General features: G+C 40.5%; 2 protein-coding genes across 3 annotated transcripts; one reads left to right on the forward strand and one right to left on the reverse strand.

Moving 5' to 3' along the window:
- The first annotated feature begins 826 nt into the window (after positions 1-826).
- On the forward strand, positions 827-6,320 carry LOC130438232 (fibroblast growth factor 16). The gene is made up of 3 exons (XM_056770071.1): positions 827-1,275; positions 2,934-3,037; positions 5,308-6,320. Exons 1-3 carry the CDS (start codon positions 1,014-1,016, stop codon positions 5,551-5,553), a joined length of 612 nt encoding a protein of 203 aa, XP_056626049.1. The 5' UTR covers positions 827-1,013; the 3' UTR covers positions 5,554-6,320.
- Positions 6,321-17,868: 11,548 nt separating this feature from the next.
- Positions 17,869-58,749, reverse strand: LOC130437794 (transcriptional regulator ATRX-like). 2 transcript variants are annotated; one of them, XM_056769381.1, is made up of 35 exons: positions 58,557-58,749; positions 55,920-56,020; positions 53,986-54,035; positions 52,598-52,647; positions 51,182-51,282; positions 50,986-51,105; positions 50,669-50,778; positions 50,519-50,586; positions 47,905-49,736; positions 47,507-47,573; positions 40,261-40,403; positions 40,021-40,185; positions 39,813-39,939; positions 39,550-39,649; positions 38,844-39,026; positions 38,625-38,766; positions 36,486-36,595; positions 36,263-36,409; positions 35,396-35,573; positions 34,180-34,317; positions 33,714-33,889; positions 33,507-33,624; positions 28,510-28,640; positions 28,125-28,219; positions 27,901-28,037; positions 27,630-27,783; positions 27,427-27,527; positions 26,361-26,469; positions 26,088-26,265; positions 25,823-26,014; positions 22,156-22,305; positions 21,020-21,136; positions 20,744-20,839; positions 20,330-20,458; positions 17,869-19,039 (listed from the first exon to the last, which is right to left on the reverse strand). In XM_056769381.1, the coding sequence occupies exons 3-35, from the start codon at positions 54,028-54,030 to the stop codon at positions 18,815-18,817; spliced, it is 5,934 nt and encodes a 1,977-aa protein (XP_056625359.1). In that variant the 5' UTR covers positions 54,031-54,035; positions 55,920-56,020; positions 58,557-58,749; the 3' UTR covers positions 17,869-18,814. The 2 variants fall into 2 exon arrangements, with proteins under 2 accessions (XP_056625359.1, XP_056625360.1); XM_056769382.1 differs by lacking the exon at positions 55,920-56,020.
- Between the last annotated feature and the right edge of the window lie 3,369 nt (positions 58,750-62,118).

Genomic DNA, 62,118 nt, shown 5'->3' on the forward strand with positions numbered 1-62,118 from the left:
TGCTGTGATGGCCTCTTGTCATACAGTGTTATTTACCTACAGTATGAAACCAAATGTACTGCTTCTGACACAGAAAAATAACATGCTCACTATAGATTTGAAAATGCATCTATAATGCTATAATAGTGTTCTAATGTTATTAATGTGATCCGCGCCTTTAATGCCCAAACATGATGTCTCTGTAAGAAGTGCAAGCAGTTTCATCACATGTCTGGCACATGTCAAACCTATAATGATGCCCAAAACTGCTGCATGCACCTGGCATGCCAACGGGTGTCTAGTGCAGTGCAGCAGGTTTAAAAGTCCCTTCATGTGTCTATGAGGACAACACAAAAATGTTGCACCTGTGATGCTCACAATGGAGTCTTGGTTGCCTGCTCACTACACACAATGCCCCAAAGACGCTGTACAGATCTATAATGACTGAAAGTCTCGCGCATGCCTACGATGTATATACATGCCAAAAAGGTCTGAGTTGAAGCGTGATGCCAAAGATGCAGTACGCACTGATGCCCATGAAAAGGTTGCCAGATCTCCATGTTTCTAAGATGCAGCTTGTGTTGATGCGCAACAATAATGCACCCAGAGAGAGCAGTGCTGCCTAGATAGACAGCTAATTGGCTCTTGAGACACAGCCAGAAACTCCAGCAGTGACTTGCAGCGCAGTGCGCGTATGCGCGCGCGCGGTGATTCAGACCGAAGTGGCCATCAGAGGACCAGAAGCACAGGCAGACCGTCAGAAGAGCTTCACGCGCACCGAGGGCTTGCCGTTCTCTCGTCTGTCATCTGTGTTCGACACTCTTTGGCGATCTGAAGGTTCTTTTACGCACGGCGCTCGGATCACAGACAGACAGCAAGCATCAGAGCTGAAAGTTTGAGGAGACATGCAGAAGGTAAAGCTGTCATCCAGGCGTGGCTCGGGGTGGATATGGATGTCTATATAAATGAGTGAGATCGCAGATGAAATGCGCGTCTCTCTCCTCCCCAGTCTGTGATCGCGCGCACTTCTCGTCATGGCAGAGGTGGCTGGATTTCTCGGCAGCATCGATCTGGATTTGCAGGCTTTTCCAGCATTGGGGAACGTGCCGTTGTCGGACGGTCTGAACGAGAGACTGGGTCTGATCGAGGGCAGACTGCAGCGCGGATCGCTTACGGATTTTGGCCACCTGAAGGGCATCCTGCGCAGGAGACAGCTGTACTGTCGCACCGGCTTCCAGCTGGAGATCTTCCCCAACGGGACGGTGCACGGGACCCGACAGGACCACAGCAGGTTCGGTGAGTGCAACAGCACCTGTGCGAGTCTTCTGCGTAACCGGCCGCTCGCCTTCCACAAAGTGCCATCTCGAGCGAAACCAATACACACATGACCAGACGGTTTAGAGTCTTTCTCCTCGCGAGGTTTTAAGAGAAGTCACAGATAAAGATGAGCCATTACTCTGTGCTTTATTCCTGCAGACGAAACATTTGAAATGATTGTGACTTCATTTAGGAACATGCTAGCGGGGTTCAAAGTTTAGCGTTTACTTGAAGGTCAAGGTCATGCTGTGCTGACTTCTTTTCTACGAATATCCAACACACACACAAAAGATCTTGGGTTGAAAGATCTAACAAAACATGAAATAATGAGATGGGGAGCGTTTGATGGATTTACAACAAAGTGAGAGAATGGCAAAACACACATTTTTAAAGAACATGCCGTGGCAAACATGCACATTATTCTTTCAGAAAAATGCATTAAATGTATTATGCATTGTAAAAGATTTGTTGGTAATCCGTGTGTGATGTGTCCATGTGCCTGGTAAAATAATCTGACAGTGTGTACGTGTGTGTGTGCACTTTATATGAGAACTGGAGACCAGAGAAAAGTCTAGTGTTGTTGATCTCAACATATAGTCCTATTAAAATACAACGAATGCTTTAAAAATGATCAGCAACTTGAATTCAAACACAGCCAAAATGATGATGAAAAAAGTTTGGACACGCCCCGTGTCAGGTTAAGAGGAACATTCTGGAACTATCATCTGGACCAGAGTTTGGGCAAGGTGTGTTTGTAGTGCGTTCTGTGTGTACGAGTCCAATTCTCCTGTGAACTCCAGCGCCGGGTCACGGGCCGCAGGTGGAAAACAAACTCACGCAGCATGAGGCTGTTTTTCTCTGTAAACGTGTTCAAAGGAACAGACACTAATAATTACAGCGCTAATAAATCAGTCAAAGAGCGCTCGCTATTACAAGCATAAACAAACGATAGCAGAGGCCAGACGTAATCCATAATCACTGTGCAGGTGCAGCTCTGAAGAAGAATAGCTGCAAATGAAAGCCTGACCACTGTGGAATCCAGCGCTAATGCATGTTTTTACACACAAACAAGCTGCTTTACTGGACGGGGTGGTCTGCGGTCATGTATCTGGCATCCTGCTGGCAAACTCCAGCCGCTTGTCGGTAATGTTGCGAGCTGCCAGTGTCTTTGATTAAACGCACATGAAACATGCTTCTGCTTAACACGGAGCACACACACACACACACACACACACACACACACTGACTCCAGGTGCTGGGAGAAGACCACTTTACTCTTTAATCACGAGCGTGTGTGAACAGCTGCTTGAGGCAAAAACTGACACCAATGCAGCCAAAGGGACACTTCACCTCCCCAAACAAAGATATTTTGAGAAATGTCATTGGGGTTCTTTTGTGTGCTTCAAAATATCTTCTGTTGTGTTGTGCTGAAGAAAGAAACTCACACACGTTTGACATGAGGATGAGGGGATGCAGCACACACAGATATTGTTATAGTTTAGAAGAGAAGAACACGTCTGAACAGAAGACACAAGTCGCACACATGTGAAGGTTTGGGCTCCAAGCTCGTGAATGTGAAGTGGTGAGGTACATGAGTCGTGTCAGCTGGTCGTCTCATCTGTGTTTTTCTCTGGCAGGTATTCTAGAGTTCATCAGTCTGGCCGTCGGGCTGGTGAGCATCCGTGGGGTGGATGCAGGTCTCTATCTGGGAATGAATGAGAAGGGTGAACTCTACGGCTCGGTAAGTCATGCCCGTGCACAACAGAAGGTTCTGCTCTGTGAAGTGTAGCAGTAGGAATGCCACCCGTCCGCCCACAGTCTGTTTCCCATATGATGCAGATGGACAACTAAAGCAGACAAAACAAGCGCTGGCGGCCCTGACCTCTGATCAGCGGCTAACACCAGCGTCTGGCTCACCTTGTTTTTGTCTCTTTCTAACTTCTCACATCCGAAACAGCGTTCAGTCTCCCAGAAGAAAAAGTGCCTCTTCATGTCGCTCCGCACTTAAAATATTTACATATTTTCCAGGGACACGTGAAGCGCGTAACGTATACACACCCACGTATCGAATATACGAGCGCTGTCGTGCGAGGGACGGCCTTCGCTCTGCACAACATGTGAAAGAAGATTAAAGAGTGTAGCGCCATTTGACTGTTTGTGTGCTGGCGTCTCTAACCATATATAGAAAACTGTGCCTAGACTCCCCCTCCACAGAAACACGCTATCAGATTTCTGCAGACAATACACGGGGCCCCAGCCAGATTCTCTGCATCAACCCTGTTTCATGCGAGACGAGACGGTCTTAGGTGTAACGTGATAACATCCTATTAAAATCAGACTTGTAAACTCAAGTCGGCACGTGAAAACTGGCTTTTAAAATCACCCGGAGACTCCGGCTCACGGCACGGGAATCAACCTGACGTTAGCTTAACTAGTGGATTCAAATCCTACTGATGGATTGATATCCATGCTCCGGTGTTTGGATTGAGAAAACAGATGAACTGGTTCTTTGGGTTGATCCAGTTCAACAGCCTCACATTCATCATTATTATTGCACCTTCGCCAGCATTTTGGTGATATGGTGACTTGCTTTTTTATCAAACGCAACGAGCCAACTATTCAAATCATTTGTTAGCCGCACGTTTACGGCTCACCGTATCTCCAGCACTCATTTTGAAAGCACTGACACCAGGACTTGAGTCTGGCCCGGTGCGTGACTGTTCTTTGGCAGAAGACGTGATGGAGCCCCAGCGTCCTCCATTGTTCTCCACGGTACAGTCAGCCAGTGGAAGTTCACCTGTTTAACCTCAAGTCATTGCTCACGGAGCTCTGTCAGCGCTGTAGTAGCGGCAGCCCACACAGACTCTCTCTCTCGCTGGCCTGCTTGTGTGAGAAAAGCTCATTGCATCAAGGGGAAAGATGCAGAGGGGTTTCTTTAACCCGACGAAAAGCTTAACAGTTTTGAAGAATGATTTTGGGTGTTGCCTTGGTGAGGCGAGCACCTGTCGTCTGGCCTGAGATAGTTTCCACTCGCCACAGTTTGCTCGTCACACCCTCACGCTTTCCACTGCACTTGGAGGTCAGACTCACGTCGCAGCTGTCAAACACATTTTTTGATCAGGCAGATGATGTATTAGACTAAAAGTGGTTCTTGGCTCGTCATCATTGGGAAACCACTTTACGTGCGATATAGAACCATATTTTGGTGCTTCAGTGGTTTTTGAGGGACTGTATTATGCCCCTGTACGGTCACTCAGTCATCCCTTCTGAAGAACCCCTGAAGCACCAAGATATGGTTCTGCACTGAAAATGACATTCTTAGGTTTTGTCTTGTTTTGAGTAAAAACATCGAACGATTATTAAATCAATATCCAATTACTAGACAAGAAACACTTGCGAAGATATTTAGACGTATTTTATGAAAAATAATGTAAGAATGAAGTAAGTTTATGGTAAAACTAAGCCAATGGGGTGAGATAAATAAAGCTTTTTCTCAAGTACCTAATTCAGGTTTTTTTTCTCAACCGATGGACAGATTTCTGTACTTAATTTGACCATAAACTTACTTGTCTTATATTTTTCTCTTTTTAAAGAGACAAAACATCTTAGGTCACTTTTATTGTCAAGAAAGTGCACTTTAATTAAGAATGATTAGATATTTGTAGTACAAAACAGACAAAAGCACTTCGTAAGAATGTCATTTTGTGGAGAAGAATCACACGTGCAGTGGTTCCCCTTTAGTTATATTTTGGTGCTTCAGTGTTTTTTTGTAGTGACAGATGTGCAATATAGCACCGCTTCCGTATAAAGAACCTGTTGACCCCCTTTTACCACTAAAGCACCAATATATGGTCTTATATCGCACGTAAAGTGGTTCCCCAAAGATAAAGAGCCCAGAATCACTTTTAGTGTTATATATGATCATTTGTTACGAGTTTAGACCTGGTCTTTGAAGGTTTCTGTAGGCAGGACTCACTCCCCTAACCCATGTTTCCTCTTTGTTCTGTGCAGAAGAAGTTGACGGCAGAGTGCGTGTTCCGCGAGCAGTTTGAGGAGAACTGGTACAACACCTACGCATCCACGCTGTACAAGCACACAGACACTGGACGATTTTATTACGTGGCTCTAAACAAAGACGGCTCGCCTCGAGAAGGGGGAAGGACGAAAAAGCATCAGAAGCTGACTCACTTTCTACCCAGGCCCGTTGAGATCGAGAAGATCCCTCAGGCCTACAGGGACTTGTTCCAGCACAGGTGACCAGAAACACACCCAGAGTTGCTGGGTCGGAGAGGTTTGGTGAAGGTGCTGGATGGAAAAGACGCCTCGCCACTGTTTATATCTGGGTTCTGGTCCAAAAAGAGGAATCCCTCTCCAGCGGTGACTGAGATAAACAGTACGTGTGTGTCCTGGATGGCTCTGTTTCCTCTCCTTAATGGGTTTGAAACCACAGAGAAGAGAACATTCCTGCATCCAGAGCTGGTGCCAAAACATCGTCTTGAGAAAGAGGTGTTGACTTCAGGGCCACACGACACGAGACACTTTTTTCTTTTTAACTGGATCTTTATCTGGGGAAGGAAAACTGCCTTTGAGCAATAATAATATCGGCCTTGAGAAGACTGGACATGCTCAGTCTGGACCCTGGAGCTGATTCTACGGACACAGCACTTATCAACATGAAGGTGGATTTTATATTCTAGCACATACGCAAAGCAAAAGCCTTTTCAACATACCTTCAGAAAGGGACTTGAGACCTGCAATCAGCTTCTGCTGACAAACAAACATCTGAAATCTTAATCTCAGATCGTGAGGCGGGGAGGAAGAGTTTTATAGTAATTGACCCTTACCCCGTCCAGGAGGAACTCACGTGATGTTGATGGCGTTTGGTACTTGTGAAGGTCTGGGACGCCTGAAAGAAAGATCTGTTGCAGCGAATAAGCCTTGAATGGATTTGGGTGACTTATGATGTTCAGACTGTCAGGAACATTATGGAAACGTTAGTGAAAGACGTGTAAATACGGACGAACCTATTTATAAGACGTACGATATATATTTATTTTCTACATATAAAGTATAATTAAAAATCTCTATATAAATATATTTATTTATTTTAAAGACTTTATTTTGTAATAAACCTGAGCTTATTCTACTGAACTATTACAGAAGCATTTGAGCTGAATAATCGACAATAAACTTGTCCTGCTCTCAAGTGTGTATTGTGCGTGAGTATCATCTGAATCACATCTATTAAAAGCTGAGGAACACTGACTTCTTTGACTCAGAGTTATTATAGTTTTGATTTAGGTTTTATTAGTTTTTTTCTAAATGAGCTTCTATTCTTAGATTTTGGTTTTAGCAATCTTGGTATTTGCTTTTGTCCTTATATCATTTATTGGTTTATTTTTTACATTGCCATTTAGGATTGAAACATTTTTATTTTATTTACATAATTTTACTGCTTTAAACTTACTATACATTATTTTTGAGGCAGCATTATCATTCTTCCTTTAGTTAAGTATTTCCAATCTTTTTTAGGTCAATATTTAATTTGATTTCAATGAACAGTAAAGTTGTCAAACTTTTCATTTGAGTAAACAAGAATAACCTTGTGTTGACTGCATTTGTGCAAATACAATCAACAACATCAGTCATGACTGAACCTCTGAGATCTTCTGAACTGGAATCTTTTGCGTTTGTGTTCTTGTCATTTTGAGGTACATAAGATGCACTGGTCATGAAATCTAACGTAAACTATTCTGAGCTCATGTTACTTAAAGGACCCCATTGACTTTACAGAGACATTTTTATTCTTACTACGAAAGGTCAAGGGGGGCAAATTTTGAAGTGAGTTACTCCTTTAAGTAGTGGATTGAGTGGATTGTGAAAGTGGACTCTATATGACTGAGACTGAACCAGAGTGACAACAGCCAGACAGAAGAATCTTATAAAGAGAGTAATGAAAGATGTTGACATCAGGCCTCTTCCAGCGTTATGTAGGGGCGGTCAGCACTGAATAAAAGTCAATGTGTAACATGTGGTTTCTCAAACACTATGTTGATTCCAGGACATCCCAGAATAATCCAGCTCTCCAGAGATGATGATGATGATGCACAAAGATGATTCTTGGCTGAGGGAAACTCTGGGAAAGTTCTCGCTGAACAGTCTGTAGACGCTTAAATCAACACCCTGTAGAAAGTGAAACAATGCGCAGGAATGTGGTGCGCTGGTGGACGTCAAACCTGTTGAAAAGTCACCGCAGCAATATTAATTATCCATATAGTATTGATAACATATGTAGACGTATGATTTATAATAGTGTGTGAACACTGATGTTCTTCTGAAGAGGCTTTTAATCCACATACACCAGTAGATTCAATCCAGATTTATCAACATGACCAGCCCCACCCATCAGCAGCACCTCAACACATGCTTGAATACTTGAACAGCACACTCGCTCGCTCACTCACTTCCTCACTCGCTCTCTCCCTCTCTCTCTCTATCACTCACTCTTGCTCTCTCTCTCCCTCTCTCTCTCTATCACTCACTCTTGCTCTCTCTCTCTCTCTCTTGCTCACTCTCTCTCTCTCCCTCACTCACTCACTTTCTCTCTCTCTCTCTTGCTCACTCTCTCTCTCTCTCTCTCTCTCTCTCTCTCTCTCTCTCTCTCTCTCTCTCTTGCTCACTCTCTCTCTCTCTCTCTCTCTCTCACACTCACTCACTCACTCACTCTCTCTCTCTCTTGCTCACTCTCTCCCTCACTCACTCACTTTCTCTCTCTCTCTCTTGCTCACTCTCTCTCTCTCTCTCTCTCTTGCTCACTCTCTCCCTCCCTCCCTCCCTCCCTCACTCACTCACTCACTCACTCACTCCCTCCCTCTCTCTCTCTCTCTCTCTCTCTCTCTCCCTCCCTCCCTCCCTCCCTCCCTCCCTCCCTCACTCAGTCACTCACTCTCTCTCTCTCTCTCTCTCTCTTTCTCTCTCTCTCTCTCTCTCTCTCTCTCTCTCTCAATCTCTCTCTCTCTCTCTCTCTCTCTCTCTGTCTAGTGCGCATGAGTGAGTTTGGCGTGGTGAGGAGTGTGAGAGGCGTTTGATTGATCTTTACATTCTCCTTTTTTCTAAACTTTATGGTCTTTTTTTCTCACCTTAGTCAGGGTTTAATTGTGAAGTGGTAAGATCTGGTGTCCATTTGCATAGACGTTAAACATGGCCTCACCCGCAAATGAGGGAACGCCGGTTTTCTCTATTGGAAATGGATGCAAGTGTTTTCCAGATCAAATTTGTACGGTGGAAGATGTACTTATGGCCATGGGAAGGGTTGTTGGCCATGATAAAATAATTTCAGCGTCTAGGATGAATAAGGCCGTCGTTGTGTTTCTGGAAGAAGAGAAGTTTGTTAATGTGCTTGTAGAGAATGGAATTGAAATGGCGGACACGTTTGTGCAGGTGACACCTTTGCGTTCTCCTGCGACGCGTGTCATAATCTGGAACGCGCCCCCGTTCATAAAGAATGAAGCGATAATAAAAGAACTAAGTCGCTTTGGAAGATTTGCGAGTCCAATTAAAAATGTTCCACTCGGCTGTAAGAACAACGCACTAAAGCACGTAACGTCTTTTCGGAGACAGGTTTTTATGTTTTTGCAAGCACCGACAAAGTTTTTGGAAGTATCTTTTCGTATACAACACGAGGAAAGCTCTTACATGATCTTCGCAACAACGGAAAGTATGCGATGCTTTGAATGTGGAGATTTAGGCCACAAGAAATTGTTTTGTCCTCATAGAAAACAAAATGAGGAGAAAAGCGCAGAGACGGAAAGCAACGAAAAGAGAAATCAGTCGGAACTTGGAAAAACTAGTGATAAAATCGAAAAAAGACACACGGTGGTAAAAGAAACGTATACACAACCGAAAAATAAAAAGCAAAAAGTACAAAACGAAAAACAAACCGAGGAGACTCAGGATAAAAGTTCAACTAACAGTGGATGTACTAGTTCCCTTGAGAGCATACAGCTTTCAGAAGGACAGGCCGAGTCAGACAAGGAGTCAATGTCAAGATCAGAGGTGAGTGAGTCTTCTTTTCCGATAGTGCTTGGTGTTTCAGGAGCTGAGCAGAGTACTATATGTGGCAATGATATGGAAGTTGAAATGGCAAGTGGAAGTGGTTTACAGTTTGGTGAGGAGGATGAGGTGTGTGTTGATTAATCAAGATGTGACAGTGACAGTTGTTCAGAAGTTTCGGAGTTTGAGTTGAGTCAAACATCTAAAGATCTGTATACTGCGGAAGAATTTAATGACTTTCTGGATCAAACAAAAGGACAGAAAGTGGATGTTTTGAAGCTTTTTCCGGATGCCGTTAAATTCTTGAGGTCAGTTATGACTGTACAGCAAAGTGTAGGATGTGATGTCATATCAAAACAAAAAAGATTTCGTTTGAAAAAAATGGCTACAGTAGTTCGTAAAAGTCTAAAAGGAAAGAAAAAGAATAAATAGGTTCACATGGGTATGGGTGCTGCTCTTATATATCTCTTTCTCTGTCTTTCACTTTTTTTGTTTCTTTTCCACACCTTTAACATGCAAACTTTACGAGTTAGTACTCTAAACATAAATGGTGCGAGGAATAGAGAAAAACGAGGTTTACTAACTGAGTTCCTTAAGCTTAAAGAATCGCATGTAATATTTTTACAAGAAACACATAGCGACGAGAGCAATGAGACAGAGTGGGGATAGTGTTGGGAGGGCAGTTACTCTTTAAGTCATGGAACAAATTTAAGTGCTGGGGTAGCCATACTTTTTTCACCTTACCTCAATGTTGATATAGTGTCAAAATTAGAATTAGAAAAAGGTCGCCTTCTTGTTGTAAAAGCTACAATTGACGAATATAAGTTCATATTTGTTAATATTTATGCTCCAAACAGAAGTGCAGATAGAATAATTCTATTAAAAAACTGAATGAATATTTGAAAATTGTGAATGCAGATGATTTCCTAATAGTAGGAGGTGACTGGAATAGTACAGTTGATTTTATGTTGGATAGGAATAATACTGAACCAGATTTTGAATCGTCTGCATCTCTAAAAAAAATTGCTTTTCAAAATGATTTGTTGGATGTGTGGCGAGAGGGGAATAAAAAAGTTAAACAATACACTTGGATAAAAATATAACAAGAGAGAATAAGTGCAGCTAGATTAGATAGATTTTATGTTTGTAAAAAAACTAATAATAGGATTGTGGCTGCGAATATTGCACCATGTGGTTTCTCAGACCATCATTTTGTTACTTGTAACTTGACCTTATCACAGACTCAGTGCAAAAGCCCTTACTGGAAATTGAATGTACGTTTGTTACAGGAGAAAGAATTTATTGAAAGATTTAAATACTTTTGGGGATCTTGGGTTTCACAGAAAAGTGAATATGAAAACCTAATTCAGTGGTGGGAATTGGGAAAAACACAAATTCGCATTTTTTGTCAACAGTTTTCTTCTTTCTCTACTACACAGATTAAGAAAAAAATCATTGAATTAGAAAAGGAAATAGTAAAAATTACATCTAATATGGTGCTGCAATCAAACACTGTGATGGCTGAGAACTTATGTGAGAGAAAGAATACTCTTTACTCCCTACTGCAAGTGCAAGCTAAAAGAGCACTTATAAGGTCACTTTTTTTGTCAGTCCATGATATGGATGCACCAACTACATATTTTTTTAATCTTGAAAAAGTTTCAAAAAAGCAGAATGTAATGCATTGTCTGACATTACCAGATGGGTCTAAAACGTCTGACCCAAAAAACATGAGGAAAATTGCTGTGGACTTTTATTCAGAACTTCTTAGAGCTGAAAACTGTGAATCACAGAGTACATCGGACTTGCTTGAACAACTTCCGACTCTTAATGGAAAACAACAGGCAAACTTGGACAGTGTTTTCTCTTTTCAAGAATTGACTGAAGCTGTACAACAGATGAAACCTGGTCGTGCACCAGGCATCGATGGTCTGCCGGGGGAATTCTATAAAGCCATGTGGGGAATCATCGGTAAAGACTTTTACGAGGTTGTACAGAAATGCTATGAGGAGCAAAATCTTCCTAGGAGCTGTCAGAGGGCTGTTCTTGTTCTTAGAACTGGAGACCCATTTCCATTCTCACCACTGACTATAAAATTCTGGCAAAAGTCTTGGTCAATAGATTGAAGTGTGTGTTGGGGGACATCATTCATAAAGACCAATCATATTGTATTCCAAATAGAACTATTTATGACAACATTTTTTTAGTGAGGGATTTACTTGATTATTGTAAATTAAATGGTATCAATTTGGGTCTTCTATCCTTAGATCAAGAGAAGGCCTTTGATCGTGTAGATCATGAGTATTTATTTAAAACTTTAAAAGCTTTTGGTTGTGGTGATGTTTTTTGTTCCTGGATTAAGACTTTGTATACTTCGTGTTTAGTGAAAATTGGAGGAGGTTTAAGCCCACCAATACAAATGCAGAGGGGAATCAGACAGGGATGTCCTTTGTCTGGTCAGTTGTATGCAATAGCAGTAGAACCTTTGCTGTGTTTATTTAGAAAAAAGGTTTCTGGTATATGTGTAGGAAACAATATCTATAATGAAATGAAGCTGACAGCATATGCAGATGATATCACTGTATTTGTTAAGGATCAAAAAGATGTAAATATAATTAAGAAGTGTCTTTGTTTATACGAAAAGGCATCATCTGCCAAGTTAAATTGGAGTAAAACGGAAGCTTTGTGGTGCATTGAACATTCAACAGAGGTCTTACCAGTTATTCCTGAAAATGTAAAATGGGGTAAAATAGGAATTAAATTTCTTGGGATTTATTTAGGAAGTGAAGAGTTTAAAAAAAAGAATTGGGAAAATGTAAAGGATAAAGTATGTGCTAAGTTATCTAAATGGAACTGGTTGCTGCCTCAACTATCATATAGGGGAAGAGTGCTGGTTATCAACAACTTAGTGGCATCTACCCTGTGGCACAGGCTGAATGTTCTGGATCCACCAATGGATTTTTTTGTGGAGATCCAGAGAGTTCTTGTTAATTTTTTCTGGTCTGGAAAGCACTGGGTGAAAGAGGCAGTTTTGTACCTACGAGTTCATGAAGGAGGACAAGGCCTAATAGAATTAAAATCCAGATACGCGGCTTTCCGTCTAAAGACTGTCCAAAGGTTTCTTTACCATCAAGATCAGAACTGGATGGAAGTGGCATGTGCCCTCTTGCAGAGGGTTGGTCGTTTGGGTCTTGACAGACATTTGTTTTTAATGAACTTGAAGAACATGGACCTTAACATCTTTCTATGCTTCAGCTTTACAAGTGTGGCATATTTTTTCTGTGGAAAGAGTTAGCGTCTGGACTATGGAAGAACCTTTGTTCTTTAACAGATTGTTGTCTACTGATCTACTGAATACTGTTACTTTACGAAATAACTTGATAAAAGCTGGCATTTGTAAAATTGGACATTTAAAAATTAACAATCAGTGGATTACAGCAGAAGAATTGCATCTGAGAACAGACGTTCGGTCTCTTCGAGTTCTTCAAAGACTGCTGGAAGAAATAAAGAACCAATTGCGTCTTCAGCTGGCACAGTTGGAGAACTTTGATGGATATTTCCCTGAGATTCGTGTGTCTGCAGAAGTGGAAGATTGGGAGGAGACTGAAGGGAGTCTACTGACTTTTAGAACACCTGAACCTGGCAATTTTGAACTTTTCTCCAAGAAAGCCCTGTACATGTTTTGTGTTAAAATTCTTAATCTAAGAGCTCTGGACAATGTGATCGAGTCAAAATGGATTGGAGTAACTGAGCATGGATCTTCCCCGAAAGGTAGTTGGAGGTCCCTGTATAAGAAGCCTATTGAAAAAAGACTAGGGGACTTTCAGTGGCGGATTGTACATTGGGCAATAGCCACAAACAGGTACAAAGCACATCTGAATCCTTTGCATAGTGTAGAGTGTAGCTTTTGTGGGGACTCTGAAACCGTTAACCATCTTTTTGTTGAATGTTCAAGACTAAGTGAACTTCTTTGGTTGTTAAAAAATGTTTGCCAAAGGTTAGGGTTTTTGTTTACTAATGGGTTATTTATATTTGGCCCAAAATATAGGGCGACAAATAAACAAAAAGTAATATTATTGAACTTTATCTTTGGTAAAGCAAAGATGGCGATCTGGTTAACCAGGAAAAACAGGATTCTAAATTTAAGTGGAGTAGATCCAGTACAGATGTTAAAAGGTTTTATAAAGGGACGTTTGATGCTGGAGTTCGCCTACTATGAAATGGTAAAAGATATTGAGACCTTTTTTTTTATGTGGGGAACAGAAGGTGTGTTGTGTAAGCCCAATGAAGGGCAAGGTTATCAGTTAAGTTTTGGAGTGTTATAAAAGAGAAGTGGAGTTGTAAATTGTTCAGTATATGAAATTATTTTACTTTATTTTTCTTTAATTTTTTTGTATTTTTTTGAAGTATTTATTGTAAAATAAATCAGATTTTAAAGGTCAAAGGTCTCTCTCTCTCTCTCTCACTCACTCACTCACTCACTCACTCTCTCTCTCTCTTGCTCACTCTCTCTCCCTCACTGACTCACTCACTTTCTCTCTCTCTCTCTTGCTCACTCTCTCTCTCTCCCTCACTCACTCACTCACTCAATTTCTCTCTCTCTCTCTCTTGCTCACTCTCTCTCTCTCTCTCTCTCTCTCTCTCTCTCTCTCTCCCTCACTCACTCACTCCCTCACTCCCTCCCTCCCTCCCTCACTCACTCACTCACTCAATTTCTCTCTCTTGTTCACTCTCTCTCTCTCTCTCTCTCTCCCTCACTGACTCACTCACTTTCTCTCTCTCTCTCTTGCTCACTCTCTCTCTCTCTCTCCCTCACTCACTCACTCACTCACTCCCTCACTCCCTCCCTCCCTCCCTCCCTCCCTCACTCACTCACTCAATTTCTCTCTCTTGTTCACTCTCTCTCTCTCTCTCTCTCTCTCCCTCACTGACTCACTCACTTTCTCTCTCTCTCTCTTGCTCACTCTCTCTCTCTCTCTCCCTCACTCACTCCCTCACTCCCTCCCTCCCTCCCTCCCTCCCTCCCTCACTCACTCACTCAATTTCTCTCTCTCTCTCTTGCTCACTCTCTCTCTCTCTCTCTCTCTCCCTCACTCACTCACTCACTCACTCACTCCCTCACTCCCTCACTCCCTCCCTCCCTCCCTCACTCACTCACTCACTCAATCTCTCTCTCTCACAGTCAGAATGCTGCTCATTCAGGTTCAGTGTTAGAACAGAAGCAGGTTGAAGTTGGGGAGGGGGTCTGGATCAGCCAACAGCTGAGGGATCCTCATCCAGCCGTACGAATGATGGGATCAACATTTCAACATCTGCAATAGTTGCAATGTTTCTGCGAGCTGTGAATGCAAGATCCCCCCGGGAGCAGGCGAATGGAAAAGAGCGAGAAAAACACTGGCAGCTCAAGAAATGAAAATAATAGCAGAACGAGAAAAAGACGCAGCGGCTGAAAGATTGAAGGTCTTGTGCTGGGTGTGAAGATTTTCAGGCTATGATAACTGAATGTGAAAGTGTGTCTGATATCTATGCCCACAGTCACATGTTGTAGCGACAGACTTTCAATTCATTTCCTTCATTTAATAAATGAGAGATCAACCTTCTCAATAGTGCTTCAGTGATTTCCAGTATCAGTTTGACTCAACTGTACTGTTGCATTAATATAGATGTGGGGAAATCTCAGCATGAATCTTAAAACACTGTATTTGAATGTGTAAAATCCTGAGGAACATCCTATTCTAACATAAAATACAACTGAATGACTGAAGGACAATACATGAGAAATGTGTTATGTGATGAGCTTGTTGGATGTTGTGATCTTTCTGAGTGAGGTGTGTCTTACGTGCATGTATTTTGCTCTTACAGGGTAAAGAAAGCATCGCTTCATGTGTCCGTGCACATGTGACATCGTCTGTGTGAGTGTCTTCTGCAAAATAACATCATCATTATCATCATGGGAGGAATGAAGATCTAATTGCACGTTTTCTTTGCTAAACCCCTCCTACATTATTTGATTTAGATGTTTCATATGTTATGTGATATCAAACTAGACCTCTTACAGCTCATTGTGCTTTTGCTCCTCATGTGATTTATTGGGGCCAGATGTTCCAAAAGTTTCATCTGGATCAGAATGATCAGGCTTTGGAAATCTCATCTTTTGCTATGTAGGATCAGGTCATCTCTTTTACTTTGGATCACGGGATTTCAATCCAGTTTCGCTTTCAAAACCTGTACATAATACACACTTTCTCAGATTTGTTTTACTATATCTGAATCATGAAAATCTATGGAGGCCCTGGAGGGACATGTGAGATGGAAAAATATATATTTCAATGCCTTTTTCACTCAAAAATGTTTTGCGTTATGTTCAGATGAGAGACTTTGTTCGCCATCAAAAATTTACTTTTGACAACTGTCAAATGTAATTTATGAACAGTGATTAAAAACAATTTATATTTAAAAATAATTGATGGTGTACAAAATAAAGATATGTCTGTGTAGATTACAGGAAACAAAAGTTGTATTTTTGACCAATTTTATAACATTTTTTTATTAATGAAATCCACCAGTCTGCCAGGATCAGCATAATCCTGATTTGTTAGCTCAAACATATTCCAATTTTACGAAAAAACGGACTGGATTTGATCCAGCTCAAAACCTAGATTGGATTTTGTGAACTAATCCAAATTCACATCCATATTTACCCATTTTTAAGATTTGATCCAATCTGATAGTTGAAATCCAACCCCGAGTGTCATATAATATTTAGTGTTGTCATCCCATTTACAAGAAGCTTCCTTCAGATCTGCTTCTCTAGTGCTTGTCTTGCCGTGACTATCAGACCTGTTATATGACAGGCTAATGACAAGTTATCACATGACAAGAGCTGCCACAAAACGCTGATAAAGCAGTCGGAGCACATGTTAAGTCATTTAAAGAGAGACAAATGGTGAAAGATTTCCTGGTGTGTGAGCGACTCCTCAGTGTCAGCTTCAGATGTACACACAACTGCGTCTAATGCAGTGTTTCCCAATCCTAATCCTTCATGCAGCCTTTCCAGAATGTGTCCCTAAACAAACACCCCTTTCAACTCATCAGCTTGAGATGAACATTTCAAACATTGGCTCAAACAGGCTGACGGGTTGAATCAGGTGTTTTATATAGAGAGACATTTGAGATAGGGAAACACTGCACACCATCATCATCAGAAAATCAACTTCAACATTTCCTGAAGACCAGAGACAGTTTTCAGTTCTGTTTTGTGACTAGGATTGCAAAATTCTGAGAATTGTCACGGCTGTAAACTTTCCGTGAGAATTAACGGGAAAATATGGGTATACAGAGAGAATTTACAAAATTGCAGATGATCCTATAACAGGGAATTTAAATGTAGTTGAATAAAAATCTTGCATATTAATTGTGGTTAATCAACAAGATTGAATGAGATTTCTTTTAAATTTCTACCCTGCACAATAATCAATCACATCCCCACACATAACATATTACAGATCATTTCTTGAATCCTGCACGCAAAATAATGTAAAAAATGTCCATAAATAATACACAAATGTGTGTTTAAAACCATGTGCTGTAAGCTATTGTGCAAATATATAAAAGTTTAACTAGCAAATACAAAAATGTGTTTATTCAGTAGCTAGCCAGCCTGTAAATCAGATGTTAAATGTGAGCTAGCACTACTTTATTGTCAATTTATGAGGCTATGTAGCACAAGCTGTGATGCTCTTTCTTCTACTTTCTGTGAGCCAGTTTTCTGTCATCATACAGAAGGCTACTGGACACATTACTGTTCCTTATTCATCAAGCCTGCTTTTATTTACTCAAAAATACATAACATAACAGTAATATTGTAAAACATAACAGTTTTGTGTTTCACTCATTTAAAATGTACTGTATTTCTGTGATGCAAAGGTGAACGTTCCATACTCATTAATAATAAATTATACTGATTTCATCAATGTTGTGCTGCTTAATATACTTTATAACGTGTGATAATTTTTTCTTATAGTAATAACAATTACTTTTTAATATTCATTGTATTTTTAAACAATAAAATCCAGATTTGAATGACGATGACTCAAAATTGTAATGTATCCAAACTTTTGACCAGTATTGTATATAGTAGATTATAGTTTGTTTTAAGCAAGAATGCTTATTGCGGAGTATTTATTCATCTCGCCTATGTCTATTCATTTGCATGAATTGTAAAACATTCATTACCATTTAAATGTTTACCACAACAAAATACTTTAAGTTTTTCAGAATTAAAGTTCTACTTATAATTAAATCAGTCAAAAATGTAAAAACAGCTCATCTGTATTATCTTTCATTCATGTCAAAATAATTCCCATAAATTCCTGGAAAATGTCAAACTTGGAATGTTTCCAAAATTTACCAGCTGAAGATTTACTGGGAACTCCCGCCTCTTTGCAACCCTAGCTGTGACATACAGCACTTCTACAGAAGAAAACGATGTAATAAAAGAACCACAACTGAAAGAAGATGCATGTTCCTCAACCTTTTGGTCACTTTATTCTTTAACTGCGATATTAAATACTAATCATCAGATCAGATCATATTAAATGTCAGAAACTGTTGGTGTAGATGTAACATGAGAAGAACAGGAGGGAAAAAGTTCCTCTGTATTTCAGAATCACACCCTGTGTGGATCGTCGCCAGTGAAAAACATCCACTTCAGCATCCCGAGTGAAGATGTGCCAAAGACGAGAACAATACAGCAGAGCGCCTGTGGAGCATTATCATCACATGCCGTCAGAACAGGTCCAGCTCCGGTTAAACTGCACAAACATGTACTGTAACTACTGCAAGTCCTGCCGCCAGACACCAGCGGCTAACGTGGTGCCAACCCACTCCAGTGGGCAAAAAAACAACAACAAAAGAACAAAAAGATGAAAAATAGAAAAACCATGAACAGTACTCACATCGATATGCTAAGCAACACTACAACGAGAAAGTGTGATGCTAGAAAAGTCCAGAGGAATTCAGCAAGCAGTTTCAACAACACGGACATTCCATAACATAAACAACAACAACAACAGCTTTTAAATACCTAAAAGCAGATTAGAAAAGGGATTTTTAAAAGGTCCGAAGAGAACTAGCTGCTTGATATAAGGCCATTTGACTTCTGGCTGTCCATCACAGTGTCTCTGAAGCACCCGTGACAGACCACACTGACCGGACCAACATCTGACACGGAAACGCTGCAGTCCCTCTTCAGTCTTCCTCGCAAAAGAATTATTTATATATGCACAGCCCTTATGTAAGGGAAAGAAACTCGCAATGCCTAAAGCATTTGGGGGAGAATATCTTCTTTAATCTTAAATACGTGAGGAAAAAAACCACGGTGAATACCATTAAGGCTATATACAGAGAATGACAAACTGCTCTTGAACAAAGTCTGGGCTTCTCCTCCAATGATGGCCGGGGGAATCTACACACCCTTGGACGGGCCGGGGTTCTTGCCCAGCTGAGGGTTGGGCAGGCCCTGGAGGGCTCCGAGCTGCTGGTATAACCCCAGAAGATCCATCTGACTCATGGGTCCCGTCAGACCGTTCTGCATGGCCAGCTGGTTGAGCAGCATCCCCTGTCTCGCCATAGCCATCTGCTGCTCCTGGACCTTCCTGTTGGAGATCACCTTCTGCACGTACATCATCAGCTGCACACAAAACACCAGACCACACGTCATGCTTTCAGCTTCACTCTCAAGACGGTATATCATAACACTTGACTGATGATGTCACTACATGCATTGATATCAGAACACATTCATTATAAAAGAGGGTGATGATGCAGTTTTAAATCACACTGCTGACACGATTAATACAATCTCACAGAACGCTCTTCATGTTTTTTCATTTAGTAAAGCTCCTGCACATTTCAGGTCAATTCTATGTTGATTTTTTTGGGGGGAACGCCATTTATTTCATATTTTTAATTTATTTATTAGTTTGTGTAATAATATTACTGTAAAGCTGCTTTCAACCATGCAATACTGTGAAAGCTCTTTACAATTGAAATGTATTTATTAAGACAAAATCCAGTAGTGCTCTACTCGGATTCATTAATATTCATTTAAAAGATACTTTCAATCATTCTCTAGAACAGCTTTACACAAAGATATATCACTGCACAGAGATCAAATCAAACCAAAAATGATTCAGACACCAGATATGATTATTTATATTTTTGACTGAAGCGTGAAAGACGCTGTAGTGTGTTTATGTAGTTGAGGATAGCAAAATAAAGTCAACTGTGACATATTATACCCCAAAATACTTCATGTATACAGTACAATTGACCAACAATTATTCAGACACTTTGATCTGACCATGTTTAGATGATGTGTTTTTCTTAAATTGCTAATGCGTCGTTCTTACACCACAGACTGAAATGAAGCATTGCTTTGTAATTGTTTGCCATACATCCTTATTAACTAATTATGTACTTCAATTTATATCCCCAGTGAAATCAAAATGAAGTTTTTGTTCCTTTTATGAGTGAGCCTTAAGGCCGTCAATAAATTGATATGCCCTCGACATGCTGACAAAATTCCCATTTAGAAGATACAAGTGTTGAAAACTGACAGTGTGGCACGTGTGCTCAAAATAATCTTGGCATTCCATGACATGACGCTTCACTTCAGCCTCTCGTCAAAGTTCTTATCCAATCACATGAAATAAAGTCAACACATATCAAGTGATGCTGAGGCGTTTCACTGGGACTTTAGCAGCTGACAGATATTTAACTCAATCCAGTACATCCCTTTCTAGAGTTATCCCTCATGATCCAGATGAATTTGTACTGACACAGTTCTTCTCATGTTTTATGAGCATTTTCTTAACTGTCCTGAATAAAGTGTGACAGTGTGAGAAATGTTGAGGGTGTCTAAATAAGTTTTGGTTTGACTATGTCAGAACAACAGCTGTGTGATTGAGAGCAGACGTACGGTTTGTTGTTTGCCGAGGACATCACGGTAAATAGCCTCTCTGTGTTTCAGCTCCATCTCACAGGTGGCCTGTCGTCCCAAAGCCATGGACTGAATCTGAGACTCGGACAGACTGGGGTTGTCCTTCCACTGACAAAGACAAACACAAGTGTTACATACCACAAACAAACACAAGTAAAGCTTACGTACAATACTGAGTGTGAGGGCCTGTCCCAACTCTCTCTTCTCATGAACACTTAGTCAAGGAGTTTAGTCATCTTGCACTGATGTCTGTTCATCCTGTGTGTCCTGCATGTCTTCATATGCACAATGTCTTTGGTCTTTTGCACTACTGTACCGTGTAAGTTAAATGTGTGTGTTTATTAGCCAGGTTTCACACTTCCTTTCTATACGTTATGTTTTGCTGTCACTCACCAGCTGTGAGATGATGTCCTCCACAGGCTCTCTGGGTACAGACTTCAGAGCGCTGGTGGCTTCCAACACCTTCTGTCTGCCCTGGTTAATCAAATCCTTCAAAACGTGAACGGGGAAAAGAGAGAAAGACACGGTATGAAGCCAAACTATGTCTGGAAATCGAGATCTAAGGGCATGGTGTTTTGTTTTGGACACAGCTGTCGTTGCCCGAGGACGAATGTCACAATAATGCGACGGCTGGAGGAATGTGAAGAGCATGTGCAGCTCATTACTGACCTCCAGCTGTTGGTTGCTCATGGAGGCCAAGGCTGCCACGTTGAAGGGGAAGTAGCCTGGTGCCGATCCCATGCCAGCTTGAGAGTAAGACGGCTGGTTGAATCGTGCGGAGAAACCCTGAAACCACAGCACAGCACAGACCAGACACTTCATTTCAGCAAAGAGCAAAAATCATCAAGGACATCTCTCCATCACACACGACACATGCAGCAGAGCAAAGGAAGCGCCGCTTTCCGCCTTTATTTAAAAATGATTTCTGAACAGATGAGTGGAAGATGTAGAAAGTGCTGATGTTCTCTCATGTGAATGTGTGTTTGTGTTGGGCTGTAAACACAGAGCCCTCCCGCTGTCAATCAGCTACTGAGAGCAGACCCTGATCCTGACTGGACATCTGATAAACACACCAGCAGGTGGACTGCAGGAATCACAGCTGCACAACACACCTCTCTCTCTCTCTCTCCTGACACTGTTCATGGGTTTGAGACATCAAATGAGTGATTAGGCCTGTCACGATATCAAATCTTTGTTTGCCGATTATAATTGCATCAGAAATAATTGCGATAATCAGTGGCATAAAATCTTTATAATATCGACTACGTGATGATAATGTAATAAAACAGACACTTCTAGTCCCTAATGCTAGCTCACTTCCAGCAGGATAATGCACTGTGTCACAAAGCTCCAATCATTTCAAATTGGTTTCTTGAACATGACAATGAGTTCACTGTACTAAAATGGCCCCCACAGTCACCAGATCTCAACTCAATAGAGCATCTTTGGGATGTGGTGGAACGGGAGCTTCGTGCATCACACAAATCTTCATCAACTGCAAGATGCTATCCTATCAATATGGGCCAACATTTCTAAAGAATGATTTCAGCACCTTGTTGAATCAATGCCACGTAGAATTAATGCAGTTCTGAAGGCCAACACAGTATTAGTGTGGTGTTCATAATAATCCTTTAGGTGAGTGTATGACATCACTAAAAACTATTGACGTCAACTTTATATATGGTGCGATTGAATTGACAATCAGTGACAGGCCTGTTGTGATACATTTGACTGTATTTTTCCAGATGTTAAAGAAAGAGAGAGAGAGGTGTAGAGAGAGCAGATCTGTGGTAGTGCTTACACACCTTCTTCTCAGCCTCATACTCGGCCCAAGCCGCCTTGCGATCTTCCTCGCTCAGCGCCTCCTCCTCCTTATGATCCAGCAAAGAGTCGTGCTCATGATAGCCCACGATCTGATCTTTAAAACTGTGAAGCAGTTCGGCCAGAACAAGATCCTGTGATGAGAGAGAGAGAGAGAGAGAGAGAGAGAAGGGTCAAATATAACAAGTGTTTTATCACGCTCAACATCACCAGCTGCTTCATGTGGTTTCATATTTAAAGCACTTCTGGTCTCCATGACAACAGTGTTGTTGAATCAATACTACCTCCACGTCCAGACCTCCACAGACATGCTATGTACCACCACATGTTTGCTTTTCTTTGTTTTAAGTCTAACTTTACATTAAAAAGGGACGGTGACGTCATGACACAAACATCACATCAATCTGCTGATGCTCTCACAAACATTCAATCGCTCTCTTACCATCTGAGGGCCGCAGGATTGAGAAGCAAAAACGTGGAACTTCACAGAAAAGTTGTAATGTTTCAAACAGGTCTACATCATAGCCCATAATGATAACTTGCACCTTAACTGCAGATGTTTGGTCTGTATTGTTGTTTGTTAAGTTGAAGTGTGAACTGTGGTGAGACATGTTCCTTTGGGGACTGACGTACAGACGCGAGCGTCTACATGGGAAAACAGGACAGTGAATGAGCAGAAAAAGGTTTATTTCTAGAAAAAGACGTCAGGTAGCAATAACACAGACATGTTTTCAGCATCACGCCAGAGAGAGATCTGTTGACATCAAACCACTGGACTAAACGTCTGTGACGGCCAGAAAATAAAACCATGTGCTGCTGAAAGCAAACACAATCACGCTTAAGTAGCTAACTGAAAACATGTGAGTCCGTCATGACATTCAAGTGAGATGTGAAGCTGTTGTTTCAGTCTCATTTCAAACATGACCTTATCTCAACATTGCCCAATATCGCCGGCTCAAATGACAGTCCGGGAGAGCAGGGAATGCTGAGATTAATCTCCAGGCTGGTGCTCGGCGGGTGGTCTTCACGTTCATGTCGAGCAGAGCCGCTAATGACGGTAAAGAGAACTCCTGCATTATCATACTGACGGCTGGCACTTTACCCGCGGAAAGAGAGGAAACTGAGAGCTTTTCACAACCAAACAACACAACCGACACACGTTTGTTTGTGGAAACAGAAGAACGTCTGCAGCGCATCACACCGTACATTACAGTCAAAGAGAGCAAACTCAACACTAGCTGCTTCTCAAATCTCTCTCACTCGTACACCTCATGACTGACGCTAGGGATGATGTTTCAACTGAAAGCCAACGGTTTGTCTTGAATGTTATTTATCAAAAACACTTGAACTCCAGGAGCCGAAACGCACCTCTGCAGAGAAGACAGAGCTTTGACGTGCAGGTGCACACGCGAACTGAAGGAATGTGAAGGATTGAGATATTTGTAATAGCAAACCTCAGCCAGGAAAAACCTTCTGTACAGCTGCACACCAATGAGCCACACAACTCCAGACCCTCATATAAACAGTGTGTGTGTCACGTGTCCATCACGACTCAACAATCATTCGGCTTATCCACCTGTCACACACACACTAAACCCTGTCTGTCTCTCATTCAAATACTGACGGATGAAAACAAGGTCACTTTCACACAGAATATTCTATTTCTCTCTTTTAAAGCAAACATTCAATAAATGAAGCTCCGTGTGTCACATGACTAACTGCCTTTCCATTGGACAGTCGATAGTTGGAATGATTTAAATGATTCTTACGTTATTATCATTTGCTGCGTCCCAATTCGTCTACTTACACTCTTATACACTGTTTTTGATCAGGAAAAGAATCCAGATTTTAGTGGAGCAAAACTCTGCGAGAGGAAACAGAAGTGGCCGATATTGCATAGATAACATTGTTGCCATTAACTGTCACACACATCAAAACACAGCTCTTATTTACATTGAAGTATTTCTTCACTCATTATTTCATATGAAAAGTTAACTCAGCATTAATAAATGAATCAATATTACTGTAGTGGAGTGTCACTAAACTCCGCCCTCTCGCCGTGAGTTGTGGGTGATATCACACGTTACAGTATGCATCATTCTGCACTTCTCATTTCTACAGACAGTAGTAGACCATTCGGGAATCTTTGGAATACTATTTCCAACATACTAAGATTTTGGACATTCTCAATGTATTTTCGAATAGCATTATGACAGAGAGTATGCTGACTGTTTAACATGGTTGTTCCCACATAACCTCCGCTTGTGACACTTATGTGCATTGCATCAGCTTGTGGACTTGTAATGTAGAGCTGTTATGTGTGCATGTTTTCTTGCAGCACACGCATGCATCAGTGATGCTCTTAGATTAAGGCCGTTGATTTATCATTTGATATGGTTTAAAACGCTTGCTGTGAGGTGAACACGTTCTATGATGGAGTGCTGATTGATGTCCATCTGAAGTCCCAGTGATTTTTTTTTTATTGTTTTTAAAATGATAATCACACTACATATTTCTTCATTTAATATTGAAGAATTGAAGTTTCCCAACGTGGGTTATTCTCTTTTAAAATATTGTGCCCCTATAATCTTCAATTACAATCTGAAAATGCACTTCCTTCCTGTAGTGATCTTAAATGACGTATGTTAGACGGATTGGGCAGAGCATCTGTCGACTCCTCCCCTTCAACTGTCAGTCTGCTGCCAGATCCTTTTCAAAATACAACGGCTGTCTTTATACGTCCCATCAAATCGAAGTAAAAATCGATCACAACTTCCGGTTCACCAGGACTTTAATATTCATTTATAAACTCCAAACTGATGGCTTCATGCGTTACAGTTAATCACGATTAAAACATCATCGTTCTGGTTCATGGTGGGAACCGGTCTTAAATCTACCTGGCAAGTCCACAGTCAACGTTCAGTGATCTCCATCGTTTACCAATAAAGTTGAATGTGAGCAGAGAGCGTCTATGTCCTCCAGTTGACACCTTCAGGCAAGAAACCATTTAAGGAACATCTGTTCTGAAGAACATCATTACCCAAACTACAGTGAAGCCCACAGAACCCAAGAACGTCCCCACCGCTGGACACAAACCGGACCGGATCTTTAAATCCTCCCAAGAGCCTGAGGCAGAACTCATGTCTGGACCACAACCTCCTTCTTTATCATTAGACTGGAAGTCCACCGGCTTCCTTTGTCTTCAATTAGTGTGTCTGAAGTAGACGAGTGTTCAGGAGTAATGAGTGCTCATCAGCTCGGGGGAAGTTTACTGCCTTCCTTTGAAAAACTTCACAGACAAACCGGTGAATCAGCGAGACAGATGGCCTTCATGGTGAGCGGCTGCAGGTTCACACACACGCACAGCGCTTTACTCATGGGTGGGAACACATACACAATATCTCAACCACAGATTTCTTAAAGACACGAGGAGGTCAGCGGTGAGCTGGAGAGACGGTCTGATAAACTACGCAGCTGCTCGCTCTTGTGTATGATCAGAAGAATCTCTCCAGGAGTTCCTCTAAAGCACGCACACACCTGAAACATTCCTCTGATCATTCTGCATCCGCATCCCACCCTCCCGCCGACGTGTCACTCATGCAGATGGAGAGAAAACAAAGCACCCAAAGAGACGACTGGAGGGATCTGTACCTTGGGCAGCATGGGCGTGGCTCTCTTGCTCTTCTTCTCAGACGGATCGTCCAGCATGTCAGGTTCAAATGTGTAGAGCTCCGTCAGCTCATTCATGGTGAAGTGACGCTCGATCTGCTGCTGGTCGACCACACGGAAAGACAGCGACTGTTTGGCCACCTGCCGGTCATAGATCTTATCCTCCATGGTTCCCTGGACGAGAGAAAAGGTTAAGACGGGAAGATCTTCACACACCGACACGCAGTTCACCGCAGTCGCTTCTCACCTGAGCCAAAAACCTGTAGACAAACACCGTCTTCACCTGCCCGAAGCGATAGACCCTGAAAATACTCTGAACGTCGTAGGAAGGGTTCCACGAGGCGTCGAATATGATGACCCTGTTGGCAGCCACCAGGTTGATGCCGAGAGAACCGGCTCTGGTTGAGATGAGGAACAGTCGACCGCTGCGGAGAGAACAAGAGAAGCAGAAGAGTGAAGAACGGCAGCGCTGAACACACCTCTGACAGCCGCTCGATACGTCAATGAGAAGCGCGTGTACCGAACATTACTGGTGTCGTTAAACTCTTCTGCCCACTTCTTTCTGGTCACGGCATTAGTGGATCCGTCCAGCCTGTAGTAGTCAATGTTTCTGAACCACTTGCCCTCACCTTCAAAACACAAGACACATGTCACTTTTCACACTAGATAGTGTACAGACAGACAGACAGACAGAGAGCTCGGACACACACACACACACGGGAGATATTCAGCGTTTAATATCACGGCCTTCCACAAACTAACATTACAGTCTGTTTTCAATTAGCCTTCTGTGATCTTTTCATTACAAACTGCAAAGCCTTAAGCGAACATATTTCTGTGGAGTAAAGAAGTCAAGGTCTAATCATTTTAAAATGAAAACACAAACATCTGCTCGCAGGTTTAATGAGGAACATGACCTTATCCCACACACTGACACGTGTGTGTGTGTCGTCACGTAACCTACAGCTGTGACAGATATGAGTTCCACATCACTTGAGTTTCAGCTCCATGAACAAACTAAAGCAAAGTGAGCTGGACCCTCGCTGTATACAGACGTCCTTTCATATTTGTTTGATCTACAGCAAATGGATTTCAAATCAAACCCACAGAATCATCCAGAAACAGACCCAGTCAATATAAAACACAAGGCATTTAACTTCTGCTTGACACAGAACATTCACAGTGAAAATAAATGTACAACTGCTTGTGTCTGGTTTGTGAAAAGTAAACACAGCTATATTTAACCTGTTTGATATTACCCAGTATTCATTTACTCCATTAAACATTTCATTCTATTTCTGTGATGTCACGGCTCACAGCTCCGCCCACACAGAGACCTCATGAATAATAATCTGAAACATGGACGAGGAGAGACTGAAAATGATTTGATATGAAAAATAAGAATGCAAAATTGTGTGTGTCCAGTCTTCAGCTGCAGTGTCAACAGAAACACATGTCCTGATTGGCCGTGTGTTGTGATTGATTGTGTTGTGCCACGCCTCTTTTTTCACACCCAGTGTGTACGTTTTGATGGCAGATTATCAAGGGCTTCAAAATGTTTTAGCTCACACGACTCAATCCCTCACCTTTGTACGGTGACGGTTTGCCTTCCTCTTTGGCTCTGCCCGCCAACTCCAGAAAATCTTCAATGAGGTCCAGAGATATGAGCGACTGACTGAACACCAACCTGCTCCACACACAGGACACGACACACACATGAGTGAAACACACGTCCAGCATGCATCACCAGTGTTCACGAGAGAGAGAGAGACGTCTGATCTGTACTCACACTTTCTCCTCTACAGCCTCAGCCATGCGCAGGATTTCAAACAGAAGTGTAATCTTCCCAGAATGCTCCAGCACTTCAGCGTCAGCCTCGGACACAAACTCTTTGTACCAGTCTGGTGACGGGCTGCCGGGCCCAGAGTTTGACGAGGGCCGAACTGAAGAAATAAAAACACCAGACACATGTCATAGCCGTTCTTGTGGAACTCTACATGAGAAAACAAACTTCAGTCTGACAGATCCTCTGTGTGTAAAGGTGATTTATCCAGGCGTACCCTCCTCCGGCGGCTCAGCTCGGTTCCGTCCCTCAGGGTTTCCTCCTCGAGAGCTGGTGTTCCACTCTTTTATCACCTCCAGATCGTCACTGTCATTCTCTGAACTCTGATCTTTACCTCTGCCACGCTTCTTCTTTCTGTGTGTGTGCGTTCACAAACTTACATCAGACACCAAACTGACCAATCACAGATCAGACATGAAGAGTCATGTGATGCATTCAGACCTTTTGGGTTTCTCCTCTTCAGAAGTCAAACTCATGGAGGACTCCTCTGTCTCTGAAGCGATGAACTCTTCCATACTGTCCTCATCAAAGTATCCCTGAACACACAGAAACAGATGATTTCAACATCTACAAAATCATCCCAACAGCTTCAGAGGAAAACATCCAGTTAATGTCCTGATCAAAAATACAGCTGCACAGCATTAAAGACCAACCTGATGAAAACATCTAACAAGAAGATAAAAGAACTGACTGAACAAACACCTGAAATAAACCACAGGTGTATTCTCTGCTACCATTACATCATACTTGAGGAGTGAGTTTCTCTCACAGCATTGATCTTCACATAAGACCACCTGACTAAAGGGGAAGTGGTGATGTTTTTCACCTTGTTTTCTTTACTGATGTAGTCTAGCTGAAGGCACCACGGATGAGTCCAGATTCTGCTGAGCATCTGGAAATCCTGGAAGAGTTTGGTCCCCGTGCGGCCTCTTCCTCCCTCCAGAGTAGAACCCACACCTGCTCAGAGAGACGAGAGATGTGAAAAAACACTTTCTGTGACACTGATAACACATGCGTCCTGCACACAGTACACTGTCTATAAAGAGAAGCAGACTGCATTCAAAGTACAGAACACCTTAAACACTACACAAGAAAAAGAATAACACATATTGTTTTCATCTGTAAAGATCGTCTTGATAGAGAAACATCATAAACTGTTGTTAATCACAGATCCTATTTTTGCGATCTTCCAATAATCTGTGGGAGACATGCAAAGGCTTTAGGTCGAGGGAACCAGCGCAGCGCTAACTTCTGGGCTAGCCTACTCTGAGCCACTCCATAACCTAATAAACATCAGCACAGTTTCCAGCAGTTACCTTTTTTATTTTAAAACTGACTGTGAGTGAGTGTCAGAGAGAGAGAGACAGAGAGAGAGACCAAAAACTTACACTCGCCATCCTCAAACTGTTTAATATCATCTTAAGTACAGGTGTATTTCCCACAATCTGGAACCAAGGTCTCATAACTCCAATCCATAAAAGTGGAGACAAATTCAACACTAATAATTACCGCGGAATATGTGTAAACAGCAACGTAGGTAAACATTCTTAACAGCAGACTTCTCCAATATCTAAACAACCAAAACATCCTGAGAAAATGCCAAATTGGTTTCCAACCCAAATACCGCACATCTGATCATATATACACTCTTCATACCTTAATTGACAAAGAAACAAACCAAAATAAAAGAAAGCTCTACTCATGCTTTGTTGACTTCAAAAAAGCTTTTGACTCAATCTGGCATGAGGGACTTTTTCTTCAGTTGATTCAATGCGGCATCGGAGGAAAAACCTACGACATCATCAAATCAATGTACACCAATAACACATTTGAAGTTAAAATTGTCAACAAGCACAAACACTTTCTCTCCCAGAGTCGTGGAGTGAGACAGGGCTGTAGTCTAAGTCCTACACTATTTAACATTTACATGAATGAATTAGCTGGAGCTCTAGAACAGTCACCAGCACCCGGCCCGACCTTACAAGACACCGAAGTGAAATGTCTCCTGTTTGCAGACGATCTGGTGCTGCTGTCACCCACAAAAGAAGGTCTACAGCAACATCTGGACACCCTGCACACTTTCTGCCAAACATGGGCCCTATCGGTTAACCTTAAGAAGACTCGAGTCATGATATTCCAAAAAAAGCCCAGTAGCCAAAATCAACATCACCGTTTCAAACTAAACAACGTGCCCCTAGAACACACCAAGAACTACACATATCTTGGTATAAACATTAGTAACACCGGAAACTTAAACAAGGCTGTGAATGACCTGAGAGACAAGGCACGAAGAGCCTTTTACGCCATCAAAAAGAATATCAAAATTGACATCCCAACCGTAATCTGGCTGAAAATAATACAATCAATTATAGAACCAATCGCGCTGTATGGAAGTGAGGTTTGGGGTCCTCTCGCCAACCAAGAGTTCACCAGATGGGACAAACACCCAATAGAGATTCTGCAAACAGAAATGTGTAAAAACATTCTACGGGTACAGAGAAAAACTCCAAACAACGCCTGCAGAGCAGAATTAGGACTGTATCCTCTAATCATTAAAATACAAAAAAGAGCTTTAAAATTCTACACACACCTTAAGAACAGCGACACAGACACACTCCATCACAAAGCCTTAAGTCATCAAGAGCTGAGCCCAGAGAGAAACCCCTTCATCCAACTGATCTCACAACTAACTCTACAACCCCAAACATGCCCAAGTCAACCCCAAACCCCAGCCAGACTAAACCAAATGATGAAAAGACAAAAAGAGAAATATGTCAAACACTGGACAGAAGCAACAGCTCAGCAAAGTAAAGTGGAATGCTATCTGTCACTAAAGAGAGAATATAAAGTGTCAGAATAGCTCACAAGCGTATCAGACCCTAAACTAAGAAAAGTGTTGAGCATGTACAGACTCAGTGATCACCAGCTCACTGTAGAGACGGGCAGACACAGACACACATGGACACCGAGAGAAGAGCGACTGTGTCCACACTGCACACACAATCAAGTGGAAACAGAGCTGCACTTTCTCCTCTCCTGTCCCAACTACACACACATCAGAGAAACATTCTTCCCCCAGTTTACAAACTTACACAAAGACTTTGACCAGTTTCAACAAAAGGACAAGATCTCATACATACTGGGAGAAAAGTCAAGAAGCTCAAACCTGCTGCAAGATATGTCAAGTCCTGCCACGACCAAAGAACAACCAGCACAACACAACACAACACAACACTGACAGGACAACACACACAAACTGACACTGTCACCCTTATTGAGAACTTTAATTAAAACTGTTTTTCTGTTTATATTGAGATGTATATACAGTTGAAAGAAAAAGTATGTGAACCCTTTGGGCTTACTTGGATTTCTTCATAAATTGGTCATAAAATGTGTTCTGATCTTCATCTAAGTCACAACAATAGAGAAACACAGTCTGCTTAAACTAATACCGCACAAACATTATACGTTTTCATGTTTTTATTGAACACAACATGTAAACATTCATAGTGCAGGGTGGAAAAAGTATGTGAACCTTTGGGTTTAATAACTGGTTGACCCTCCTTTGGCAGCAATAACCTCAACCAAACGTTTCCTATAGTTGCAGATCAGACCTGCACAATGGTCAGGAGAAATTTTGGACCATTCCTCTTTACAAAAGTGTTTCAGTTCAGCAATATTCTTGGGATGTCTGGTGTGAATCGCTCTCTTGAGGTCATGCCACAGCATCTCAATCGGGTTGAGATCGGGTTGAGGTCAGGACTCTGACTGGGCCACTCCAGAAGGCGTATTTTCTTCTGTTGAAGCCATTCTGTTGTTGATTTACTTCTATGCTTTGGGTCGTTGACCTGTTGCATCGTCCATCCTCTGTTAAGCTTCAGTTGGCGGACAGATGGTCTTAAGTTTTCCTGCAAAATGTCTTGATAAACTTTGGAATTCATTTTTCCATCGATGACAGTCATCCGTCCAGGGCCTGAGGCAGCAAAGCAGCCCCAAACCATGATGCCCCCTCCACCATATTTCACAGTTGGGATGAGGTTTTGATGTTGGTGTGCTGTGCCTTTTGTTCTCCACACATAGCGTTGTGTGTTCTTTCCAAACAACTCAATTTTGGTTTCATCTGTCCACAGAATGTTTTGCCAGTAGTGCTGTGGAACATCCAGGTGCTCTTTTGCAAACTTCAAACGTGCTGCAATGTTATTTTTGGACAGCAGTGGCTTCCTCCGTGGTGTCCTCCCATGAAGTCCATTCTTGTTTAATGTTTTCCTTATTGTAGATTTGTCAACAAAAATGTTAGCATGTGCCAGAGATTTCTGTAAGTGTTTAGCTGACACTCTAGGATTCTTCTTCACCTCATTGAGCATTCTGCGCTGTGCCCTTGCAGTCATCTTCACAGGACGACCACGCCTAGGGAGTGTAGCAACAGTGCTGAACTTTCTCCATTTGTAGACAATCTGTCTTACCGTGGACACATGGACATCAAGGCTTTTAGATATACTTTTGTAGCCCTTTCCAGCTTTATGTAAGTCAACAATTCTTGATCGTAGGTCTTCTGAGAGCTCTTTTGTGCGAGGCATGGTTCACATCAGACAACGCTTCTTCAGAACAGCAAACTCAAAACTGGTGTGTGTTTTTTATTGGACAGGCCAGCTTTAATCAACACATCCAATCTCATCACATTGATTGGACCCCAGGTTGGCTGACTCCTGGCTCCAATTAGCTCTTGGAGAAGTCATTAGCCTAGGGTTTCACATACTTTCTCCACCCTGCACTATGAATGTTTACATGTTGTGTTCAATAAAAACATGAAAACGTATAATGTTTGTGCGGTATTAGTTTAAGCAGACTGTGTTTCTCTATTGTTGTGACTTAGATGAAGATCAGAACACATTTTATGACCAATTTATGAAGAAATCCAAGTAAGCCCAAAGGGTTCACATACTTTTTCTTTCAACTGTATATAGATTTTTACTTATAGACTTTTAATTTTATTCTATCTTAATCTGTATTTCTGCATGTTTATATTTAATCTTGTGCTTTGGCAATGGAAATTTTCTTTTATCATGCCAATAAAGCTCCATTGAATCTGAATCTGAGAGAGAGAGAGAGAGAGAGAGAGGGAGAGAGGGAGAGAGGGGGGGGGTCAGGATCTGTCCGGTGGTCACACATCCACAGTCACAACATCATCACACAGCCGCTCAGAGCTTAGCCCAAATAATGACCCCTTAAAGCTCTTCATTAGATAAGAACGTGGGAATTTATTCACATAGTCCTGTGGACAGCTGCCACTGACTCTCTCTCTCTCTCTCTCTCTCTCTATGAGTTACAGCACTTCTCTTACTTGAGCACAGTAACTTTCAATGATTTTGTATTCACTACACAATTAAAAGATATGAAATGTCACTTACAACCCTTTAAACCCATTTCTGACTGAAACTGAACATTCAGCAGCAGATCATGTCGGTCAGAACTCGATCTTATCCATCAGAATCTGGGTTATTACGGTTAACTTAATGTTGCCTAAACCAAAATGGAGGGGCTAAATTTGTTAACTGAAAATATATTATACCCTAACTAAAACAAATAATGATTGTATTAGTTTAATAAATTAAACCAAACCTATGAAGCAGTATAGAAAACAAATAACCAAATGACGAACGCACATTATGCAGCTGTACAAATATATTTAACGCAAGATATATTTTAAAAAGGTTTTTCAGAGTTGGCACAAATGACATCCTGATGACAGTTGAATACTGAACTGATCTTCTTTAGAAAAGCATCTAGTGTGGTAATAAGTGAACACTGGAGAGTGAACGTCACCTGTGAAATGCTCAAGGTAGTATCGATAGAGTTTGCACTGAATGGGCGTCATTCGCACCGCCAGCACATACTCGTGTTTGGGTGGCAGGAATTTTGTGAGAGCAGTGTAGTCCCTCCTCTGCAAAAGAAGAAATATATACAGCATTCACTTCAGTTGTCTGTGATGTGTAAAGACGAGAACACCAGTGTCATGACGGCCGGGGTTACCTGTACACATCCGGCCAACATCTCATAAAGAATATGAGCACGTTTCTTCATGACGCGGACATCAGTGAAGGTGGAGTCTGCACACTGACCGTTCTGAATGGGGTTTATGAAGCGGTTTCTGAACTCTTTAACTGAACCCAGAAGATTCTCTTTGATGAAGGTCACCATACAGTGATCTACAGAGAGATAAACCACTCCATCAGACTCACACCAACATCATCTACTCGGTCAAACATCACATGTGTTCACTTGAGCTATTAGGCCTACACACAAGACATTACACATGAGCGTTATCTGGTATTATAAACTAGCAATTAATGTTCAGTCATCTCATGTACGCCATTTTTATAAGAAAGTAAATGTGTGCGTTTAGGTGTTAAATACACTTCACATTAAAAACTACACACCCACTCCTGAAAGAGAAACAACAGAAAAGAATCACACACAAGAGAGAAGCCACACTTACACTCGATGAGATTATTCTGCAGTGGGGTTCCTGTCAGCACCACTCGTCGTCGAGTCCTGATGGAGTTCATGGCTTTAGAAACCGCAGACGCTTCGTTCTTCAGCACGTGACCCTCGTCACAGATCACAAAATCTGGACCTGAATCATAACATCAGCATGAGCTCATGTTCACTTGTATAACAGCCATACAACAACCACACAACTACAAACTCTGGATTCTTCCAGGGCTGTACGCTAACTTTTTTGCACACAGCACCGATCCTACAGAGGATTAATGTTGTGTGGCACAGGCCAAACAGTTGGAGCACAAGCATACGTCTGATATAATCTTTAAAATGACTCAAGAGCAAGTCATCTCATAAGTAGACAAGTAACTGATAAAGCACATTAACGTTACACTAATGGATAAATTGGGGCCAAATTATTTTTTTTCTATTTAATTGTTCGGAGTTCTGTATTTTCAATGATTTACTATACAGTAATAATTACATTTGTCCATAAAAATACTGTATACTTAAGAATTGTACTGCAGTTTAATGTAGTAAATACTGTAAACTTCAGTTTATAAAGTTATTACGAGTTAATTACTTTATCATCTGGTTCAAATTTAGCAGAATTTTATTTTGGCTGGTTGTCGCGAAGACGCTTGAGCTTCAGTGTCTTTGTAAGTATCTTCACTCAAACAGTGAAATGTTCGTAAAATAAACTCAGAACAACTCTGTGGATGAAGTTCAAGTGTTCATGTCCTCGTATAGTGAGATATAGACAAATTCACAAGTGTCACGCTTGTAACATGTTTAAGTGTGCATGTCATTCACTCATAGACACACAGAACAAGCAGAGGACATATTTAAACAGTAGAATTCTGCTTTCGTGATTCCATCCATGTTTACCCACATCGTACAGATCATGAGCTCTAGATAAATGGACTAAATGGCGGCAGGAAAAAAAAGTTTTATTGCAAAGACTAAATAAAAACTGAAATAAAAATTGGTGCGCCATTAGTTAACCTCACACACGAACAAGCACAATGACAAACGCACTTCACACAAACAGGCGGCTCCGTCTAATGCTCATTCAAATCACGTGTGCATCACTATTACATTTATTTGTAGCATAGATCGATTTTTTTGTAGCATGTGTGACATTTAACGTTAAACCCCTTTCTTCTGAATCTGACGGACATGTGTCCAGGTTTGTTGCGTGTGAAGTGCACCTGGATCAACGAGAGTTTTCTGGAAGATTTCCTTCAGTTTCTTGCTCTTGATGTTTCTGCCCTGCGTCAGGTTCCGGTACATCTCATAACCAATGATTATGACGCCGCCGTCCTCCTGCCAGCGCTGTAGAGCGTATGCTCTCTCCTGAGGTCTCTTCACCGTGGCCAGCTCTGACACCTGAAACATGACACCCATCATCACACTGACTCTTTATCACATTCTCATCTGCATCTGCTTGAGGACAATGCACATCATACAAGAAAAACAGCAAAAACATTCTTCTCAAATACAGCCTTTACCATCAGAGTAACAAATCATTTACTGCACTAGACCACATCTGTAGATATGGTAAGTGAAGCAGTCTGGGTCATATGGTCTGATAGTATTGGCACATAAATGATATCTCACTGCTAAGAAAAGCAGAAGCCTCTGATTGGACACAAAAGAAGGCATCTCCTCGTTCCTGATATAAAGCTGATAAAGCATCACCATCTGAAGTGATCTGACAGCTTTTTTTGGTTGAGGAGCACGGGTTTAGGAAATGTGTTTCCATCTTAGTGTGAACACAGCATTACACACACCAGGGGACCTGAATAAACCTCCAGATATATTCATATGATAATACTGATGATCATTCCGGGTATGCCAAGCTCCAGAAAGTTTTCGAAATTGATGAGTGAATGAGCACTAATATTCTTCCTGTAATAACACTATAGAGGGTCTGCAGATTCATCACATTAACATTCATGGGTCTGAAGTGGTTTTCCAAGGCATGATGTAATACTACAGGAACTGATTTGAAACAGACCCATAAGGACAGAAGAGCAATGGGAAGATCTATGCATGATACAAGACCAAAGCTCTACCTCTAAACTCTCCTCGTCCTTCAGGCCCTCCTGCCACTTAGAGAACTCATTCAGCCAGTTGAGCACAGTGTTGAGAGGACAAACCACCAGAGCTGTGGAGAAGTTCAACTTCTCACACAACAGAACAGTGTGAAGAAACGTCACCACCTGTAGGACACACGGAGAACAACACCAGTGAAAGAACCCACCTGCATTCATCAGATTTACCTTCAGAGTGACTCACCTGCAGGGTTTTACCCAGACCCATACAATGAGCCAGAATACAGCCGGAGCCACCAGACTTCTCCACCTTTCTTACAGACTCACAACAGCAGTCCCACATAAACTGAACACCTGTACACAACACATCACAACATCATCAAAACATGCAAGATGCAACAACACAACAGTGAATTTATTCATCATCTGAATGGATGGAGATCAACGCGTCACGATGTCACTCACACTGAGCAAATGGGCTCAAATCAATGTTTTCCGCTTGCTCAGCGGGAGACTGCTGATTAGCTCACGCTTCTGTCAGTTCCATGAACGTTGCTTTATTAGAATGGTCTTTCTCTTTCTAAACCATGTACAGTTCTGTATTCTACCTTTCTCTTCCTTTTGTTTTCTCTTCCTGCCTTAGAACATTGCAACGTCGTAAAAATTGCTATAGAAATCAAACCGAACTAAATTGTGTAAAGAATATATTGTGAAAATATAAACTTGATATTTATTAATATTGATTGAAATAAAGTCTGAAATTTGATATCCATTAATTATCTTATTATTGACATGTACACACACACACACAGAAGAAGAGAAACACAGGTAAAATATTATGCAAACTATCAATTCCTATATGGGGTAGTAATAATTCACGCAACAAAATGTTACATTTAAAATAATCTTAGCGAGCAAAACGAGTGCAGCAAGTGTGCAAAACTGAACTGTTTGTTTATGCACATCTCCAAGCGCACGGACACAAAGCCACCTGGGGAATGACATTTCTGAACACAGTATCATATCAAACAGCACAGTTTATCAGGAGCATTAGCATTTCACATATTCCCAGAATAAAAGTGCACGAATTTAAAAATTCTATCCAAATCCGTCTTGATTAGGGATGCACCGATACTACTTTTTCCATTCCGATCCGATTTCGATATCTGAATTCTGCGTATCGGCCGATTCCGATTCTGATCCGATACTAGCACTGTTTTTCATGATCAAAGTAGACTTGCATATTTTAACTTTTATTGCCAGAGGTGGATAATTAAGCATGTTTAGTTTCAAGTACATTTTAAAATATCTGTACTATATCAGAGTACTTTGGACAAAAAATCCTTTCCTACAGTATGAAGCACATCATACTTATGTTTTTTTTTTTTTACTTTAAATCCATGAGTACATTAAAATCTACCATTTTCCTTTACTTAAGTATTTTTACTTAAAAGTATGATTTTTTTAAATGTAATTAAGTGCTGTATTAAACTTAAAAATACATACAAAACAAAAATGTGATCTCATAAAGCACAGATACTTACAAAATGTTTAACAAATAAATCTCTGTTTATTACACAAAGCTATCACAATATAAAAGTCTCCAAACTCGCTCATGCACATCCTGGACACAAAATGATGCGCTTAATACATTCGCTTGTACGTTATTTAAAGTCATGCGCATTGGACGCAGAATGATGCTCTTAATGCACCCGCTTCACTCACGAGCATCCCGGATAGAGATGATCCTGATGTCGCGGGGATCTTTGCTTCCCAAGTTCAAAACAGTTATAACACAAAGAGAATATATATGTTATGTGTTTAAATCATAGAACATTGAATCCATCCTAAAGTTAAAAGTTATGTATGAATGACGCATAACATAGACCGCTTCCAGTGCTTGAATCTAATAACGTTACACTCAGCGAGTGCTGTCTCCGGCAAAATGCATTTTAAACAAAACCAAAGTCTATTATCTAGTGATTATGAAGAATATAGAAAACTTTGGAACGAGTAATGTCCTGACTGTTCCCGGACACACGCATGCTGGATTGAGATTGACAGATGACCGCACCAGCAGAGGTCAGAGTTTTTTATTTATGCTATATTGGTTTATTCCTCGCATAAAGAGATCAAAATACATGACATCGAAAACAGTGCATGACACAGTTTATGGTAATTTCCTGATAGATAGTCCTTTTTGAAGCTTTATAGTAACATCCTCGGGTATCGCAACGGATCGGACTGAAGAGAACCCGTCAGTCCGATCCCCTATCCAGCAAAAAAGACCCGGATCGGCCCCAATTCGGATCCAGAGTATCAGATCGGTGCATCCCTAGTCTTGATTAAACTAGAGGTAAAGGTATATGGATCAACCGCTTACCGTCCACTTGATGTGGTTTGAGTTTGGTCACCAGATTTCTGTGAACCTGCAACAGCGGCTCTTTGGTCTCCTCATCTTCATCCAGCACCAGTTTAGTGGTGATGGGACATGTGACCTGTGCTGACTCCTCCACTACAATCGTCTGTAAACAAGCCTCCGTGAGTTTAAACTGAACAACATGACTCTGAACAAACCTCTCATGAGTTTGAGTTTGTCTACCTCTCGGAGTTTCTCTCTCAATCGCTCTCTCTCTGCGATGCGTCTCCTCCTCTCCTCTTCTTCTTTCAGAGCGTCTCTGGTCTCTGTCCGCAAGTTGTCGTCTTTAAGGATCTTGCGGATCTTCTTGCGGCCTTTGGGTGTTCCTTTCTCATCACCGTCCTCGTCATCCTCCTCGTCTCCACTCTGTGCAAGAGCAAATCAGAAGAATCATCCACACGCTCTCTTCTCTATTGAAATGTAACCTAGGGTTGGCCGTTTTGGAGAGGTTAGCATGAGCGAGAAATCTAGCTTTTAGCATGTGATCGGCCCGAATGCAAAGACTAGACAAGCATTATACAGCCCTGTGCCTTCCACAGAATATATATATATTGAGCACCTACCCTGCCTTTAATAATTCATCAGTCATTTTGTGTTTTCTCTGCTTTTAACCAATGAATCACATTAAAGACCGTGCGAGTTAAAAAAGTGAAACGTGTGTAAAAGCATCTGCTATTGTGTTGAAGTGTTAATCAGACACAGACACTATATGTGACATCACATGTGTAGTGTCAACACAACATTGTCATTCATATCTCCGTCTATACTTCAGGCGCTAGGTGCCCTGCACGCATAAGCAGCATGCAAAACGCTCCCTGCCAACTGAAAACAATTCAAAAGAAGTGTGTCTAACAGCAAAAGACTGTCTGACCGGGCCCTAATACCGTACCTTTTCATCTGATGATGAGTCTTGAACTTTAATACGCCGTCGTTTCTTCTTCTCTTTCTTGTAGCTTCTCTCTTTGTCCTTACTGGATTTTTTGGATGATCTACAAGGATCATTTGACATTACTCATCCCAATCCCTTGAAATATTTATGTTTCACACTTAAACATGACAGCACAGAGGACGAATAATGCATGGCCACAGCGTTTCCTGAGCACACACAAACACACCATGACATTATAAACCTGATGACGTCTGGAGTCTTACCGTGTTTTGCGTTTGTTACTCGCCTCACTGTCCTCATCCAGACTGACAGCTTCACTGAGGGCCGAGGCGTCACTGGAGGCTGAACCAGACTGCTCAAAGTCTGAATCTGAAGAGTCATCACTGCCCACTACACAAAACCATTAAAAACCCCAATCAGACCAGCCCGTGGAGTCACATGACCTGTGTTTCCTTCAGAACAGACACTGACCTTTCCTTCGGCTTTTTTTATTTCTCTCCTTCTTGCTTTTGGTTGTCGTCGCATCATCAGAGTCTCCTTCGCTTACCGTCAGCTTCTTCCTCAGCAAATGATGACGGCGTCCACGCTTCTTTACGTCAACATCTGAGCCGGAGTCTGACGTCTCGTCGTCTTCTTCTGCGGAGACAGTCACATTCACCTCAAACACACACATCATCGATACGCCATGTTTTACTAACGGTGTTAGATTACCATTTGCTTTGCTAGCGTCCTCATCATCATCTTTGTATTTCTTTGTCGTCTCTTGGTCCAGGTCGTCTTCTGATGATGATGAAGACTCAGCTCCAGATGAGTAGTTGGCTTTGATCTGAGCCAGAAGCATTCTCTTGGCAATCCTTATAAAAGACACATTAACAAAACAAACATTACAATTGAAAAACCTTAAAATGTTTATGTAAACTTTTCTTATGCTTTTCTACATAGTTGAGTAAGTTGAGTGTATAATCAGACTTTTTAGTTTACATGACCTTCACCCTCTTGTCATTCTGATCTTTCTGTCACTGGTAAAACAATCTGTAAGCCATCCATCATTTTAAAAAATATGACTACATTTAGGTCTGTATCCCTTTTCGTCCAAAACTTCATGGCAACACATCATATTTAAAACATATATATTCAATAGCTATAGGCAGCCAGCACTTCTTGCAGCAAATCACTTTGATGGTTCATCAGTAAGCCGACAGATCAACAAAATCTTCAGACAGGTCATTCATGTGCACATTAAAAACAAAAGTAAGCACAATTCCCAATGTACTTCATAACAACGGCCTTCACATTGATTAGGCAATAAGTCACCAATCAGATGATACAATTACAAAAAAATATAAAACAATATTATGCCTATAATTTAGAATGAAGTTGCCTGGTTAATTTTGCAGATCAGCTGTATTATTACACATCAGCTCTTGAATGAATGACGTCTGTTGAAACAGTGACACCTCCTGGTGTTTAACAGCACGACACCACTAGCGCTTCAAAGCTGCGTTTATTTGTGTAAAACAACACTAACCTACCACAACCCGCGTCAAAAACATTTTAGAAGTCATTATAATACATCAATTTTTTTTCTTAAGTGAAACTTTTCCATCTTCAAAATGATCGGGGGCTTTTGGCAAAACATAAGTAGCTTAATTTAAGCCCCCCCCTCGCAACGCCGCTGCTCTGAACGTGACCGCGGTGGGACCAATGACAGCTGACAGACCATCTGACATGTGACCTCAAGAAAAGGTTTAACTATCAAAGCATGAAAGGGTGTTTATTAACAATAATAAGGTGTTGCATTATTTTGAACCCTACCATAGTAAACATTAAGCTATACTACAGTGTTTTCTACATTTATCAATGCACTATTGTAGTTTATGGAGTTTTTAGGAAACTCTGGAATTGTTAATAATGACCATCTGTGTGGTGTTTTGGTTGGCCATCCATCTCTTCCGTAACATGATCCGAGCTTTTCAGAACAGTCCATTGGGTGCCTCGTCATTTATTTGTGTTAAGCTATACAAGCACAAAAACTTAAGTTAGTAGTACTACTTAAAACGTTTATAAAATCTATATATTGCTATTAAGATATAACAGCACTGTGCAGTGTAAACACTTTATACTAAGGCGAGTAAAGCTCATCCTTTTCACTGTTGCATGAAGTCTATACTTCTAAAATTTAAACTTCATAATGTTCCGTATCGCGGTTCTGGGTGAGTGAAGGATTATGTGAAACTGTTGAGAATTGTCCAATCAAATGAGGTCAAACATGTAAAAATCAATATTGATTCGCTATGAAACGAGCCAATAAGAGATCAGCCTCAAGTCACCTGCCAGCCAAAAGTTTGTGTACCTACATAAACACTCCATTGAAATTAACAAAATTAAATGTAATTAAATCTATTTCTTTCAAAAAAAAATTGCAATTAATAAATCATATATACGTTGAACTTATGTTTAACAGTCCGGAAAGGACGCATGTTTCCCAATCATTACCTGATAAAACCGATAAATATTTCCTGTCAGAGGAAACTGAAGTCCGGTCAGTAAAGAAGCACCTAAAAGCGTTGTTATTGCTGCGAGACGAAATTCTGTCAGCCTAGAAGTTACATTTTCATTTAAAGTTATACTTATACCACAGAAATGAAATTAAAACATGTCTCACTTCGGATAATATTATGTTAAGTTAATATTAACATAAATAAAATAAAACCGGAAGTAAACTGGGCTCGCGCACAAGGTTAGTGAAGAGGTATATACCATGGGTCTTCAACCGGGGGTCCCCGTTGGAACTGCAAGGGGTCCACTAATTACGGTTTACTCACAGGCAACTTTTTGTTCAAAAGTAAAGCATGAGTACATAAATATGCGAGCAATGTTCTCTTAAAGCAGTGCACGTGCGTGGCTGGCGGACTCGTTGAGACTCCCGCGCATTACAATCTTAACCTGTGTGCCGACAAAAACATCCATTCAGGCAGCAGAAGCGATCGAAGAAACGTCACATCTGCTTCATTAAAACCGGTAGAGCCTAAATCAAATAAGTATACTATGTATTTCAAACTGTTCGTTTAGAATCAGTGCATTCTCTGTCTTCCTTCCGATAAATTAAGCATGTTGCGTGCAAATATAGTGCATTCTCATATTTCTCTGAACTTCTGTTCAAATGTATTAAAGCTGTAAGGCGTCAAATGACGACACCACACCCCTTCTGCATTTTAAACTCTGACAGAACTATTGTACGTGTTTAAAATGAATGAAACGCACATCAAACAAGTTACCACCAAAATAACGCGGACTCGGTGCATCATGTTTCTCTCTTTATATAATCCTCAACAGAATAAACTCGTGAGATTCCGTGTAACAGACGCGACAATGATGATCCACGAGCACAACAACGGAGCTCACAATTATAAAATTCTCAACACACAGAGAAGAGTGGAAAAATAATAAATGAAATAAAACTGTCTGCTTTTACAACAGAAAGCAAAACATCTGCACTGATTTATTTCGCATCAAGAGACAACCTCTCTGTCATCTCATTGAAACCTTCATAAAAATAAAGAACTGTCCATATCACAGGAAAATGATGCTGCAAATCCCTTAAAAGAATCAAACGATCTATATTAACAATAAAGATAATACACAAAAAGTATGTATGTGCAACAATAACATGCATACTAGTGCTAACCTAATGTCTTAATATTGCTGTGACAATAAGGGTTGTTTCTTTTTAAATAGATCCTATTACACATTTGGTATAAGGGGGTCCCTGCTCCATGCAACTCTCATTTAAGGGGTCCTTGCCCCGAAAAACGTTGCAGACCCCTGATCTACACAAAACAGTACAAATGTCCCAGCAAACACAGAACGTTTTCCTAACGTTAGGTTTTGATTCCCATTTGATTTTATAATTTGGGGTTATTTCTTCACTCAATTATTTTTTAAACATTAAATTTCCTGAAGTTAAAGTCTGCTTTTTTGAATAACCAGAAAAATAACGTTTTTTTATTATTTTGCGTTCCCAGAACGTTCCTGTATGGTGTTATTTTTTGCAAGCATGCAAGTAAAGCAATATTTTATTGGAAGATAATCAAGAATTTACACATTCTCTAATGATAAATTTGTAAAAACTGGTAACGGTCAATGAACATGTGCAATACTTATTTTAAATTAAATAAACAGAAATGAAGATCAGATCAAAACATGTTAAGTATGTGCCTTTAATGGCTGAAAATAATCAACTAGTTAAGCTAAAAGAAAACATAATTATAAATGTGTTTGTAGGCTTTATGTTCTTCTCCTCTGGTTACTGGTTTCATGTTCCTTTTTGTGAAATAGTCAACAGTTTACACATGACATTCTTTAAAGGGATAGATCAGCCAAAGATTAAAAATGTGTCATCATTTACTCACCCTCAGAATGTTCCAAACCTGTATACAATTCTTTGTTTTGCTAAATGCACAGGAAGATATTTGGAAGAATGTCAGTACCGACAGATCTCATCCCCCATTTACTCCCATTGTATTTATTTTCCTACTATGCCAGTAAATGGGGGATGTTGTCTGTTTGGTTACCGACATTCTTCAAAATATCTTCTGTTGTGTTAACAGAACAAAGAAATGTATACAGTTTGGAACAGTCTGAGGGCGAGTAAATGATGACTGAATTTTATTGTTTTGGGTGAACTATCCCTTTAATAGTTATTTTGCCAGGATTGGTAGACGTTCAATTAAAGATCCAAGAGGTCCGCTCTTTATATTTTCTTCCAAAAAGAGGTCTGGACAATATGTTAATTGAACACAAATAAATATTTAATCAATTTAGCCCAGTTGGATATAATGTATATAAAAGATATGGGGGTTTCCCGGACCGGGATTATATTAAACCAGGACTAGGCCTTAATTTAATAAGAAATTTAAGTGAATTAAACAACCATGCCTTGGTAAAAACATTACTTGTCTGCATTTTGAGACAACATAAAGGCAATGATGTATTTTAAATTATGTCTGTGCAAGTTGTTTTCCCCTTTGACATCTCTTCATTTTAGTCTAGGACTAGTCTAATCCCTGTCTGGAAAACTGCCCCATGATCTTTTTTCAGGACGTTTACTTTACATTTTGATATCCATCGTATGTATGTATGTATGTATGTATGCATTCATGTATGTATTGTGGGCTTAAGGGGAATGCCCTCTTAATAGAAGTCTGATCATTAATATTTGTCAATAAAATAAACTAATGGCAACATACAAACAGCAAATATAATGTAACAATTAAAATGCACTCAACACCTACAGAAAACAAAGTTACTCACTAAATGAGCATTTCCATGCCATTCATACCAGAACTACTTCTATCTTTAAATCATTTCCCAATTAGAACGTTGTTCATTATAAGATGTGACCCTGCTAGTGAAAACCCAGCAAAAGTCTTTATATGGTTTTCTACAGAATATTCTGTGATAATATAACATCAAAAATAATAAAATAATATCTTCAATATTGACGGAATAGTGCCATTTCAAAGATTGATAACGTAGTTATATTAATGCTTGAAATTAATCTTTGATCATCTAATAATTAATTCGATTATGGCCCGGTTTCACAGACACGTTTTATCTTAAACAAGGATGTTTAAATTGAATTAAGATATTTAAGATTATTCCTTAGAAAATACCCTACTGGTCTGCATCTTGAGGTAAAGCAAATGGCACTGATGCATTTTAAATATTTCTGTTCAAGCTATATTGAGTTAATACAGGTCACACATTCATTTTAGTCTGTGACTAGCTTTAACCTTGTCTGTGAAACCGGGCCTATGAGTCTGTAGCTGGGTTATCACAGGGTCACAAATGTTTACATGCTGATCAATAATGAGAACGCTAAATGTAGATAAAATGGTTCATAAAATATCACAAATCTGCTCGCAACGTTGGAGACATGCAGCAAACAGTAGACAGACTGACAGATACAAATACTTTAAAGTTGCTGCATTTTGTTTACTGTTGTGTGTACATTTACCTGCTCCGTGTGTCTGCACTGCTGTTGTTAAAATAAGTTCATGTCTGCTGCTCTTCATGAGACGCGTCTTTGGCAGGAGAGAAGCAGCGCGCGTGGAGCGGAAAGGGTTAAAGCGCATTTGGTGCTAAATTACATTAGTGGATATAGCGGCAGATGATCAATTACATAAATGTTCCTGAGAGCGCGTGTCATGTGATTCTCCAGACGCGCGGCGCAATTTAAACAACCGAAATAGTCGAATGTTTTAAAGCGTTTATTAGGCTTTGTCTCGCGGTCCGGATGGAACGAAGCAAAGGTCCGGATCCGGCCCGCGGTCCGCCATTTGAGGATCACTGCAATAGAGGAATTAAAATAAATAAATAAATACAGTAAAACGTTTTATAACGACCAGATCAATAAATTATAAATTCAAAATCTATAGCTGAGAATATTAAACTAGGCTACCAGGTAAATCAAAATAAAGTCATAAATTCCTTTATCATTAATCCACATTTGCGATATTTTCGTCCGTCATAAAAAAATTCGGAAAGCATTTGAGGGGCCTTTTTTTAAGATTAGGTTTTATTTGCCGTTTTGCCTTTAATTGTAAAGCTCAGTTGTAGAGAGGACAGGGTGGGAAGTGGGAGAGAGAAGGGGGTGGGTTCCGGAAGGACCACGACACAGGAATTGAACTCACCCGATGCGCAACCGCACCACATGTCAGAGACCTGCCCACTAGGCTATCAGCTCCAACTGAGTGAACTTTCTAACAATTCAGAGACACCGTACAAACGAGAGCCAAAGACAAAAAACGCATACGAAAATTTCTGTTGTGCAAAGACCTTAAACCTATATTTCGTGATTTTTGATTGATTTGACACATCTAAATCAAAAAGCTATGCATTTTACTTGTTTTAATTAGATAAGATAAGCGATGGCCATACAAAAAATATGGAAATAAATGTTTTTGTCGTTTTTGTTTTGTTTCTATAACAGAATGTTCGATTACCATAAAAAAACCTTTCATGATAACCAATAGGAAACTAAAAAATAACGTTAGGTGAACCATCAGGGAACCAAAACTTGTTAGCTGGGATATTAACTAACTGACGGTTCTTGGTTATCTTGCGACATCAGGAATCTGTAAACGCGACATTATGAACTGATCATGTAATGATAATGAAATAACGTGCCTGGGACAGGCCAGTTACGTAACCCCGTGATTACCAAAATAGTACAGATATAGAATGTAGCTGGACCGTTCTTGGCTATCTTGTCACGTCAGCAGATCCTAAAGGCGACGTCGTAAATTTGTCATTTAATGGTAATGAAATGGCGTGCCAGGTGGCAAGTCATGGAATTACCAAAAAGTAGCAATACATGATGTAACTGATATGTGGTGTGTTAGCTGTTAGTACTTATAAACGCCTTATCCATTCAGAAGAACACATGCCCGATAAGGCGTGTGTACAGACTATGACAGACTGCCACTGTAAAATTAGTTTTGCCATAGTTTCAAAATGAGCTGAAATCTTTGTGCACTTTTCATAATAACACAACAACCTCTAGCATTGTTTGCGGCGTTGTTTCTGATCCTTGTGCATCTTTCACTCACTCAGCGTTGCAAGCACCGTACGCATAAACATAAAATTGACATTTACAAGGACAACAATCCACCAAAAGTTAAACTGGAAAACACATCCTTCCCTCAGTGTGATAAAAACACTACAACCATCAACAGACAGGCACAAGCTTTCTTGAGTGCGAGTTCATGTAAAGTGCTGTCAATCCCACTCGGACAATAAAGTCACTTGTGCACCAAAATCAGATAACTGTGTCTAAGATGAAACAAACACTTTCATAACACGCCTGAAAACAACAATGCTTTTCAGCTATCAAACAAACATAAATACATGCACTGAACACACACACATGACAGGTACAGAAGGTGACATGTACCTGTTCTCTGGGTCATCATCATCATCAAGCATCTGTGAGGATTCAGCCTTTATAGCCATCTCATCACCTTAATAAACACAAACAGACCCTTAGAAAAACAATGAAAGCCAATAAACACAAGCCCACAGCGGCTGAACTCGTGAAACATTCAACCTTCATCTAAACACATCCAACATATCACTTTCACACACGTGTCACTCTGTAAGATTCCCATCAATGAACCGCCATCTCTATAATGTGTGTGCAGTGTTATTTGCTAGAGATGAGAGAAGTGTGGACGTGTGGTACTGACACTTGTGTATCACGTGTAAAAGCATTTATTTAATTGTATTGAAACATGCTTCACAGCTGTTCAGAGACGGTCCCGACCACACTTCACAAATGTTTTGTGGACTGACCTGATGACTGATGGAACCCATCAATGTTTGCCATCACAGATTCAATTATTGGTTTGATCTTCTGTTGATCACTGTCTTCTCCTGAGTTGGCAGCCTGTTCATCATCATCATCATCATCATCATCATCTTCGCTGGAGGATGAATCGTGTTTGGCATCCGTCTTTTCTTTCTGTGACCTGCGCAGTCGCTCGAACGATCGTTTAGGACCCTTCTTACCGCAGTCACTCTTTTCTTTCTTCACACCCTTGGATGTTTTCTTCCCGCTGTCGAGCTTGCTCAGACTCTTCATCTGCTTCTCCAGATCAGAGTTGTGGTTGGAGGAGTCAGACTCATTGGCCTTCTTTTTTTTGCCGTTACGTTTCTTAGTCTTTGAAGTCTTGTCACTGGTCTCCGAGTCGGAGGAGCCGCGGTTGAGTTTGCGTTTTACGGTCTTGTCAGCCGACCGGCTGGATGACCTCTTCTTCCTTCCAGCAGCAGCATCATCATCAGCGTCTTCGGAGTCACTCTCATCCGAGCTGGCCTTCATAGCAGCCGTCTGTAGGATCTCAGGAACCTCATCAGAGTCTGAATCACGTTCCTTCTTGACTGCAACACCACGCTCATCTTCTTTTGACTTTGACCTGGCTTTACGTTTGCTCTTGGCCTCTGGAGACTTGCGTAAGGGCGTGGTCTTTATTCTGGGAGAGCGTCTGTTGTTTAGCTTCTCCTGTGGAGGCGCGTCCTCTGGCACTTCTTTGCTTTTGTCTCGATGTATGGTGATTTTAAGAGGAACGGGCGTCAACTTGACTACGAGCTTTTTACCCAGTTTCGCGAGGCCCTTGGCAGGATCGTTCACCTCAGCATTGGACGTTGACTTGGCGTCGCTAGATTCAGCAGAGTTGTTTTCGTCATGTTTCTTTACAGCTAGACTCTCGACCATCTCGAAGAGTTCCTCTGGAACAGAAGTGGGTACAGACACGATATCTTTATCGAGAGCGGTTTCGTCAGCTGGCACAGGGCTGTCCTCAGCGTCAGGACTTTCGGTCACACACTGCTCTTTGGTTTGATCTTCTCCTGACTGCTCCTGATCATCTCCAGTCTCCATTTCAACATCAGCCGAGTGACTCTCCTCCTGCATCTCCTCAGCTATCGGAACATTCTCATGTGTGGCGGTGGAATCCAAGTCATTTTCCCCGTCGCTGTGATGGTTTTCCAGCGCTGTACCTGCTGTCTGACAGCCGGCTGTTCTCGGCTGCTCTTCTCCATTCTGAAACTTAAGACCTTTGGATTCAAACTCTTTCTCCAGCGACTCCTCTAAAGCCACGTGGGCCTTTCTAAGATCAGCCAGAACGGATCCGAAAGCCCTCAAGTGTCTATAACTTAAGGCGTTAGCTTCAAGGCCCGTCGACGTGCTTTGGAGAAACTGTACGAATGTGCGATTCAAACCGTTGGTGGTCTCGACAAGTTTCTTGGTCTTTTTCACCAGTTCTTTAGGAACGGTCAGTGTCTTGTAGGAAAAGGCTAACATGCCGGCTCCGTCCGACGGATGATCCTGTCCATTAACGGCCGCTTTCTCCCGTTTGCCACGCTTGAGCTTCCGCTCTTCACGTTTGTTCTTGTCACCGTCACCTCGGTTTCTCTTCTGAGACGACTCTAGATTGAGCAGAACTTTCTCACAGGTTTTGGTCAAGTCTTGCAGCGGTTCAGGCTTGCACATGTAGCAGTGCCATTTGCTTTCCTCACTCATAATGACCGACAGTGCTTTCCGTCCAACGTTGCGTAAAATGCATGTTTTACAGAAGGCGTTGCTACAGTAGTCACAGCAAATCAGGTTTCCTCCCTCTGCACACCACCTACACAACAACAAACACATGTACATGACATTGTTAGACACCCAGTTTGATTGATATTAATTGAAATGCATAATAAAAAAACATGATAAACTGATATAATAAAAAATGAACTCTTAATTAGTTATTTATTGTATTTTTTTATCTTAATTTGAATATGACATTTCTCATTAAATGACTGACACAAGACCCATCCTCTATCAGCCAATCACTGTGGTCATGGTCAGCTTGCTGACATCACCCATAGCAATGAGGTCAACCCCGCCCTTTCTCTTAGCTTAACATTTCTTTCTGTTCCTTAGTAAAAGTTGATCTCAGCAGCATTGTGAATGTGGAAACTCTTAGTTACTGTTGTTTAGAAGAGCTCTTAGTGTTAAGATCAAAGGTTTTGTGAATACGGGCCCTGATGTGTTAAACAAGAGAGAGATATGCAGCAAAACATGCTGAGAGGACCCGGATTGAGAACCGCTGGTCTACGTTATCTTTTAATATTGAATACATGACTCGCTTTCAGACTGCCTCTTTCAGGAAATAAAACCAACCTGAAACAATCTCAACAGGTATCTGTGATCTAAATGACAACTCAACTGAACTTTATTACGGTCTTTACACCTGTACTACATGACACACCATTCTGAACATCTAAACGGATATGTCATCGTCTTTGAATGATAAGGATCTATCAGCATTCTGGGCAGTTTTGAGATAAGACCTTTTTTCCATTCCATAAGAAAAAAGCAGGTCCCAAAATGTACACAACATTGTAAAACAAAAACCAAACCAACCTGCACTGTTCATCCATCCCTTCGTCATCCTTGCTGATATCATCACTCATATAATACTTGAAACATGACTGTAAACAACAGACACACACGTTAATGACACAAATACAGACAGGCACGCGGCCAATCGCAACAAGTCAATCTGATTTCTACCTTGCAGATGAGAACGTGAAGAGCCGGATGCTGAAGGACCGCGTCCCTCTGAAAATGATTCACTTGCTGTCCACATGCGGTACAATTAAAAATCTCCTGGAGTCTTTCCTCTGTGAGAGATCACACAAGATATTCATCAATCACAAGCACACAACATCACCAATTAGGAAAGTGTAAAAAAACATTGACCAAATAGTAATTTTCACGCCATGTCACTTGATATTTATTTCATGTCATGAGATCAACACCATAATATGATATGAGGAGTGGATCATTGTGCCGTATCACTCGTGTACAGTATACATGAGACCGCTCACCAGGACGTTTCCGTGATGCTTCATCTTTAACTTTACTTGTTCCTCTGTTACGAAACTCTGGACCTTTGAATTCATCTTTAGTTTCATTAGCAAGCGGTTCAGGCTTCACCACCACTGTCCCTGTCAACATTGAAGTCAGGAGGAGCATTAGAACCACTGTAACACTCTAAAATTGAGAGGATGTCACAGGATTTACCTTGTGGTAGTTTATTGACGTCAACACTGTTGTCAGCTGCTGCCGGACCTTCACTCTCGCACTCTTCTACCGCTGTGTGCTTCGTCACAAATGAAGGTTTTCTTCCATTCAGAAAAGAGCAAAGACTCATTATATCACAAACATTCTCTTCACCCTCACACATATTGTAAGAGCGATGTTGACGCAATGCTCTTACCACTGAGCTAGTTTTAATGATGACATACAACATTTACATAAAAACTAGTGGTGGGCCGTTAACGGCGTTAACGCCGTTAACGCAGTGAGACTATTATCGCGCGTTAAAAAAAATGTCGCCGTTAATCTATTCTCAAAGTTGGGTTGGGAGCTGGGTCTATACTACGCAAGCTATGATGACTTTCACCTTGATATTTAAGCGCGGATGTATACCAGCTTAACTGCACTGTACGGGGCGAGAACAAGATTTTTCAACTCGCGTGATTCGCGTCATTCGCGGAAGCAGAAGCCGCCTCATCATCTCATAACCAGGGCTTCATTCGCACCTCATCATCTCATAACCAGGGCTTCATTCGCACCTCATCATCTCATAACCAGGGCTTCATTCGCGCGATTCGCACAGCAAGTAGGTCTATTGGCTCTTTGCATTAACATATAAATCACTCGCGCTTGACACGCCATTCGCGTTTGGTATGAACACAACATAACGTTACTGTGAAATTACCGCATCAAACGTGACGTGCTAACATGGATGCAGCTATGAAGCCGCCGGGTTTGCTTCAGGGAATATTAATTTTTAAGAAGCTTCCCAATAGAAACATCGACAAGACTAAGGTTGTTTGCACCTTGTGCAATGCGGAATTGGTTTAAAAAAAACACTTTCTCTCAACAGGTAGTGGTCTAGCTTTAGTTGAAACCAGTAACTTTGTATTGAGATCTAATGTATTATGGCTCCTGTATGACATATCGCTCTTTGTAAGTCGCTTTGGATAAAAGCATCTGCTTAATGACTAAATGTAAATGTACTGTAGGAGCTCTTCCAGTCTCAAGTACCACCTAAACGCAAAGAATCCCTTAGCTAATGCGGAAGTAAACACAAGTTCATCTTATTGAACATAATTTCATTTTCATCACCAATTATCATAGTAGAACAGCTTTCTCAAGCAGTTTGTGATGCATTTTGGAAACAGGAGATGAGCCAGGAGATGTCTAATGCGCCACCTGACTTGAGAAGCCCGTTCTCAAAGACTTACTTTTAGTCATTATTTGGGTAGCACACATATTCTGAATGCCTTCGGCAGAATTCAAATGAGCCATTTTAATCTAGATTAATCTAGATTAATCTTGGAATTAATCTACATTAATCTAGATTAAAAAAATTAATCTATGCCCACCACTAATAAAAACACAGTAATGCATTAAGACTGAAACCCAACTCACCTTTTTGAGCGTGAAGATGAAGGCTTGGTCAAATCTGTGGAACAACCAGGCTGAAAAAAAGGAAAAATAACCATGTAAAGGTGCGGTGTTAATATATCACAAATGTTTTTAAAAACAAAACAAAGGCATGACTGTTACATTCACTTTCATAAACTCACTAAATATGTTTGTATTTGTTTAACAATCGATCACATGATGACACGCGGTCCCTTCAATGCTGACATCACTGACATACAGTACCTCAACAACAGCATAGCAATGCAGGAGAATTTCACTGTCACAAAAACGAAATACTGAAACTACATCATCAACTGAGAAAAACTGCCTCAAAGTCAAGAGCACAAAGACTATAGAAGTTCGAATCGCACAGCAACATCTTTAGCTTTTGGCTCCGTAACAAAGTCAAGTAGCTCTTCTTATTCAGCAGTTAATGCAACAGTAAAACACACGATGTGTGTGTGTGTGCTTGTACATCTATCTTTATGAGGACCAGTTTGAGTTTTAGAGGAATAAGAGAGTAAAGTGAGGACATTTTGGCTGGTCCTCACTCTCTGAGACCCCTTTAAAGGGCTTTCTGAGGGTCAAGACCTGGTTTTAGGGTTTAGGTTATAATCAGGTTTAGGTTATAATCAGGTTTAGGTTATAATCAGGTTTAGGTTAGGTTTAGGGTGAGGGTTAGGGTCAGATACTTGCTTCTGATGGTTAGGGTAAGGGGCTAGAGAATGCATTGCGTCAATGTATGTATGTCCTCATAAAGATAGCTGTACAAACATGTGTGTGTGAGTGTGTGCGTGCATAAGCAATGCATTTGATCATTCCTCCCATATGACCGCTACATGTGTGTTTAATCAATACAATCCATCACAGGTTAAAGAATAACGTTAAATAAACACTCATCAAAATTATGAAATAGAACAAAGGGAACTATGGGAATTATGTTGTAACTAAATTAAAACGTGTTATATTTGATTATCTTCATGTTTTCTTGTCATTTTCTCAAGCAGCCTCTCGACTCGAGTTCACATCCCCTCTGTGCTCTTATTGGCTGCTCTTTCTTCAAAAGAGAGTCACCCATTTCAAAAATAGTTTTTGCATAATTATATTTTTGTCTACTTGACTAATTGCAGACATTTATACAGTTTTTGATCGAAGGTTTTTTTAAATAACAAGAAACATTTCCCTCAAGTGTCCCAAAACTTTTTACTGGCAGTAAATATATATATATCACTCGACTATTATGATCAGCACTTCTGTTCATGTTAACAGCTAATTAAATGGTTAAAAAAGATTCAAAGTTTTTAATTACATTTTTACTTGAATAATAAATCAAATGTTCAGGTTATTATTCAGGGTACTGTCAATGTTGATGTATGTGTGTTGTGTAGTACCTCATTCATTCTCTCATCAGATGTGGATAAGTCATTTGAAGCCATTTTAACTGCAAAAAGAGAAAGACAGGATTAACTTTAACACAGAAATCTTGTTTTAGGGGCAATAAACTGATTCTCTGACATTTACACTTCAGAACTTCCTGAACACACCACTGAGTCTTCTGACATCACAGATACCGTGTATCCTTGATTTACAATGCTTAGCCATTTTCAGCCATTATCTAAGGCAGTGGTTCCCAACCTTTTTTCCTATAGCATCTAAACTTTTTCATCATTTCTGACGAAGAATCAGCGCATTTACGTTTGTAACGAGCAAGGCAGGACGAGAGCCATGGGAATGACGCGAGCGATAGTAAGTGTCAGCTGCGCTTTGCACCGGTCTCGTATCTCTCACGAAGGAGATCGGAAGCATAAAAGGACGAGTGACAGTAGTGTACGAAGAAAGAGGACCAGGCCTGGATTTTATGTTATGTTTTATTTTGTTTGTGTGGCCGTCAGTCGACCGTGAGGGAACTGCCGGCATTTTACTTTCGTTTTGTAGTTTGATTATTTTATTAGAAGTTGTTAAATGTTTGCCGGTTCCCGCCTCCATTACTTGGAACTGTGTTACAACGTTTCTCTGCTATTTTTCCTTAAGATTTTTATGTTGACACGAACGTTGACGACTGACAGAGGACGTTTCTCACGTGAGTTTCAACAGATACCGCAAAGCCCTGTGTGAATGTCTGCTGATGGAGCCGGACATTAAAATAATTATTTTATATAAGATAGAACTATTTTTGACTGCATTATCTTGGCATTGCAAGCACATTATTTTTTTAAAACATACAAAATATTTTTATATAAAATGATTAGTGGAACATTTTATGCAGCTTTATTACAGCTTAATGTTTTGTCAGCTCCCGCGCCCCTCATGTGAACTCTGGCGCCCCCCTAAGGGGATGGTTGGGACCAGGTTTTTATAACCCTGGGTAGGGATGGGTATCAATAAGATTGTATTGATATCGATACTGCTTATTGATACCGGTACTACTTATCAATACTGTTATCGATACTACAATCTATAATTTGATGCAAAAACACATGATGTGAAAAGATGTTAAACATTTTATGTTTCTTTATTTCAGCTGAGCTTTAGACAGTTCTAAATCAGTTTACAAATGATTCTGAGTAAACCGAAAATGCCACATAACAAAACTTGTGTGTGTTCCTTAGCATACCACTTACGGCACTTAGCATGTGCATAGGAGACCATCATAATGAAATTCAACATATTTACTTTACATTACTATGGTTATTTGACTGGTAGACCGTATTTCTATTTCCTTTCTGGTTTTAGGTCTACATAAGTACTATTTTCTAAGCAAGTAATATTTTCTTAATTATGTGTACTATTTTTTATACTTTTGAAGGACTTTTATTTTGATGGGTTGCCGCAAAGCGCTGTTTGACGGAAGCTTCCTCGTTGTGAAACTCGGACATTGAAAGCTCCACAAGCGCAACCATCCCACTCTTTCACTCATAAACACGCAAAACAAGCAGATTACAAATACATCCAATCATATGGCCCTAGATATCACCCATACATCGATCAAACTTCGGCCATTCGGCTATCATTCAGGGATGGAAAATGACTAATTCACCATTTAACTCTAATCTCGCCCCAATTATGTACCGGTCCAAAAACCCAGAGCGCACGGCAGCTTGATTTCAATAGGTGGTATCGCGATAAAATATTGTGCAGACCTTTCCCCAACCCTACTTCGGAGCAGGGTTTCATAACCCGGGTAAAATGCGGGGTGTGAAACGTTTGTTTACCGGGGGCTTAGAATGAAGATAACACGGGGTTAAGCGCAGTGTGACAAGCCCTATAGTGTAGTAAATCACTGTATGAGTGTCATGATATGGATGTGTGGCGTTGCGATTCTCACCATTAGATATTTCATTAATATGAGATTGAAAGTTTTCCTCGTCTGGAGAATGACCCAAGAACTCATGAAGTTTAGAAACCAGTGTGTTCAGCTTACTGGATCTGAAAAACACACAAACACATGACTACAGGACCATTTCTAAAGGGCTTTTAAAAAAGTTGGCCACTGATGGGTGATGATGCATTTAATACCCGCAACAACCCGCACTTGACTGGCCTATCCACTTATTCATGATCAAATTAAAATATGTTTTTTTTTTACTATTTAAGTAAAATAGTTTGACTCTACTGTAAATATGACAAAGTACTATACGCAAATAAATGATTTGATTGTCAACTGTCATCATGTGTTCGAAAACAGCCCCCTATGCCCTCATAAAGTGCACTATTTGAGGGGAACTCTATTTTTAGTGGTGCCCGAATTCATAGTGAAAATGATTGAGTTCACTCATTTAATCCCATGATGCATCACAATAACAAGACTTTAAACAGCCAATTTAATCGCAATTATTTAATAGACAATTAATCGTCAGCCAAATTTCATAATCATGACAGCCCTTCAAGCAAGTGCAATTAGACACCCGACATTATCTTGATAACAGTCAGATACCTACTGAATGAGTCAATTAAGTCAAAATGAGATGAAATAAACTGGTACATATCTTTTATGGAATTTGTGTAGCACCTTTGTGTAGCAGTAGTGCATGTCTAATTAGGTGATATTAATGATATTGATCATTCTTACTGTTTTGAATGTAAACTTTTTTTGTGAAAGGTAAGATACAGTTTTCCTTAATACATTGTAGGGCTGAACGATAAATTGCTGTTTTGTGTGGATTTTGCTATGCAGTGTCAGGTATTGTGTGTCCTAACACTAAAGCCCGATTCACATTTCACGTCTTTTCCGCTCGCATATTCATTATTTTAAATGTAGATGTGTGGCAGGCGCCTGCAAATAGAGGGTGACGCGGCCTTTTTTTCAGGCACGTCGGCATCGCATCGAGATGAAAATAATTCAACTTTTCAGAATGCCACACACTCACCACATGAGAAAGCAGTGAGGCTCACGTTTTCCACACGATTTTAGACGCAAAATGTGAATCGCACCTAATGCTACCTCACGTCATGCAGCACTTACACAATAATAAATGACAACATATAATATAATACATTTATTAATAGTTTATTTTATTACTTTATTTAAAGATTGTCTAGTAAGTTAACAGACAGTGTTTAAATGCAATCAACATGTCAATCAAATGTTTATTACAGTGACTCTTATCAAATCAGTGAGTGTGATAAAGCTTTGGTTTCTGTGATTATTGAATTCCTGTTTTGTCAGTTCTTTATGTCATGATAATTATTACATGACTAGAAATTTAACAAATAATTCAATATACTAGTATGATTGAGGTAATTCTATAAAATATCTCAATCAATTAATGCATTAACGTATTAACGCATTTATGAGTATATAATCTTGAGCAATGCCTTTAGTTTATGGTTAATCTGTCTAATATTGTGTAGGCTACCATGATTTATTGATTTTCTACTAAATAATACAGAAGATAAGGTTCTTTAAAAAATAATTGCATATTAAATCGCAATGTTGGTAAAAAAAAAGATTCTTTTTCAAAATCGTTCAACCCTAATACATTGTACTGTAAAATATAATGAATGAACCTTTTTTGCTCAAGTCATTGTCTGGCTTTTCTAAAAGCTGCCACATTAACATAATATGTTAACGATCAAAAGTGGGGAAAAATTGGGACACGCCCACCTTCTCCAAACTCCCCACGACCGCCTTCTAGTGGCACTCATACAAAACTTTCTAAGAAAATTTTGGAATTTTTTTTTGTTATTGTCAACATGTGTATATTTATAAATATATATACATATATATATATATATATACATATACATACATACATATACACACCTAGTGTATATGTTTCAAAGCAGACCTGGTAATAAATTAACCAAAAACAATATACAAGATTCCAGATAAAAAGATTAAATTGACTAATATTGTTTATATATATATATAAAATACCTATAAAGCAACAAGGAAAAATACATTTCCTAAGACAAAAGTCCATATAACTGACAGACTTCCGGTCTCCGGTGTGTTAGTAAAGATGCTTTAGCGCGCGACACACAAGAGCCGGTAACAGAAGTGAAGGCGCGCTGCTCTATAAACAAACAATCCGTTCATGTCTGAACTACACTAACACGCCGAAAACCATGCAAACACGACTAAACACACATCAACAAATCTACAGATTTCTGTTCTCGGCTGTTAAAACGTTATGACATCTGACTATCAGCTGATTTCAATGCACGTGTTTATATAATAAGAAAGCGCCGAGGAACCTCTGCATATGTTAAAGTGCACACATATGACTGAAGTGATGAGAATTTGATGGAGAAAAGGCCTAACGTTAGTCAACACAAGACAACGCCACATAGATCTGACTGATGTATGCACGAGATTAATCATTCACGCGTTTATAAAACAAAGGCAAAACGCAGACGCATTACAATCGCCATAAAACGAGCTATATGTTGACATCTGACTAGTTGCAACGCAGACATGTATGTAAAGTGTGTGTATGCCCGGCTTCATCCCTCAACCCACCTCAGGATCTAGATGCTCATGTCACGCGCAGATCTCGCAGATGTTGTCAACTTGTCACCACGAGCAAATGCGATCTCTCCGTTCGATCCACTGGCTGTTTACGTGCATTATGAATGTATAGAATGTTTTTATGAAGAACCGAGCAGACAAAGCGAGAGCGCCATCTTGCTGGATGGCTCGAGACGCGCTAAAATGGCGCACGCGAACCTCATCTCGTGTGCGCGCGCGCACTCTGAATGTACTGCACGGGAACACAGAGACGCGCGTTAAACAAATCGACCGCTTTCTGTTGCGTTAAGTATTTTGACAGGACACACGAGGGTGTTGTATAATCACTGAGTGAGTGAGTGAGTGAATGAATGAATGAATACATGTATTGCTGAGAAAAAAAACTGCACGACAGAAAATGAAGGCATTAGTGCAACGAGACATCCATGCTCGCGTACCGGCGTTTATTATAATAAATGTTGGAAAATCAGGCCACTCCTTTGTTTCAGTGTCCACGATGATCTCGTGACCCCGACATGCCATTGCATGTTTGAAATCACTGCAGACTTCTGCAGTCTATTCTTGTTTGACTACACGCATGTGGAGATGAATCTGTGCATGCAGTCGCATCCTCAGAGGTCGACATACCTGCAGATGTCGGTGGTCATTTCTTTTATGAAGCTGCAAAATCTTCAGAAATCAAGGCTAATGCTTATAAATGTTTAAGAATATTTTTCCTGAGCGCGGCAAAAAGAAGCGGTTTGATATTAAACAATGACAGGCTCCATGCTGCTGTAAGCTCCATCTGCAGCTGATTGGCTCATTCTGTTCATAGGTGTGAACCAGAAAATAAAACGCGGCTTTGCGCAGGCCGACCGCAATATGATATCACAGTACTGCGAGAGTTATGCGTTCCTGAACACAGAGCTATGCTCTCGCGATACGTCGATCGATCTGCGCAGCGCCGAATGCATGTCTATCTGAGGGGCATTGCACAAAAGTAGAATAAAGACATCCAGGAGAACTGAGCAAGCGCGGCTTGACCTAGTCTGCTCGGCGCATCCTGGCTTCATTGGTTGCACGTTTGCTATGCCAGGATGACAACGCAAAGCTAAATCAAGCCAGGTGTAGATTCTTAAATAGACCTCGCGATCGCTCACAGAATCACCGATGGGAACATGGATAAAAGTCGCGCTTCATACTTAATGGCCACTGTCCTGATGGAGTTCTATGAAGAGGTGAAAGATACCATAAGAAAAAAAAGACAAAACCAATGCCAGAATTAACTCATTCCCCGCCAGCCTTTTTTTACAAAATGTTGCCAGCCTACAGCAGCGTTTTTGAACATTTTCACCAAACTCTTTTCACAGTAAATGTTCTGTAAGGAATATATGGACAAACAATATGTTTATTTGTTCGTTTTTATCACTCCGTAGATGTGGGTAGGTTTCTTCAAAAATGCATCACTTTGATTAAACAGCTGAGATAATAAACGTTTTTGTCAAAGATTCCACCCAGATAACACTCAGAACAATCATTAAAACTGATAAAACATATACGTTCTTGGTTCTGGGATTCTGAACTTTTTCCAAAAGTTGTGTAACAGCGCCACCTGCTGTACAACAGTACCAACACTGATTGCCGTAATAACTCGTCTTTGGCGGGGAAGTGTTTTTTTTAAATGATGAGATAATTCATCAAAGGCGGAGAACGAGTAAGCCTGGCAGACAATAGCGGACCGGCTTAATGGATAAGAAGTCCAAAACTGTACAGTTAATAAAAAGTGCTCCACTGGAACTGTCATAATTTGGCAATAAATAAAGAAGTAAAGGAATAACTTTTGAAGTCCACTAATCAACTAATGCAAACAATTATCAACAATGTGTGTCATTTAACCAGCTTTTCTCATGTTACGTTTTTGTCAATTTTATCTTTCTATAAAGAACAGACTTGTTTGGCCATAAAAGGACCTGGCAGAAAAAGAGAAAATTAAATATAAGAGCATTTTGCAGGCTGGTAAGTGACTTTAAAGTAGAAAACAGTGAACAAATGAGGTGAATAGATTAGGTGTTTGCTGACATGTTGAATGTCTGTATGATTTTAGCAGTTAAAAAAAAGCTCATAGAACTGGCACATGGGCGGCCCACCAGTAAATCTACAGTGTGTAATCTCAATTACTGCAATAAAACACATATTTATGAAAGCAGACAAGCAGTCTTCATTAGCATAGCAGTATAACACTTGGCCTGAGAAATAATACTGCAACTTGAATCAATATAAAAAGACTGTTGCAATTACAAACAGCCAACAGATTTATATGAAATGAAATTGACTATATATGTAATATTTGAATACAGGATAATTAAAATGATGCAACATACTTAGAAAGACCATGCTGCATGCAAACACATTAATTCCTCACCGGATTGATGGTGGAAATACTTTCTAACTCCTAATTTGGGATTAATTTTAGCCTGTCTGTTAGCCTGGTCTGGAGCAGGATATCTGCAGAGAATAAATCACCAGTAACTTGGCCGAGTTAAATTTCAGCTGCTTTCATGCAACCGACTCGAGGTTAAATTCAGCCACGATACCCAACACATGCCCCTTAATCCCTTATGTTGGTTTTGTGCAATACCCCTCAAATGTGCGGTGTGTTTTCAGATTTAGGGGTTAACAGGATATCAGACCTCTTTATGGCGCAACTGGCCAATCACAATCAACTATTATAGACAGCCGTGTGATATCACATCCTTGTGTCTGAAAATATTTGTTATATTATTTAAATGTGTCAACATTTACACGGCAGAAGTTTTTGAACTTCTTATGCTTTAATAAATCAAATACATAGGACTATATATATTGTGTACGTGATTTCTATGGCTGTAGGCCTATCGTGTGTTTGGTTTAACTTCAATAGATCAGGGGAACATCTTTTTTTTTTATTTTGAACACGTGACTCGAATCTGGCATTTAACTGAACAATAATTATGAGCAGAAAGACTAATCAGATAAGCACTAGGTGGCAGTGTAACGTAATCGTAGATTGCACATAGACATTCAACAAATCCATCCACAAACTTTAGTCCTTGAACGAAATATAAATATAAATGACGAAATGAGCTTTAAGAATTAACTCATGACATTATCTCCCTCTAAAGAAACGAATAACATCAACTGGCAAATGAGAGAACAGCTTGTGGGTGACGTCACAGTTCTCTAATGGGACTGAAGACAGTTCAAATCAATGATTCTGTCAGTGGGAAGTGAAATCAAATCAGGTCAATTCTAACTCTAATTGATTGAGAAATACATTCAAAGAAAAAAGTCAGCCAGTAAATGGTGCCTCACACATTAAAAAACAACGTGTGAAATAAACGACTTCCAACAGCAAGACACATTCAACAGACATGAACTGTGTTCGCCATATGTCACTCACAATAATCATTAATAAACATTCAAAACATCCTCTATTCTTGATAGAAGTTTGTATCAAATACCCATACAGGTCAAATGTGTTTACACACATACATTTAAAGGATTTTTATATAGTTCTGGTTTATATGTTTATTAA

The sequence above is a fragment of the Triplophysa dalaica genome, chromosome 16, assembly GCF_015846415.1.
Source record: "Triplophysa dalaica isolate WHDGS20190420 chromosome 16, ASM1584641v1, whole genome shotgun sequence".
Taxonomy (NCBI): Eukaryota; Metazoa; Chordata; class Actinopteri; order Cypriniformes; family Nemacheilidae; genus Triplophysa; species Triplophysa dalaica.

Bases quoted from the DNA above. Each gene is read 5' to 3' on its own strand.
- LOC130438232 (XM_056770071.1), top strand. From the start codon at position 1,014: ATGGCAGAGGTGGCTGGATTTCTCGGCAGCATCGATCTGGATTTGCAG. The intron at 1,276-2,933 runs GTGAGTGCAACA...TTTCTCTGGCAG, and splicing joins ACAGGACCACAGCAGGTTCG to GTATTCTAGAGTTCATCAGT. The intron at 3,038-5,307 runs GTAAGTCATGCC...TGTTCTGTGCAG, and splicing joins AGGGTGAACTCTACGGCTCG to AAGAAGTTGACGGCAGAGTG.
- LOC130437794 (XM_056769382.1), bottom strand. From the start codon at position 54,030: ATGGCTTCAAATGACTTATCCACATCTGATGAGAGAATGAATGAG. The intron at 33,625-33,713 runs GTAACCCCGGCC...CTTCTTTTGCAG, and splicing joins TGTTGGCCGGATGTGTACAG to AGGAGGGACTACACTGCTCT. The intron at 19,040-20,329 runs GTACGTCTGCTC...TTTTGTGTGCAG, and splicing joins TCCTCGGCAAACAACAAACC to CTGATGATGTACGTGCAGAA.